This window comes from Emydura macquarii, unplaced genomic scaffold (genome assembly GCF_026122565.2).
Source record: "Emydura macquarii macquarii isolate MOO-44397 ecotype Brisbane River unplaced genomic scaffold, CSIRO-AGI_Emac_v2 contig_1253, whole genome shotgun sequence".
Taxonomy (NCBI): domain Eukaryota; kingdom Metazoa; phylum Chordata; order Testudines; family Chelidae; genus Emydura; species Emydura macquarii.
The window spans coordinates 17,038,144-17,099,091 of NW_027131390.1; the positions used below are offsets into that span (position 1 = coordinate 17,038,144).

At 41.2% G+C, this 60,948-nt stretch overlaps 2 protein-coding genes across 4 annotated transcripts; both read left to right on the forward strand.

Annotated features, from left to right (window-relative positions):
• Positions 1 to 2,066: 2,066 nt before the first annotated feature.
• On the forward strand, positions 2,067 to 8,223 carry LOC137153154 (UDP-N-acetylglucosamine transferase subunit ALG13-like). Of its 2 annotated transcripts, none has more exons than XM_067548243.1 (4): positions 2,067 to 2,509; positions 2,893 to 3,055; positions 4,736 to 4,870; positions 6,778 to 8,223. In XM_067548243.1, the coding sequence occupies exons 1-4, from the start codon at positions 2,429 to 2,431 to the stop codon at positions 6,795 to 6,797; spliced, it is 399 nt and encodes a 132-aa protein (XP_067404344.1). In that variant the 5' UTR covers positions 2,067 to 2,428; the 3' UTR covers positions 6,798 to 8,223. The 2 variants fall into 2 exon arrangements, with proteins under 2 accessions (XP_067404344.1, XP_067404343.1); XM_067548242.1 differs by having other exon boundaries at positions 2,093 to 2,509; positions 4,736 to 4,874.
• A 4,388-nt stretch (positions 8,224 to 12,611) lies between these two features.
• Positions 12,612 to 57,809, forward strand: LOC137153153 (UDP-N-acetylglucosamine transferase subunit ALG13-like). Of its 2 annotated transcripts, none has more exons than XM_067548240.1 (24): positions 12,612 to 13,903; positions 14,891 to 14,974; positions 23,369 to 23,419; positions 24,593 to 24,639; positions 25,813 to 25,885; positions 26,912 to 26,993; positions 27,284 to 27,464; positions 28,442 to 28,517; positions 29,352 to 29,460; positions 30,549 to 30,613; positions 31,343 to 31,443; positions 32,083 to 32,210; positions 33,066 to 33,303; positions 33,506 to 33,619; positions 33,820 to 33,976; positions 41,060 to 41,195; positions 42,595 to 42,630; positions 42,759 to 42,814; positions 43,660 to 43,722; positions 44,495 to 44,666; positions 47,066 to 47,188; positions 53,889 to 53,929; positions 55,044 to 55,227; positions 56,753 to 57,809. In XM_067548240.1, the coding sequence occupies exons 1-24, from the start codon at positions 13,763 to 13,765 to the stop codon at positions 57,025 to 57,027; spliced, it is 2,733 nt and encodes a 910-aa protein (XP_067404341.1). In that variant the 5' UTR covers positions 12,612 to 13,762; the 3' UTR covers positions 57,028 to 57,809. The 2 variants fall into 2 exon arrangements, with proteins under 2 accessions (XP_067404341.1, XP_067404342.1); XM_067548241.1 differs by having other exon boundaries at positions 47,069 to 47,188.
• Positions 57,810 to 60,948: the final 3,139 nt, after the last annotated feature.

The following is a 60,948-nucleotide window of genomic DNA, read 5'->3' on the forward strand; positions in this document are numbered from 1 at the left end:
AACAATAATGGCTGTTGCCCAAAAAAAAGAGGAGAGGCCAGAAAGACTCAGAGGTCAACCTTAGGATGAATATAAAGGGCTGAGGTTGCAGGTTCAACCAAAGGGTGCCAGAAGAGGACAGCCAGCAGAGACTTCTGGACAAGACCCACTGCTCTGAGAAGGTGTCCAGGAAGTCAGTGAATACTGCTCAAGGGAAACTATGACCATTCTTTTTACTGTATATCCTTATCTGTACTTAACTTCCTTACTTTACTTTCTTATCTTGACTAGAACTACACTTCTAATACATATTATTTTACTCTCCTAGGTACCCTGGATTTTCTTCCTACACAACAGGTCTCAGAAACAGCTCCACTAAGAACCTTTTGGGTGTTGGTTTGTTCCAGTGGGCTCTTAACATATGTCACTGCACCAGCTTCTTTAATTCAGACAGAGAAGGGAGGAATTCACCTGGTTTTTGAGGAGCCTGAGAAATCAATGCTCACCAACATTTATCTGATCTTTTCATATATATACATGCAAATATAATATTACTATTACTATTTTAGTAAACAGTTCCACCCCTAAATTTCTGATTGGATGGTGGAGGAGAATGACATCTGAATTAACTATATGTTTTGTTAGTGTTTTCATTTTGAAACATTGTAATAGTTTAGCTCCTCCCCAGAGAATAGGTGGTTTGCTCTGAAGAGACAACTGGACACAGGTGTCAGCTGGGACCTCATGAAGAAAAACAGAAAAGGAAATTAAAAGAAACAAAGTAGTCAAGAAGTCGATAGTAGCAAATTCCAGTGGGAATAGGAGCAATAGAGTTAAAGAGTATGTCTGCACTTTGAGCTGGAGGTGTGATTCCCAGCTTGAAGAGACATATTCGCGCTAGTAGCTCTCATCGAGCTAGCACACCAGACTGTAGTCATGGCAGCATGACGGGCTAGCCACCAGAGTACATGCCTATCAGAGACACTAGGTGTGTTTTTATTTGGGACAGCTAGTCCATCCCACTGCTCATGCTACCATGGCTACATCAGGTTTTTAGCACACTAGCTAAATAAGAGCTAGCATGAGTACATCCCCCAGCTCAACATTCAAAAGTACCCAAATGTAAGCAGCTACACTAGCTCAAGTATGTATGACTTTGCAACGTGTCCTCACTCGTGCTGCACTCATCCATGTGTCGTTTGGGGGTTCTTTGTACAGCAATACACTGAACTGCTCTTCCCAGTAAATTGTGGAAGAACTTGTCTGTCCTTCTAGGCATGGGAGGGTGGAGGAGGAGGATATTGTGAGAAAGGCATTGGAGGTCCATCAGTGCTTGGTGATTTAGCCTACTTCTGCACTATAAACTGGAAGGGTTATTAGCCCCATAAAAGCAGCACCTGAGCTCTTAACACCCAGTTAGGCTGGGTTTAAAGCATCACTAAACTCAGGTGAGAGGGTTTTGTGCATGGATGGAGCAGGGTGGGGGATCTTGAAGGTGTGATTGGGGCAACAGCTGATTAAGAGCCTAAGTTAACTTTGCAGGGTCAACAAAAGTTGCAAAAATTAACTGTCTTTTAACCACGTCAAGGGACTAGGTTTTAGTTATTTGTGCCAGATGTCACAGTGTGGGTCCTGCAGTAACACATACAAATAAATCACAATTATCTGATGCCCAATTATCCAAATTTGAATTGTCTGAACTTTGTCTCCCATTTCGGAAAATTGAAATTAATCAGAAACACTGATTTTGTGAAATTTTTGGATGTTCGCTAAAATCTTTCTAAATGAAGGGTTACCTGGAAAAACTTCAACCACATGTAAGAGTGTAGTTGGGCCCTTAAAGCCCACTGCAAAAGACAAGTCTTTATCCAGGTCTTCCACTAACCCCAGGTTTGGGAATGGCTGGGTATTCCCCATTTCTCATCTGTCCAGGGTAGACACTGAGCACTAAGACCCTAAGCACAGGGGAGGATGGCACAGAGGCAATGTCTGCACTTTATCCAAGCTATAAAGGGTGTGTCGAGGTGCCACAGTTGGTCAGAGATTCTTGTAATTAAAATAATTAATAAAAACTAAACCGGCAGCCCAGGTGTAAACTTAGATCATCCCATGCAACCTCCTTGGCCCTTCTCCGGGGCCCAGCCTAGCTCCCCTCTCTTCTGAAAAGCACATCGGGCTAATCTCCCCATTGCTGGGCTGGGATCGACTCTCCCTCCCGACCATTTGTCAGCGGGGCTCGCTGGTCCCCGGAACAGCTGGCGGGGGATCGCCCCGCCTGGGACCCGCCCCCTGCCAGCTCCCCGAGGAGGCCCGGCTTTGCTGAGCCAAGGGAGCCCCCTAGCGGCCGCTCGCTGCCCGGCTTTGCCGGGATAGGCGCCGCTGCTCGGCCGTTACCGGCCCGGCCCGACCCGGCCCAGGCGGAGCGGCCAACACCGGCAGGGAGCCGGCCATGAAATCGGCCTTTGTCACCGTGGGGACGACCAGCTTCGAGGAGCTGATCGCCGCGGTGACCGCCCCGGAGAGTCTCCAGGTGAGGCCGGGGCGCCATCCCCACAGGCGGCGGGGCCTGCTCCGGCCCTGGGCCTGCCGCGGCTCCAGGCTCCCGCCTGTCCCCGCGCCCGGCCTGAGGAGGGGCCCGCCCGTGACGTTCGCCTGCTCGCGCCTCAGGCCCGCAGCCGGCCGCCCCTGGCTGCTCCCCGGAGGGGGAGGGGGTCGGGGTCCTATCCGCGGCTCCGTTCCCTTCACCCGCCGCCGCGCACGTCACAGGGTGGCTCGCGCCACCCGGCCTCTGCTAGTGCACGCGGGCGGAGAGGAGAAGCGGTGCCGGTGCCCGGGCCAGAAGGCTCAACGCCCCCCCCCCCCCCCCCCCCCGCGTGACGTGACGTGACATTCCCCTCCTCCTTCCCTCCCCAGGTCTTTCGGAGCCTTGGCTACAGCAAACTGGCCCTGCAGATTGGCAGAGGGGCGGTGGCCCCAGAGCCGTTCAGCACGGAAGCGTTTACACTAGAAGTGTTCCGCTTCAAGGACTCGCTGGCTGAAGACCTTCAGAAAGCAGATCTGGTGATCAGCCACGCAGGTACAGGCGTCTGATCATCTGGCCGAGCCAGCTGCACTCAGGGAGGTTAGCGCCACCTTCTGCTGTTGAGACTGAGAGCCAGCACAGGGAAACCGAAGTGATGATCTGAGCCTGGCTTTGCTGTACTCGCTCTAGGGCAGGGCTCAGTAGAGCTGGAATAGCCTGAGGGGCCACTGGCAAGTTGTAGAGCTTTCAGCTTCATCCCTGTGATGAAGTGGCAGTTTTCTGTAATAGTTTTATGACATCTGTGTGCGCCTCGGTTTCCCCGATATGGTGCATTGTTACCCAGTGGGTGGAAAAGGACTGTTTTCTCTCAGGGCAAGCTAAGAAGCATAGGTATGAATTTCTCCTGGTTGTCTGAGCTTGAATGGGGCATTGGAAAAGGACTGGCAGAGGCTGACCCCATGTCAATGGAGACTCCAAGAAAGATAGTGGCAAATCCAATCACCACCACCACCATTACATCTAACAACCAGTGATCCAGAGGGAGATAAACTTCCCCACCTCTGAGCAGGGAAGGTTAGCAACATACCCCAGCTCAAGAACAATGGGTGGGAAAGCTCTGAGGTTGGGAATAAGAATTGGTTGCTGGAAGGAGGCATCTCTTAGCTGGGGAACTGACTAAGGCCTTGTCTGTACTGGCGCTTACGCCTGAAATACTTTTGTAGTTCAGGGTGTGTGAAAAAACACCCCTGAACGACGTAAGTTTTGGTGGCATAAGCACTGATATGGACAGTGCTATGTCAGCAGAAGATCTCTGTCCTGTCAACATGCTGCTGCTACGCAAGCACTCTTACAGCAGCATAGCTGTACTGATACAGCTGCACCACTGTAAGATCTCTTGTGTAGCTGCTTTATGCGATGGGAATTAATCCATCCTCAATGAGCAGTGGTAGCTATGTTGGTGGGAGTACCGCTGTCTACATTGGCACTTATGTCAGTGTAACTTATGTTGCTCAGGAGTATATTCACATCCCTGAGTGACATAAGTTTTGTTGCCATAAGTGGTAGTGTTGACATAGCCTGTGAAGGTCAGAGAGCGAGAGATAGACAGGGTTTGAACCATGGGAGTCACTGCAGCTTGGCTGGGCTCTGGGTTACCAGAAGAATCTATTGTTTAACCTTCAGTTCTCTATGCTAACCTAAGTACTTCCTATGCTGTGTTCCAGTTAACTAATAAACCCTACTATTTTGACAATGGTGTTTGAGTGTCACTGAAAAATGCAGGGTGAGGTGCTTTAATCCCTGAAGAGCAAGTGGACAAGTCTCTACCAGGAGTCTTGCTCAGTTGAACTCACTGAACAGAGCTCAGTGTGAAACAGGTGTGCTGGAGCCCCAGAAGTCCAGTCTAAGGAGGTGCTGAGGCTGCAGGGCCTACCCATGCAGGAAGAGGGAGACCCCCAGGTCTGGCACACTGAAGGTTTTCTTGATCGAGACTGTTCCAAAGTTGGAGGCACAGCACCAATCCTATGTATCTGTGACAGTGGCCAAGTTTAATTTTTGTAAAATTTTAGGCAAAACTCCCATTCAAATTAAGTTGGGTCAGTGGAATCATACAATATAATCGGAGTACGGCCTGAGTAAATATTTCAGTGTTAATTGTTTTTTAATGCAAGAGTGTATAGTGAAACTTGGATGCATATGTGCAAATACTGTTCATGTTCCTGATCTCTTCTGTAGGTGCAGGTACTTGTTTGGAGACACTGGAAAAAGGAAAACCACTCTTGGTGGTTGTAAATGAAAAGCTGATGAACAATCATCAACTAGAACTAGCCACGCAACTGTATAGAGATGGACACCTCTTCTACTGCACTTGTAGGTATGGCACATCTTTTCATATCACTTGCACCTCCTCCTACCTGTACAGCCGGCTATTTTCACTCTGTTTCCTTAGAAGAAATTGACAACAGCCATCCTGACTGAACAAGTAGTAGTAGCAGTATTGTAGTGCTTAGAAGCCCCACTCATGGACCAGGACCTCATTATGCTAGGCATAGTGTTCACCGTTGTATTTTACAGTATCACTTACAACTTAGATTTATTGAAAAAAAATCTCTTCTCTGCAACTGTACATCAAAGGCATAAATCAGTAACACTTCCTCAAACAGACAGTGACTAGATTGGGCATAGCTCCCTCCAAAGCTAGTCTACCACTGCTACATATTTTTGCCAGGGTAGATTAGAGTTATGCTTGGTGATACTTTCACCAAACCCATGAAAATCTGGTTCCAAGGTTATCATTTTTGAAGGCACTACTGATTCTGGTGCAATGACAAACGCTCTAAACAGAGCAAAAGTGAAAGAATTCGAGTTGTTATTAAAACAATTAAATAACATCCTACAGCAACCTCACACTCTCTTTTTCATCTGCCATTCAGATCCCATCTCAAAATTCTTCCACTAAACATTTTCACTTGACTATTTGTCTCATTAGAGTAGTTTAAATTTACCGAAACATAAGAAATCACCATAACCCAAAGTTCCCAAATATGAATAATAAAACAAATAACATGTACTCTGTCTTCCCAGTCTCCCTTCTTAATTTTTCCTGAATGATTTTCACTTATGAAGACCAATAATATTCATTGTATTATCTGTGTATGTATTAAGTTGTAAGATCCTTGAGAGAAGATCCTTGAGAGGGGCTTCATCTTATTTTATTCATAAATGCGTAAGTAGTAAGATGACTATTAAATTTAAGACGCTTGTGAGTGCATCTCATATTACCCAATCTGTATCCTATTATTACCTTCCTAACATCTCCTGACTACAGACAGCCATATAGAGTCTTGACCCGGTCTTAGAACAGTGGTTTTCAGCCAGTGGTATGCGTACCCCTGGGGGTACGCAAAGGTCTTCTAGATAGTATATCAACTCATCTAGATATTTGTCTGGTTTTACAAAAAGCTACATAAAAAGTACTAGCGAAGTTGGTACAAACTAAAATGTCATACAGACAAAATGAGAAAATTAAACTATTTTTCAGTAATAGTGTGCTATGACACTTCTGTATTTTTATGTTTGATTTTGTAAGCAAGTAGTTTTAAGTGAGGTAAAACTTGGCGTATGCAAGACAATTCAGACTCCTGAAAGGGGTACTGTAGTCTGGAAAGGTTGAGAACCACTATGTTAGAATTAACTTGACAGCAGGAACACTTAGCGTGCAGGACAAGAGAGCTTGTGTCAGATCTAAATGGTTATTCAACAACTCTCCCTTTGGGTAGGATAGTGGTTGATCAGCCCAAACTTCTGACATTGTCTTAGGGCTGTACTCAACAGGAAGACCTAAATAATTTCAAACAGAAGCTTCTGAAGAGACAGGGCCTCTTATTAATTTACGTTACAAGCTATGTTACTTAAAGCTGTTGGTCCAGTGCTGCTTTCTGCCAACTTCAAAGCTTTGGATTTGGTTGTGGGTTTTTTTCCCTCCCTTTTTGCCCTGGGACACCACTTAGCTCACTCTGAATCTGCAGCCTGATGTTGATTTAGCTTTTCTGGCTCCACATTGAAAGGAAAAACCATTGGTCATGTGCTGAAATAATATCAATTTCATTATGCTAATTCTCTCTCCACTTACCATGTCTCTTTTCTCTCTGTGTGCTCTTGTTGCTGATCTAATTCCAAAGGGAATCATGTGCATGCACGTGGTAAGGCAGGATTGGAAAAATAGAGAAAGACAAAATACCCTTCATGTCAACTTTGTTTTTTGCTCTGCATTATAGCACCCTTTTGGAGTCATTGAAGTCAATGGATTTATCAACACTGAAACCCTTTCCTCCTGGACAGCCAGAAAAGTTTGCTGCATTCTTGGATAGAGTTATTGGATTTGAATAACTAATCCAGAAAAATGAAAACATCAGTATGTGGTCAACTTCTTCTAATGTCACATCCTTAATAGGAAAATCCACTTATTGGAACCAACATTTTTGTATTGACGCAACATAAATATGCCTGTTCAATTTCAACTGACATTAAATTTTTTTCCCATTTAATGCCAGTTTAAAATCTACTGGCTTCATGTTTCAAGTAACACAGTATCAGTAGAGGTATAGGGTTGTTTTTTGTTTGACAGCTATATCTAAATGACTTATCTGGCAAGAGCCAAGGAGAGCCAGAAACTGAAGACACACAACTTGATTCTTGCAGACAAGGTCCAGCTGATAAAGGAGATGGCAGATCCAATTCACAAACAAAAAAATGTTTCCTTGCAATTTGCAGTCTCAACTGTGTGTAAGATCTTAAAGAAAAAGGGAGAGATTCTAAACAAGTTGTACAGTGGTTCAAACTACAATAGAAAATGGCAATGGGTGGGGAAACAAAAGGGGGTAGAGGAGGCACTTCTGCTCTGGTTGTTCATACACATCATCAGAACACACTGATTACAGGTGAGGTACTGATGAGGAAAGCTCAAAACATTGCAACAGAAATGGGGCTTGAAAAATTTTGAACCAGTCAATGGGTGGCTTTGGTGGTGGAAAGCATGAACTAACATTGCATTTAAATGGAGCCATGGGGAGATAGATGCTGGTATCTCAACTCAGGCACTGGACAACAGATGTCCTACCCTCAATCCTGGCCATGTTCTCTTTGGAGAACATTTATAGCTGATTTACTTTACAGCAGCTCTAGAGGAAACTCTGGCCTTTAAAAATGTCAGCAGTAGCAGCAAAATAGCAAAGGGAAGAGTCACTGTTGTGTGTGGAAGCCAAATTGGGAAAGGTAAAATGAAAATTCTTGTACTTGAAAAAAGGAAAATACCATGTTGTTTTTCTGGTGTCCCCTCCCTGTTTATGGTCTATAAAGCAAACAGGAATGCATGGATGACTACCACCAGATTCACTGAATGGCTTATGAACGTTGACAAAGAGATGGGGAAAAAAGAAAAGGAAAATTGCAATGATTCTTAATTGTTCAGCCCACCTTACACCAGAATTTACAAATGTGAAACTGATTTTGGCTGCCCAGCACAATTTCTCTAAACCAATCAGTTTTGGAAGCCACTGAAGTGAACAAAATTGGGGAGGAAGATGCAGTCCTAAAACCAACTAAAAAAGCTGCTTTTAGAACAAGGTTCTCCTTTATAGTGTAGTGAACAAAACTCTTACTAAATCCATTCTATAGATTGATAAAGCCCCAATCTCTGGTACCAACTGCACCGTGTGATCCCACTTATAAGGGTAAATGGTGTTTTAACCATATGGGAATTAATATGAAACTAGATCTGCCACCACAGCAGCTTCTTTCATAATATAGCCCTGTCCACACTTGGAACAGAACTGTGCTAATTATACTTACATTGATACATGGTTGTTATCAGACTTCTAACCACTTCTCCCAGACCGGTGTAGTGTGGTTGTGTTTTGCTTTATGCAAACAGTCAAATGTAGTGGTACATTGCTAAGAAGTTAGTCATCAACAAAATTTGCTAGCACTATTTTCAGGAGGGGAAAAAAATCCCTATCCACGCTGACTGACACCCTGCTAGTTACACCCATATCAACAACCATGTTTTAGGGTGGTTCTGATCCCTTTAAGTAGGATACAAGGTAACCTAAGCCTAAATTAAAGGGCTCTTCCTCCAAATATTCTTTAAATGTGTTTGTATGTGAAAAGTGACAGTGGTGCGGTTCCATATGTCACAGAACATATGAACACAAACTATTCATTGAAACAAAGGCATTAATCAAATAAAACTACTATTGGGTTAGGCAGTGTACACACTTAATAAAAAAGATAGTCCCTACCCCTTAAGAATTTATCGTTGTTTTGATTTTTTTCCCTAAATTTAGCTGTGTGATTTTGGACATATAACAAAAATGTAAAAGGGACAGAGCACAACAGAAGTTTGTTTTGGTGCATTAAAGAATTGAAGAGAGAAATTTTACTGTCACAACTGCATTTCTTTTTCTTTTTTTTCTTTTTTTTTTTTTTTAAAAGTAAACATTCTCTGCAGCAGATTTCAGAATTCTTAAATTCAGTGGTGTGCCTTCTGCTCTCTGTTTGTCAACAAAGAGGTTTTTTTTACGACATAGCTAGCATCAAAAAAGCAAAGCAAGGAGCCTGTGATGTAAATTTTTGTGAATAAATACTGTAAAGTAAGGTATGTATTATGTTTGTGGTGTGGGTATTAATAAACATTCACACAACAAATGGAACTTATTGATTAAATACACTTCTGTTTGACAGAATTTTGGAAAATATAGACTATTCAATCAGAGGTTCTCACAATATCGTTGCTCTGTCTAGGCTAGGTGAATAGATTGTGTTTTAAACCATATCAGTAAACACATTTTAAAAAATACAATATAAAACAGGAATTTTCACTAGTGTACACAGGGCAAAGTCTGCTTACATGTATTAGATGGTCATGGTCAATACTAAACTCCTCCTGTTTTTCTACTCCCAACATGGCCTAAATGTTTATTAGAATCCAGGTTTTATTTATTTATAGAGCTGCAAGTCCTTGTCAGAGTTCATGCAGGTTGAAGTGTAAAAGCGCCAATAATTCCATCAAACTGAGAGCAGAAAGGACACATAGCAAATGAAGAAAACATTCTTTTGAGAGGCTCAGTACATATGTATACATAGGCACACATATATGCAAAGCACCAATTAAATGCAGCATCCTCTGAGGTGGGAGTGGTATACCGCACAGTGCTCAACAGCTGAGGAGTGGAAATTTTAGTCCAAACACACCAGGAAAACCCCCTACTGATGCAAGAAGTGTAATTGGTTCTTTAATGCTTATGGAGAGAAAACAGGATCTTCAAAAAAAGTTTAATTTAAAATAAGTTATATTTCTAAATAACTTCAACCAGGGCTAAACAATTGTTTTATTAACCCTTGGTCACATATCCACAGACACCAGCATTAGAAGTGATCAAACTCAGGACTTTCAGCACTAAAAGAATCTATCACTTGTGTCTAAGGGCTTGTATTAACTGCAGACTTGACTTGAGTTATAACTCAAGTGCTGCCCCAGCTCAAGTCCAATCCACACACAAAAACCATTAACTCGAGCATGGAAGTTCTTTTAACTTGACTTGGCTGACTTGTCAGGAGTTAGAGTGTGTAGCTTAAGTGAATGCAACTCAGCTGGTAATTCAATCACTGCAATTTGAATGTTATTTCACAGTGTGGCTGCTCTCACTCCAGTTAGGCTAATGTGAGGAGTTAACTGGCCTAAAAGTTAACAGACTCTACAGTCTCACACTGGCCAGCCAGTAGGGGTAGACACATGAAGTAGGCTATCTTAATACTAGAGGTAGGTGGGAAATGGTTTTTCCATCCTGTAAGAGTTTTTAAGATTTTGAAATTTATCTTGCCCCAGATTGTGATAAAAAAATGTAAATATCATATTTTTGTGAACCAAATCTGAATTTTTGTTTTGGATCAGGTAAAATGAAATGCATTGTTTTTATAATTCCAAAACTTTTTATTTCAACCTTTTATTTTTTAACTTTTCTTTTTGGGGGTTATACAATAACTGAAATTTTCAAAGCAAAAAAGTTTCAAATAAAAAATGAAACTTTTGGTTAGAAAATGTTGAAACAGAGCATTTTGTTCAGGTCTTTAACTGCTGTGACACGTCATTTTTCATCCTAGGTCATCTAAAGACCTGTAACCTTATGATTTCTTATTATATGAATCTCTGTAAGAGTTCCCCTGTTTCGCTTCTACTGATGAGACACTTTAGCAAACAACCATTTCTAAACACTAGTATTTCCATGTCCATGTCATGGTATTTTCATCATTTTTATTTACAGGTTTAAACTGAATTTTTAAAAACACATACTATTTTTTTTTTTTTTTTTAAATTAGGTAAAAGGACTGTTTTTCTTTCTCTTTATAGTGTTCTAGTCATCTTTTTGTATAGTGTTCTACTAACATCAGAGGCTTCTACATTTAGGGGGAGTCATAGGGGATCTGGGTGATGCATTACAGAGCCTTTCATCTCTAGTTTGCCAGTTCAAATCCAGCCCACATCAATAGCAAACAAAAGTTTCAAAGAGGATTGTTTGAAATTATTTAATGTAAAGAAAAACAAAACCAGCCAAATAAAAGCATGCCCATCTAGGCTCTAAGTGGCTTTGACAACAAGTAAAAGCATAGTGCAAATATAATTACAAAGAAAATAACCAAACCAAGGATCCATCCTGCAAGCTGCTCCCTATGGGCCAACCCACTATGCCTCTGGAGCAGCTGCAAAATCACCCCATCACAATCATCAGTCAGCAAAACTATTAAAGATCCTACTCTACCCTTTCTTTTCGAATGAATCTAAGTCCTCAGATGCCCCCTCAAATAGACAGGCTTTGCAATATGCCTACCTCAAAGGAGATTTTATTCCAGAACAACAGGAGGAGGGGCCCTCATGGAACACATTATAAATCCTCATTCAAATTGGCAGTCTCAATAAGGAGTCCGAGGACAGAATAGGCATGCAGACTAACCTTTGGAGTGGATAGTTCATCTACCTGGTGAAAATACATTGTTAGTGTGGTGTAAGGTTTGCACTTCCACTGCCTCTGCTGTATTTGTTCTGCAAATAAATAGGTCTTTAACACTCCCAACATAGGCACTTACAGGAGCATGGAAAAAGAGAGTAAGAAAGACAGAATTGCCAGCAAGAGGGCTTTTGGAGGGGCCTTTTTTTTTTTTTTTTAAAAAGATCGGGGAGAGGGATTGGCAATACCATCCATCAATTACATGATACTAATCTACCATTATTTTGTCCTGTAAATGTTAAGTAGATACTTAAAAAATAGGGGAGGTTTAAGAGTTGTGAGCCTTGATAAGATCCACTAAAAATATTTTTCTCCTACTAAATAATCAAGTAATTGTGCAATTGGTGTTAAATGTCACCTCCTTTAAGTACTGTTCTGCCTAAAATAAGGGGTTTAAAAAAAAAGCACTGCATGTGGTATTTGTCTAATTACACCACTCATTAACACCTGAAAAACACAAATGACAGTTGTCTTCATAATCAAATGATTTGTATTCAAATACTGTACTGTAATCAGTTATTTGCTGCCCAGTACCCCCGGTTAATTTTTCTAATCCCCAATATTTTCCTCCAGATTTTCACTTCCTAAGTGGGCAAAGAAAACACTGCTTGGTTAAATATTTACCACTTTAGGCCCCACTCCTGCAATATCTACTTCACAGGGTCCCAATGAAACTACTTGCAGTTTTGGCCCAGTAGGGACGGAAGGATTTAACCCCTAATTTGCCACATGCTAGTTATAGCCATATACAGGTACACCAGAAAATAAAGTTCTAAATAATCAATATGAACTCAGCCTAGTAAGAAATCCCTTCTCTTTCTGGGGTGGGATGAAGAACTAGAGAGCATCTGTTGGTGTTTTATTGATCTTTTAGTCAAAGAACAATGCAGGTTAAGAAAAAACTCAGCTACAAACATGGACCCTGAGCCTGCCTATGAGTAATTTTACATGGGAACAGTCTCACTGAGTTCAACGATTTCCAGGATTGGGGCCTGCAAAGATAAACCAGACAGAGAGAGGCTTAATTAACTTACACTAGATCCAAAGGTGTTTAGTAAAACAGGTAAGTTTTCATGTTTTCCTCTCTGACACTGATTGGTTCATTAGAACTTAATTGGCACCAGTTGTTTGTTGGGGATTTGTTTTTGAAAAGGAAAGGAGTGGAAGAGTCTTTGCACCTGCTAAGAAACCACCCAAATCTGGGTGGGGGGGAGAAGACAACAAAAGTGTAACAGGAGTACAAAAAAGAAGAAGCCGGGCAATTAATAATGGGATTCCAAGGAAAGAAAGTCTTTCCCTTTTCTGTATTTTAAACTTTATTACATGTTGATGCATTACAGCAGACACCTTAGACCCTCCATGTACGTTAATAAATCCGTCCAAAAAATTCTCTTCGTTTGTGATAGGCACAAAATATTTCACACGCAAGATAAGCGACGCGTATTTCAGCGTGAGCAACGAGACGGGAGCAGAAACAGCGCCGAGGAAACACATTGAATGCCCGTGGGAAGACAGAGGCCCACCACCCAAAATCAACAGCGCTGCTCTGTGCACGGCTGGGGCGGCGCGCTCGGTTTTGAAACACGTAGTGCTCTTCCCCATCCCGCAGCCTGGGGGCTGCGTCCCAGCCACCCCGCGCCGAGAACTAAGCGGCCCCCACGTGCAACGCCTGCTGCTATGTAACTTCTGCCCTGGCCCCCGTTCAGAAGCGCCGTGGGGCTTTAGGCGCCGCTCCCGGTCGATTGCCCGTCCCGATGCACCCGGGGCTCGCTCAGTCCCCTTGCTTCGCTACATGAGAGCGGCGCGTCAGCGGCCCAGCCGTCTCGTGGGCATGGGTAGGGCAGGCCGGGGCTCATCAGTGCCCGGCCGGATTGGCTGCAGCTGGGGGCCCGCAGCAAGCGACGCCACGCGCAGCCCCGCGCGCCTAGGGGGCTGCTGAGCTCAGCAACGCCGCTGCGTATCCCCCTCCCCCCGCCCCAGCCGGCGCCCCTACAGCCTCCCCACTCCCGGAGCCCCTCCTCCTCCCCCCAGCCCCACGGGCTCCAAAGCCCCGGTGGCCACAATGCAGCCGTCCGCCCACCAGCCTGGTGCCTGCTCGTAGTCCTCAGGCTGGACCCGGCGGCCCTTGCCTCGCCGAAGTAGGAGCGACCCCGTCCCCTTCTCCCTCGGCTCCCCGCTCCTCTCTGCCCCTGGTCGGAAGATGCAGAAAGGCTGGAAGAAATACTTTGGCCAGAAATCCCTCAGCGAGGTCACCATGGACGAGTACCTGGCCAGCCTGGGGCTGTACCGCAAGCTGACGGCCAAAGACGCCTCTTGTCTCTTTCGGGCTATTTCCGAGCAGGTAAAAGGCGTCTCCTTTGCCCTCTTTTACTGGGGGTGAAGTGGGGCTGCTACTCAAGGGCTGGGCTGGTTCCCTTCATAGGCCTGGCCTCGGTGCTGCTTTTCCCACCCCCCTCCTGGCTGTAATATCGAGAGTTAAATGCAATAAGCGCTGCCTGCCTTCGGGGAGATAACTCTCCCCCCCCCCCCGGTTTCCAGTCCCTTCTCTGCTCAAAGAGCCAGCTGAGCTTGGCAGGGGGGAGTTGAGGTCTTTTCTTGTGGAGGCAGCGGGTGGCTGGGGTTGGTTGATGTAAGTCATCGCTTTCCAAAGTTGTGCTTTTGGCCCTGAAATATCCGTGTTGGAGCCGTCTCCAGCCTGGCTTCATCTTTAGCTCCCTTCCCAAAGCTCCAGCTGCTGGAGTTGGAGAAAAGTTCCTAGTTTTGCCCTGTCTCATTACACAAACGTGGGATGGGCCTGGTTTTGCAAAATGAGCTGTGGTTCAGGTCTAGTTTTCCTTTCATCCCGGCTGCCAAAGGTTTGATTAAAAGTTCTCCTTTGGACTAATATTCTGCCAATGGTTACCTAGTTAACAATCATTTGTTTTCCTTTAGCATCTTCTAATTCTTCCACTTAAAAATGCATGGGCAAATAATGTAAGTAAGGCACAGCTGTGCAACCACAAAGGGTCATGCTCTATATCAAGGTTCCATTTATGAGTGTTTTATAAAGGTTTTATAAAATGGTTAATCAGTTTGTGTAGAATATTAGAGTCCAACTGGACTAAGGTTGATTACAACTATTTACACCTAATGGTGTGCTTATAATTATCTATAATACATATTACTCAGGTCTGTAACATGCTTATAAAATATTAATGACTTAGTAGCACCTTGTAAACTATATGTAAAGGGAGCCTTAGTGTAAAGTGTACCTTAAAATTAGCTGCAAACCTTTCCTTTCAGTGCCTTTTTAACCCCTTTTTTTTTTTTTTTTTTTTTAATTTTCTAGCTATTTTCTTGTCAGATTCATCATATGGAAGTCAGGAAGGCTTGTGTTTCATTTATGAGGGAAAACCAGTGTAACTTTGAGTCTGTAAGTAGACTTGTGTATTTATGATATGTGAAGTTTATGTATGAACTTAGGTTTTTAGTGCATAGATCTACGTAAATAATATGTTTATGTATAAACTCCCCCATTATTTCCTATGTTCCACTGTTCTTTGTTTTGTTTTTAACTTCTAAGTTTTGACCAAGCATAGACTTAAACTACTTCTAAGCAAGTTGAGAAGTCCAGGGCAAAGTACTTGCTCATTTGGCCTACTCTATGTACTGCCAATTAGTTTCTAGTCAATTTTATATTTCCAAGGTTTAGAAACAAATCTATTTATATTGCACAACATTTTATTTGTAAAAGATTATATATATTTATTCTAAACATATGATATCTCTCATTTTAAGTAACTGTGGTTACAGTACCTTATAGGCGTTTAATAATCTGTCTGTGTGAAACTGTTTATGCAGCTTCTTGTATGAGTGAATCTAGACATTTAGGAGTCAAACCATGCATCTCTATTGGAATATTGCAGGGCATCTTAGCCATGGCATAATAGGTGTGCTTTAATGTCCCTGTACACTTTCAGTGCATGACGGCAACAACTGTAGAAGCCTGCTATTTTCATCTAGTGAAGACTCTGCTTTAACTGAAGAGGTAGAGGCCTGTGGTTTTCATTCAGAAGGTCACTAATGTAATCCCTGCTGACAGCTGTGATGTCTTTGTATTCCTAGCCTCAGTTTGTTACAATACTGCTGAATATTAGACAATGTACTTGTTGCTGATGTAAAGCACGAAGGTTTCTTTTTCCAAGAATCAGGCAGCACGGACAATACTGAGGAGGTTTATTCACGATACCAGGAAGTCTGATAAATCAGCTTCAACTTCATGGTGTTACAGTCGTCAATTCTATACGTTTTCCTATTGATTACATAGTACGTTTTAAATTCTTTATCTATTCACTTACAAATACAGACATTGTCTCATCTGGAGAGAACAACCGTGATAATGGTCGTTACATACATGCAAGACCTTTTAATCACTCTACTTACATCAAGGATGCTAGGGCTACACTTGGGGTGGGGGGTAGGGTGGAGGAAGAAGGGGGGGGGGGTCCTTACAGATAGATGGCAGATGAGACAGAAATTCTAAAAGCAAATGTGCTGTTCTCATTGAAATTAGAATCACTAAGAGGACATCTGGCTTCCTGATTCATTGGATGTTTACACTAGCCATTGTCCTTGAGGCTCAGGTATGCTTGTTAGCCATTTAAATGAGTTTTGACCTACAACTTGTTAGCTGAAAACAACCTCAAGCCTTACAGTTCCCTCCTGTTTGACAAATCGAACCCATAAGTGAGATATGATCAATTATTTAGATACTTTGATATTCATGATCTATTGTAGGATTATACGGGAGAGGTGTTATGGAGGGAGGAGGAAAACGGGGTGGAGGCAAGAGTAGAGAGCATAGTAAAGTTGTTTAAGCATGTGCTTAAAGTAGCAGCACATACACACAGATGAAAACAGGGCAAGAAGAGAAGCAGCAGCGGCCACTATTTGCAGGATAGTCCACCAAGTGATGAGGCTGTACGACGGGCCAGAAGTTGAATCTTCCAAGCGGGTTACAATCTGGGTGGAGAGTTGGACTTTCACAGGGCCTTTAGCAGTGTTCTTATGAACGGTGGCAGACACAAAGGCAGCAGCAAGAACCACTTTAACCAGCAGCTCCTTTGCTATTTGGACAGGGGTATTGTCCGGCTATAGATTGCCATACCACTGAGGAAGTGTTGTCATTCCAGTGAAGATGCGCCCAGGCAAATGAATGTCACCCAGAGTGAAGGAGTCTGTAATCTGTAGACACATGGAGGAATTGGCTGGACATTGTAGTGGGCCGTAGTTGTAATATGATGCAGTGGTGAAAAACACCACTGCGTGGCCGACACTTGAACAGCAATCTCAGCATCCAGGAGAGGAAGGATAGTAACAACCACAGAAGAAGTAGTATTCAAAGGGCGGAGGGTAGAATAAGAGCAAATAACATAGTCAGCAGTTTCTGTACAACAGTCCGAAGTTGTTATGAGCATGCTGCCACTGGGGGAGGGAGACACAAAGCCAGAAAGTCCTATTCGATAGACAGTGTTGTTAGACACACAACCAATAGATTTGAAATAAAAAGAGGAAGGAAAAACATTGGTGGGGATAACAAAAGGGTATGTAAGAAGAAAATCAGAAGGGTGGGTGGAAGAGGTTTCAGGGGGTAGGAGGGAGGCAACAATTAACTGAGCAGATATATTTGCCAAGTTTGTAAGGGCAGAGGAAGAGAGGGTGTGGGAGGGGAAAAACCAAGGCATATATCTAACATATCTTCTTTTAACATATTGAACAAATCACGAGCTAACATATCACAAGCACGTCCCTTAGATTGGGATATAGTCATATTGATTATGATATTGGAGGATTGTCTAATTGCTGTATAGAATCCATCCATGGCTGCATCAATAGCAGTGAAAGCGTATAATAAGCCAGCATTGGTGTATTTTAGGGCCTGGGTAGTCTGGCTTTTAACCCAGGCATTGTAAGATCTATCCATATTGGCATTAAGTGAGTTTATCATGGAATTTGAGCTTCCAAATAGTCCCCCAGTATCACCTAGGGTGCCTCGCTTTTGTCTTTTTACTGCGTGGGTGCGGACAGGATATTGGTGTACTAGTAACTTTAACTGTTCTTGTAGCCATTGTAAAGAATTAGGGTGGTTGAAACGTACATTTTGTAATGGTACAGTAAACTTAGACAAATCATTTAACTTTAACAGAAACCATAATTACATCATGTAGAAGTGTCTTATTAGATCCCAAATGAATAATACCATCAGGAGGGATGGAGTGGAGCACAGGGCAGGTGGTAGAGGGGATATAACCACAAGTAGTCAAGTTATAGCATCTTACATTCGAACATCGCAGGAGTCTGACTGGGTTTGAACAGTGTTCTTGTCAATACCATTCCAGGTTCCCATAGCAAAGGTAAAAGTTCTGTCCATCCTGCTCCTAGAAGTATTCTTTTTCCAAAAACAAGTTGTATACCGTTTTCAAACCTGTATCTACAAATACAGGTATAGTTTCCCAGACCGGTGGAGTGACTGTAAATATTCTGGACATCAATGGTATCGTCGAAGGCTATAGAAAAAGTGAGGTTGGTCCTCTCGAGGGGAAGGGCCTTAAAGGGTTGTTTCTTTGTATTACGTTCTGAAAATTGAACACGTTCAGCTGGGCCTGGTGGATACCCTATTGTGTGGATTGGTGGGCAGTCCTTAGGATTGAAGTTCCAGGTACAGTTGTATCCGGCATATTTACACGCAGGTAGTTGTATTCTGCTCCCGGGGGTGGGTAGAAGGGGTGAGACTGTTATAATCTGAGCGGTGGATGGGCCCAGGAATTACAATGGGTCCCTTCAGAGAAGGTGGGGTAGTAAGCCACACATCGGGTTTTCTTACCCACTCGCCATCTCCCTCTTTGGGAAGTTGCATGTATTGGCCAGCCTTGAGGCAGGTGTCTTGCATGATTTGGAATACGTGTGGGTCCCAGGAGTATGTGGCATTGAGGCCCAAGAGAAGGATCATTAGGAGGAACCACATTTTCACCTGAAAAGACAAAATTCGTGCACAGAACACATATTAGATAAACTTATTTATACAGCTTAATTCTGGTTTTGTGAACCCATGTTGGGATTCCTTGCACCTTCACAGATGTATTTGTATAGGCCAATGCCATATGCAGACCCGAGTATTTTGGTTGGAGTACACCAGGATTGTATGTTCTTACCATGACCTGATCTCCCTCCTGTACATCCACCGAGGAGGGGGATTCGGGGGAGTCCTGAGTTTCCTGTCTGTCTTTGACAGTCAGTCTCAGAGGCTGCAAAACTTCATTTAAACGTTTGATGTATTCTCGTGCAGTATCAGAAACCAGAGGGAGGGGAGCCGGAATTATACATCCTTCCCTCAAAGACATGGTCATTTCAGTAATGACTTTGAAGGGTGAGACTCCTGTAGTGGCATTAGGAGTTGCCCTCATCAAGAGGAGAGCCGCGGGTAGTTGAGCCACCCAGCTAGTTCCTTGTGAAAGTAAGGCTTTTGTGATTTTTTTTCAGTATCTGATTGTCTCGTTCCACTAGCCCAGAGCTCTCAGGGTGGTATGGACAGTGAAATTTTTGTTTAATGCCTAGAGCAGAGCAGACTTCCTTCATGATTCGTCCTGTAAAGTGGGTTCCCTGGTCTGAGTCCACTGAACATGGTAAGCCCCATCAAGGGCAGAATTCATTGGCAGTAAGCGGGCCACTGTGCTGGCATCATTTTTAGAGGTGGGAAAAGCTTCAATCCACAGGTGAAATGATCAGTTATGACGAAGCAATATTTTTTCTTCTTACAGGTGGTAGGGGGCCTATGAAGTTGATTTGAATCTTTTGCATAGGACCTGTGGGTTGAGGCTGGTGTATCATTGCCACTTTAAGCTTTTTGCCTTCATTACATTTAGCACATACAAGACACCGCCGACAGTAGTCATGCATGTCTGCTGTCGTCTTGGGCCACCACCACTTTCCCTGGATGTGGTACAGCATAGTTTTTTGGGTTAGGGTGGATTGGTAGGTGATAGAGATCACAAAGGTGAGCCACAATTGATTTAGGGGCTACAAATTGCTGATCCTGTGTGACCCAAGTGTTGACATTATCAATTTTACCAGCATTTTCAATCCATGTTCATTTTTCCTCTCTAGTGCATTGTTCTTGTATTTCAGGTAGTGAAATTTGCTTCAGGTCAGGAGTTTGGGTGGCTGCCACTTGGAGATTTTCCTGTGGAATTGTTGCAGCCTTTTTAGCAGCCTCCTCTACAGCTGCATTTGCAAGAGAAAGGGGGTCATTGTTTCTGGTATGTGCCTTGGTCTTAACCACAGCCAGCTTAGAAGGTCTTTTAACTGCTTCCAATAAGCCTTTAATGTACCCCACATTTTTAAGAGGGGTACCAAATGAAGTGAGGTAACCCCTATTAGTCCAAGAATCAAGATAGTCATGAACCACCCCAAATGCATAGCGGTTGTCTGTGTAAATGGTAACAGCCTGGCCTTCCACCAGGAGGCAGGCCTGTGTTAGTGCCACTAATTTGTCTACTTGAGCCAAGCAGGAAGGCAGCAGGGAACCCGAGTGGCTGCATGTACCTGACAGGTCACAAACTGCCCAGCCAGAGCAAGGTTGACTGGTGACATGGTACCGGGATCAGTCAACAAACAAACAAAAGATCAGAAGAGGGTAGTGGTTGTTCAGACACAAGTCAGCCCTGTATAATGGTGTCCTCAGAAAGAGGGCACTGATGAGGTTCCCCTATTGTTGGCATTAAGGTAGCAGGATTAAGAAGGTTAGAATGTGCAATTGTAATGTGGGGGCTTAGAAGGGTGCATTCCCACTTGGACCATCGTGCTGAGGTGACCTTTGAGAAGCGGCCCCTATCCAAGATTTTGTGAACTGTATGAGGCACGAAAATTGTAAGGGGGTCTCCAGAAACCAAAGGTGAGGAAACAGTAATGGCCCAGGAGGCTGTCCCTAGGGCTTGAAGACAGTGGTTAAAAGCCAGAGTTACTGGATCAAGGTGGGTGGAATAGTAGGCCACAGGGCAGCGCCTGTTGCCGTGGTTCTGAGTGAGTACAGCAATAGTACAGGATGGCCATGCCTGGGTCCAGAGCTCAAATGGTACTGATGGGCGGGGGAACCCAAGTGCTGGAGCCGAAAGGAGGGCTGTTTTAAGCTGCGTTAAGCAGTGGTCATGCTCTGGTGACCAAGAGATGGGGTCTGAGGAGGCATGGGCCCCTTTAAGAAGGTCATTGAGGGGTTGTGCTAAGGTGGAAAAAGATGGGATATATTGTCTACAAAAGTGAAGGAGGCCCATTAACTTACATAATTCCGGAACTGTTGTTGGCCGCAGGGCTGCAGCAATTGCGATCCAGCGGTCTGAAGTGAGGGCTTTGGAGTCCTGAGAGACTGTGTAACACAGTTATTGAACTGTAGGTAGAGCTATCTGAGCTTTCCGAGGGTTAGCCTTTAAGCCTGCATCAGCTAAGGCCTGTAGTAGCATTTGAAGTGCATGTAAGTGGTCAGAGACGGTGGAGGAAGCAAGCAATAAATCATCAACATGTTGCAAACAAGTAAAATTGGCAGAATATCAGTCTACCGAAGAGAGGACCTTGGCCATAACCCGGTGACAGCGTGGGAGAATTATGATGTCCTTGGGGCAAACGAGTCCAACTGAATTGGGTGGGGCCAAAGGTAAACGCAAACCAGTGTTGTGACTCTGGATGAACAGGGAGGCTCCAAAAGCTGTTTGCAATATCTAACACAGTGAAGGTGCAGTAAGAATGATCAAGGCCCAAAAGGGCGACTGATGGGTCAGCTACAATAGGGGCAAGTTAATCTGCATATTGATTAACGGTGTGGTAGTCGATGGTAAGGCACCAGGAGCCATCCAGTTTAACTGGCCAGATAGGAGAGTTCGTGGGGGAGGAACAGGGAACAAGTATGCTTCATTGATGTAAAGAATGAATAATGTCACCTACCGCGTTTAAGGCCTCAGGCTTGAGAGGATATTGTTTGGTAAGTGGGGGAAATTGACTGGTAACCTGGATGGGTGGGCAGAGATGAGCAGGCACCAAGCTGCAAGATAACTTGTCCTCAGCCCAGATGGAAGGAAACCTGGAACATAATTTTTGAAAAGGGTTAGAGGTATCCCAGGTGAGAGTCATAGATTTAGCAGTGGCAATAGAAGAAAGAGACTTGTTGCTGCGAAGGGGAATGGTATGAGTGCACATGAGTTTATCAGTAAATGTAACTGCTCTGAGCAAAATTAAGGGTAGCTGCAAGATCATGGAGGGCATTCATACCCAAAATAGTTCCCTCAGCATTTGGAGCTACATAAAAAGATTGAGTCCAGAAAAATAGATTGGATTTTATAAGAACGGGGTGGCTCCTGTAGGCAGTGATGCATGTGCCTCCTACCCCTGAAATAGTAATGTATTATTTAGTAATGGGGAAGGGGAGGTCAGTAAGGGAAATGGACACTCCCGTGTTCACAAGAATTGTGCATGCTCGCTGCACCAAACTGTAAAGCACAAAGGATTCTTTCTCCATGAATCAGGCAGCACAGACAATACTGAAGAGGTTTATTCACAATACTGGGAAGTCTGATAAATCAGCTTCAACTTCATGGTGTTACAGTCGTCAATTCTATACGTTTTCTTATTGATTACATAGTACATTTTAAATTATTTGTCTATTTACTTACAAATACAGACATTGTCCCATCTGGAGAGAACAACAGTGATAGTGGTCGTTACATACATGCAAGACATTTTAATCACTCTACTTACATCAAGGATGCTAGGGCTATACTTAGGGTGGGGGTAAGGTGGAGGAAGAACGGGGGGGTCCTTACAGTGGCAGATGAGACAAATTCTAAAAGCAAATGTGCTGTTCTCACTGGAATTAGAATGACTAAGAGGACGTCTGGATTCATCGGATGTTTACAGTAGCCATTGCCCTTGAGGTTCAGGTATGCTCGTTAGCCATTTAAATGAGTTTTGACCTACAACTTGTTAGCTGAAAACAACCTCAAGCCTTACACTGGTAATGATAGTGTACAACGAATCAGTAGTTGTCAGCAACTGGTAAACTTCCAGTATAGACCAGTCCTGTGAATGCTTTGAAACAACTTTGTCCTGAAAGAGCACTCTGAATACTGTACTGGCTATTTGAATTCTAAATTCCTGAACCTTCCAGACCTTATATTTGACACAAGACATTCTCGCATGCTTCCTTAAGATTCTTAATGAAAGACTGCGGTAGTTCTGACTGTGTGATTGTCTTTGATTAGTCTGTTCCATGGGGCGCTTATCAATCTAGTGTGTATAGATAAAATAGCTTTTCTGCAAGAAGTTACATTCATTAGGAATTGTTCCTAAATGTGGAGTGAGAAGGGGGGAAATCATTCATGATCAGAAAGGCTACTTGACTTATGAACTCTAAGCCTGTTGTGCAAAGACCACTGTCTATATGCTGACCAATATCGCCTCATTGTTTCCTGGTACTCCCCTCTCCACCTGCCCATATGTCTATATTCATCTGTTGTGTTTTATTTTATGCTTAGATTATAAGCTCCTTGGGGCGAGGATCCATCTGTTGTTTGTACATTGCCTAGCATAATGGGGTCCTAATCCATGACTAGGCACTACAGTAATACAAATAAGAAAAATATTTTCAGTTTTCCTCTAAACTTTAAATACAAAGTGCAAATTCTGGATCTTAATGTTTCTAGCAGATTTAGTAATGATATACAAATATCATTATATATGTTGCATGTACATTATGTGCAATAAATCTAATATCTTTTTTTTTAAGTATGTGGAAGGATCATTTGAAAAATATCTGGAACGGCTGGGAGATCCAAAGGTAAGGCCAGATTCATATTTGTGCCAAAGGTGAATCACCCTGAGTCTGAGCCCCCAAAACTCATGTAGTTCACTGGGATATGGGTTTGAATGTTATGTTTGTTCTCTCTGCTAACTTGGGCCTCAGTTTTGCCATCAGACTCTCATAAGTGGACCCTTGCACCTATGCAGAGAGCCCTGTTGGTTTCAATAGGACTTTGTGTGGATGCAGTAGGACCCCATGTGGATCTGGTGGCAGGATCAGGGCCTTGGTTCCTGCTTGTGAGTAAAAAGGGGCATTGTCAAACCACTACGTGTAATTTAAACTGAGGGGAACTAATTTTGGTCCTTTCAGCCTGGACCTTTAAAAGCCATTACAAAACTGGGTGCATAGTTCATAGCAAATGTTAGACAAATTTCACTTTTTTTTTCCAGATTTGAACACTTGAGTTGAAGCTTAAAAAACTGTTTTCTTACTAAAACTTACTGTTTCCTTGAACATTTCTAGCTAGTGAACATGAGGAAGATATATTAAAATTTGCTTTAGATATTCTTGTGTTTGTAAATATTTATTTAACAAACATATTTGAGACTGCCACAGGTCTAGATAGAGCTGAACTGCAACTTTGCCCTGGATTATTGGGCCAAAAATTGAATACTGTCTTAATTGTCCCATGTCAGTGATCTTCTCTTCAGGAATCCTCATGTTTTACAAACTTCCAGATGCAGCAAGAATCAGAATTTTCAAAACATGAAACTTAAGTATTTAGGGAGTCATCACTTAACGCTGATTCTCGCCTCTCTTTTTTGATGGATTTTCTTAAATGCATATGTAAATATTTTTGAGAGTCTTTGTGAGGGGTTTTTCGCTTAACATCTAACCTTTAAAGATTGAGGAATGGACCCCGCTTCTCCTTGTCCCTATATTCAGATGTACTCCTTCATAGAGTTTGGTTTGAGTCTTTTAGAGCTTTGACATATGAACTAAGAATTACCCAGTAGTTAAAGCTGGTGAGAAAATGCAAAACATTTTCATGAAAAATGCTGATTAGCTCTATTAATGCTATAGTGAGAGCCAGTAGAGAGTTCCACATGTTGAAGTGTGGGCTCAGCAGTTTGCTCCACTACACACATGACAAAGAACAGTTATTTTTGTACTTTCTAACATGAACTCAAAATATTTTTATACACATAGGAAAGTGCTGGCCAACTGGAAATAAGCGCTCTATCATTGATCTATAAGTAAGTCCCTTCCTTTTTTTTTTTTTTTTTTTTAAATCTAATTTTGTAATGGGCTGTGAATGGTTAAGGGTACTAGCCATGGGCCCAGAATCTCTTGATAATGGTCCTGTCTAGTCTAGCCTTAAAAATCTATTAATCATCTAGTTTTGATGCCAGCTCAGGTTAGGAGTGACAGCTGTTCGATGTTTATTAAATGAATTGGCGGTTACAGACCAATTCTGGGTAAAGAGGAGCAACATCCTGAAATGTACTGAATTGGCATCCTATTTAAGTCTCCCAAGAGGACAAAGACCTTGTGGCCATGGAGATTGAATTAGCCCTGGCTACTGGAGGTTTCATTGCTGCTGCCCATGCGGTACTGGCTCTGTGAATTGTCAGAGGGCTTCAGTTTCCAGCGATGTCTATTTGGCATGTTTCACAACTATTAAACTCTTTTAAAAAATAAATAAATAAATAAATAAAAATTATTTTTAAACGTTGCCAATGAGAGAGTTAGTGATGAGAAGTGTGTGAAATGATGTGGAGTTGTGTGCACTGGAAATATCTAATGCTACCCATCAAAGTTAACTGCCAACACACAAGTAAAATTCTGTGCTCGCTATATTAGGTGTCCTTTAAAGTTCAGGAAGTGAGGAGAAGTGCTGCTCCCTTTGTAAGACTGGAAATGTCATTTAAAATAAAATATAGTTTTAAATGCATTTGCATCTGCCACTTCTGAACAAATAGCATAGGAGCCCAGTGGCAGAGACAGTCGAACACTTTGCATCATGTTCTAGTCCAAAATGAACAATTAGACCTCTACAGGGTTCTAATGGCATCCTGTACTGAGATTTTAACGCTTTAGGGAACTCTTTAGTTTAGGCTTAGATTGCTATGATTGAGAGTCAATTATCTTGAGACCAGAAATACCTGACCTAATAAGATGCATCTTTATATTGTCTGAAACCAGATATTGTTTTTAGCAAATGTTTCTTATTTCAGGTAGATGGTTCCACTTTGTGAATTTAGTTATTGCTTAAATTTTATGTCTGCATTCACTTAGGAAAAATATTTTGCTCCCATTCTGTTAACTAACAGTGATGTCTCCAAACTACTCCCTTCAAACGCCTTCATAACAAGCACTGGCATTAAATGCATGCTCTTTCAATTCTCTTTTTTCCTCTTCTTGCCTAGTCGAGACTTTATTCTGTACCGGTACCCTGGAAAGCCACCCACCTATTCTACAAACAATGGCTTTGAAGACAAGGTAAGGAGATGTGAGCCAATTTTCTACTCTGACTCCTAGATAGCTCTGATTTCACTCAATTTTAATGAGTTTCACTTCAGTTTTGCTCTTGTAACTCCGGTGGAGTCTCTGCACATTCCGCACACTTAAAAAACAAAAACAAAACTAACTTCAACAAAGCTAATGCTTACAAATAAGTTCTTTCACAGTTGAATACACTCATTGCACAGTAGTTAACCTTTTGCTAAACTAAGTTCCTGTTGGCTGCAGGAGCTATATTACAGCCCGGGAATCTTCCCATTTGAGCAACTTTAGCTTCTCTGGGGTTTTGTTGCTTAAATACAACTCACTAAGTAGAATGAGACACTTGGATTGAATTGCTAATGAGTAGAATGAATATGGTAAGATTAGACAGATATACGGGTGAAGAAAGAGCACTCTTCTGCCTCCATGACCCTCTCCCCCAAAAGAGAGCAGACAGCATTTTGGGAGGGTTTGTTCCTCCTGGTAGAGGAAATTAATTAGGTTGATTTTGTGGGTTGTGCATTGTTCTGTAAACCAGTAGATAGGCTGAATCACTTGAGAATATGACACAATTAAAGGGTATAAGGAAAGTTCTATATTCAGCTTTTTCTTGTGAAATAGCATTTTTTCCTCTAGTTTTTTACTAGCAGACCAATAAGATTTTTTGCAGTTTATGGATTCTTAATGTAAGAATGATTGGTATTAACTTCTACACCATTAATTGTTCAAAAGGTAGCTGACTCTCAGTAAAGTCTCTCATATATGACCTTTAATATTTCATGACGTCTCCACATGGGTAATAGGCAAGCTTATTTGTACACTTGCTACAATGTCTTTTATAGGGATAAACTCTGTTTCTAACACTTTTTGTATTTATACTAAGCATGCCCTTTGTTTGGACAGGGAGTTATAGCGCTGGTCTTAGACTAAGTAAATGATCTGTAGTCTGGAGCTAGAACATCAAATAGAAAATGTTTGGTTTTCTTTCATTCCATCCTCAAAGCTTTTTTGTTGTTTTTCAAGATCTTGCTGTGTTGTTCCAGCAATGGCCATTACGACTCTGTGTATACGAAACAATTTCAGGCAGATGCTGCTGTTTGCCAGGGTAAATTAAAGCTTTCTTATTCTTTCCATAAAAAAGTATTGTATATTTGAAGTACTTAGCAGCAGTGCTCTCTTTCTTGGGAGGAGAGGGGAGGGGAGGGGTACTGAAGGGAGAAGAAAGTGGAAAGTTCATTAACCATTTGCATTTTTAATGGCATTTAATATAATTGGTATGTTATGAAAAATCTCATTGAACACATCCACTACTCTAAGGTCACCTATGAGACTCCAGCTGTTCTTTTTCTGGCACCGCGTCAAAACCTTTGGGTTCTGTGTGCTTTGTTTGCCTAGCTGTATTGTACGAGATCCTGTACAAAGATGTTTTTGACATGGATGAGGAGGAATTGAGAACTGCAGTTGAGATGTTTCGAAGTGGCGCCAAAAAGAACAGAAACAGTGCCTCTGTTGGAAGTGAGGATGCAAACTTTGAGTGCCTTCCCGAGAGAGTGTCCAAAACGTCACCAGAAAAGAGGTACTAGTTAAAAACAAAATATCCTGTGAATGGTAACTGATGACTTTAAAAAGGTGTTGGAGGGGCTAGCTTACGAGTTGTGTTCTAAGCTACCACATGGAATATCTGGGTCCATTTTCCAATTTCCTGATGCTGAGCCAGAAATGGAGCATATCATGAAAAAACAGCACGCTTTGCCTGGGATTGGGAAGTGACGTGTGGTTGAACAGCAACCTCTCCCACTGGCTATAGTCAACTCTCACTATCAGATGGCACGTTTTTACTGAACAAATCATGAGTAATCAGAATCATTGCCTTACTTTAGCGAGAAAATATATATTACTGATTTAACTCCTATTATTAACTGCTATGAGAAAGTAAGCTGGATTCTGTTGTGGCTTGCACATAATTAACAAAATTATCTTTTAAGTTGAGGGCCAAACCTCATTTACAGCGCTACTGTGTAGCCCTTTTGTCTCTGATGGGGGTAGTAACCAATGGGGTTGTACAGATGGGAGGACAAAATTTGACCTTATTAATGGTGCTGATGTGCAAGCCAGAAATAACCCAATTTATGCTGGTGGCTCTGGCAGTTCTTAAACACTTGTAAGCTGGACACACTTGTTAAGGTGTCCTGGAGATGAAAAGGAAAAAAAGGAACTCCATAATGCCTGTGAGTAGGACAACTAAAAGTATTTAAGTATGCAGAATGGAATTGTGCTTAGCCTTCCCTAGACATCAAACAGGGTTAGCTGCTGTTACATAGAAGGGTATGAAATGAAGGGGGGCGAAGGGCGATATGATTATTTATAATCAGAAAATGGTTTAGTGTGCGCGACTTCATATTTGTATTGCACTATAATAGTGTTAGGTTCCGTCTTGAATCTTATCACTTGATGGCGCCATGGTTCTTCTATTAGATTGTTCAACCAGTTGGATTTTGTTGATTTTAGTGCTGCTTGTATTGTATTTTATAATCCTGTTTTTAAATTACTTAGAGTGGAAGACTGGGAAGGCAATGATACTGACAACCCACCTGAAGACAAACTCAGACAAGGCACAGAAGAGTCAAAGGTTTGACAATTAAGGGAGAATCCTTTAATTCTTTCCCATTACAGTGTTCATTATATTGTGGTTAAAGTTCAATCATCCTTTCCTATTCTAAATGCTGCTCTTGGATTTATACGTTTTTATTTCCTCAATCTTACATGTTTAGTTTTCAGCTCTGGTATTTTTTCTTTTTAAAGTAGTTATTGAGCCTTTTATATATTAAAAAAACTTATTTCTGAGGCTCTTGTTCTTTTCTAGCTAATTTAAAAAACCCCCAGTAAATTTAAAAAGAAAATTCAGCAAACACTTAATCCCTGACTCTTCCCCCACCCCACACATACACACACACCCTCCCACCATCTAAATTATTTTATTTAATCTAATTTTATTTCAGGCACAGACAGTGCTGTTGCTCCATTTTTACCAGACCTGTCTCAAAACACTGCTATAACTAACGCTAAGTATCCATTGACTTTGATTTGGAGTTGTAGGTGGTCAGGAGCTTCTGAAAGTCAGCTCCTAGGTCAGTCTCCTTCCCTATTTTTACTACTAAAAACTTACTGTCCTGAAGTCAAGCAGATGACTATTGAAGTCTGTGGTTAAATAAAAATCATGTGAAGAGGTTATCTGCTCTGTCCTCGAGTATCAGAATCTATGATACCTAAAGGCTTGTTCATATTCTTCTTAGATTCTGTACTTGATGCAAACTGCATACATGTCATAGTGGAACTGAAAGAGGCAGTGAAGTCAGTGTATACGCTTGTTTAAAATAGTTACCACCTCTGGAAGGAAAGGAAAGGAAAGGGTTGTGACTATATGGCATACTCTTAATTTTAGTCCATTCTAACTCTGTTTTAGCCTCCAGAAAATCCGTCAAAGATGCCTTTTCCCTATAAAGTGCTAAAAGCCCTGGACCCTGAGATCTATCGAAATGTAGAGTTTGATGTTTGGTTGGACAGCAGAAAAGGTATCTAAAAAGCCTTTGTATATTCTATAACTGTTACTTTTAGCAGGAAATTTATTGGGGCTCAATGAGGTTAATTTATAGACTGATTTACTAGTCCGTTGGGCTTGCACAGGGGCTTGAGTAAATAGACACGCACCTGAAACATAAAGGGCATTGCTAACCCAACAAACCTATCTGTGGAGCATACATCTCGTTACCAGCCAGAGACTTCTTGTTTTCATCTCTAAACAACCAGTACAGTACTTCCAGTCCTATATAATGCTCTTGAAATTTGATTTGTTGAGAAAAATATATTGGTTCTGGAACAGAAGATGCTGAGGCTCGGTAAAGTGCAGGGAAAGGCTTGAGCAGTTGGGAAAGGCTCTGGAGCCTTTCTCTGCTGCTGGGGCCTGCTGGAGCCTTTCCTCACAGTAAGGAAAAGGCCATGGCAGGAGGAAGGTAGTGGGGAAAGACTCTGGTAGTTCCTCACTGCGTCTTTCCCCACTGCCTCCCCCTGCCAGAGCCTGACACGTGCAGCTACACACCATATCGTGGACGCAGCCCGCTTTTCACTGTGATGTGCAGCACACCGCCACAAGTGATATGCAGTATAGAAGTAGCCTCATTGCTGATGCAGAAGAAAGGGACATTTTTCATTTCTGCTGGTAATTGGCTGCTGTTTAGTCCCAGAAAGGACTGAATTTCCGTGATGAGCAAAGTGGTCCTGTTGTTGCATGTGTATTTTGTAAAGTGCTTTGGGATTCTTAGTCAGGGAGGTGCAGTCTTGCGTGCCAGTCTTCCTCCAGAGCCCAGCTGCCATTAGTCACATGGGATGCCACAAAGCATAGCAACACCTCTCCAGTTGTCGGAAGAGTACATGTTTCCCTAGTGCTCAAGCCTCTGGAGGTTTAGAGAGGAAGGGACCATTTGTCACATTTGCTAGTTGAGTGCTCACATAATGGATGTCCAGGGAAATACAGGAGATGATTCACTTGTTTCAGATTATAATAATTAGTTCCCTTGGATACAATTCTGGGTCATAGGGTAAATGTATAGGTAAAAATGAAGAAAGAACAGTATCTAGCTTAAACTTTCACGTTCTCTTGTAGAACTTCAAAAAACTGATTACATGGTGTTTGCTGGGAGACAGTACTATTTAGGAGACAAGTGTCAGGTTAGTATATGAAGCAGATTCAGTAATGATGAGTTATCAAAGTTGCTTTAAATAAAGTATGTTAAGTCAGAAAACGATCTGAACTCGGAGGGTGGTCAGAGGTTTTCTTCTCTCATAGTTATTAAATATGATGGGGGTCATCTAAAATGATTTTTTTTAATTATAACTCTGTAAATCCAAAACTAGCACTTAGATGGGAAAGGCTGCTTGGAAGCTGACCGTGAACCAGTGCTATAAATCCTGGAAGTAGAGGTTATTTAAGACTGAACTCTTTAAATACACGGACACTACAGCGCCTGGCACTGTACATGAACCTCAGCAGAATGGGGATGAGAGATGGACAATAAGACAATGGATAATAAGAGTGTTGTTCTGTGTTTGTGCAGTGCTTTGTTTAGTTTAGGTCCTGTTTAGTTCTTTAATCATCCAAGGCATCTCTGGTTCTGACCTGTCTCCACCTAGCCTTTCTTTCAGCCACAAGTTCATCTCTCCTTTTTCTTTGTATCAGTTCCTACAGTGTCTCCCTCTACTGCTCACTCTTACTGTCTGCGTATTGGGTAGGGCAGGGAGTGCTGGACTGAGGTATTCCAAGACTCTCAAGCAACTCTGGTATATGAGCAGTATGAAAACAGTTTTTATGTTACCAGCCATTGGGGGGACCAGAGCACCATTAATAACACACCATGACAATATTTGCATTTACCTGCTGCCCCTTTATTTCCTCCTCAGGTACGTCTGGAGCCTGGGGGTAAGTACTACAATGCTCATATCCAAGAAGTTGGACATGATGGCAACATGGTGACTGTGTTCATTGAAGAGCTGGCAGAAAAGTAAGTAATCTGGAGACAGCCTTGGAGAGGCATCTCTTACTTGCTGAAATTCTCCTTTTGGTTGCATCTGCACATGCACGCGCACACATCTTTCCCAACAGCTGTTTAAATTGGGGCTGTCAGAATATTTTGAAACTCTGGGTTCAGTTTCTTTTCAGAATATAAAGTAAAAATTAGATCCAGTTCTTTAACAGCTTGGCAGTAGCTACTGTTACTCCTGCCACCTGCTACCGGTGGAACAACTCTTGGGTTTTCATTGACATTCCAGGTGTAATCTAACTATCATGTGTATAGAAAGCAGAAGAAACTCCTGCTGCTTGGGCTGAGTTCATGGTGAACAGTAAGTTTACACAACTGGCCTCTAAAACCCCTTAGGAGTGGACTTGCATTGCAGCTAAATAACTGGGTTGCTTTTAATCCTTGAAGTTTATTCTGACAACCCTCATTCAAATTCTCTCCTCTACATACATATCAAAAATGTCTGTTTTTATGTGCCTTTTATTTAAAGAAAAATCTGTTTGTCCATTAAGATCTGCTCACACTTGATGGCAGTATGGCAATCGTTTTTGTCTAACATGGCACTGACTTGCATTAGTATGTGTTCCTGTGGCACTACTGACACTGGTATTTTTCATTTAGGCATATTGTTCCATTGGCAAATTTAAAACCAGTGACACAAGTGACACCTGTCCCTGCATGGAATGTGGTTCCCAATCGAAAAGGAGGAAACTATCAGAAAATAACAGGTGGCTACATATCAGAAATAGGTTTGTACAAGGTTTCCTTTCCTTTATTTGTTTTGAGTTTGTTTGTTTGTTTTTTAAGGGGAATGAAGAGGGTTTGTAGCAGCAGCAGTCTTCAAATATTGGATGTGATTAAATTCAATTTGTAAGATAAAACTCACTTTAAGGGAGGAAAGATTGAAGACAACTGCTCTTTGGAGAGGGGATGAATGGAGGTAATTGAACTTCTGATGAGTATTTCACCGGGGCACTTACAAATGTCGAATTCATTGACAATGTGTGTTAGGCATTGCAAATTTCCAAGAGGCTGTAAGCACTTCTAAGAACAATATAGAAAGTCCAGGGCCTTGCACCAAAGAGACTATTTAATTTGTTATAAGAATATTCCCCCGCTGCTGTTACCATTGAAGTGAGGAAGGGGTAGTATTACAATAATAAAGTTCCATTGTAAAGCAGTTTAGGCTTGTGTGCCTCTTGATTAAATAAAGGGTTTTGTTATTGACTCGATTTCTATGGGAATCACAAAGAAGGGTCTTCAAGGAGGGATTTGAATGATGAGAGTACTGGCTTGGCCTAGCCAAAACTGGGAGGGCATTCTGTGCATAGGAAGCTTATTAAACATTCTGCTCATCTACCTCTAAAGGCTTAAATTAGTATTTTAATAAGTTCACACATTTGGTTGCTCTTTTCTGGGTGGATGACTCTGCCATACTCCATATCCAAATATTAACATACAGAATTTTTCATATGAAATTGCCTAGCACTACTTTATATGAGTATGCCTCTGGAGTTATGTAGATTCATACAAATGTTTAATTGATCTAACTTCCCTTTTCCACTCACCCCCATTATTTTTCCTATGCTTAATTGAAATTGCAGAAATGGATATGAAATCACGGAAGAGACTGTTTAAGAAAGTTCGTGGAAAGGAAGTTTACATGACAGTGGCTTATAGTAGGGGTCAGCCAGTTCTTCCCCCGCGGCTACAGCACAATGTTACTTCAGGTCGCTCTTCTCCAATTAATTGCTCACAAAGTGGTGGAAACATGGCATCCTATGATCACTACCGTCCTCAAAATTCTCCTCAAAGGCATGGCAGGGGATATGGAATGCCCAGGTATGAAGCCTTGGAACCCTAACAAATAACAGTATTCATTCTCTGTTGGGTCTCCCATAAGTTTTTTTTTGTTTTGTTTTGTTTTGTTTTTTAAGCCCTAGCTAATCTCCTGTAGTGTCATCTATTAAATATCTGGTGAGTTTCATCTGAGAGAATCTGTAGGCACTTCTTCGTAACTGGACCTTTTACCCTTTAAACTTAGGGGATCTGCCCGATTTATAAACAGGAACAACATGGTTGGCCCTCAGATAGCATTCTACCCCGGTCCAGGGAAGAGATGTTATCAAAGCTATGACAATTTCTCCTATAGGTCCCGGTAAGTGAGTATAAACTTCTTTACAAAACATTGTACTACAAGTCAGGGGAAAGTAAGTTTTTAAAATGGCATGAAACTAAACAATGGGTAAATAGCACTTCTGCAAACAAATTGTAAGGGCATTTCCAAAAGCAGTATAATTAAAACTTAATAATGGAAATACGCTTAAACCCCAGGTGTCTTTTGATTTTTCTCTAAAGTTCATATAGCCGTAGTCGCCGGCAGATGCAGTGTGTAAATAAGGAATGTCAGTATGGATTTGTGCCAGAGACTGGGGAGGAGCCTCATGGTTTGGAAGAAACCATAACTTTCTATGAAATTGAAGAAGGAGATGAGGCTGCTTTTCCTGCTTTACCAGTAAGTCATGAGCTAGAAGTTTCTAAGTAAACGTTTGCCAAAATGAAAAGGAAAGCCTGTACAAATGTGCAGTGTTGGGGGTGGGTTGTTAAACACACACGTCATATTTCCTGAAATAGGCTTTGGAGACCTTGATGTGCAGCTTTGAAAGAGCTCTCCAATGGAAGGGAGCTCTCCATTGTTCGCCATGTTCTAGTTGTAGTCTCTCAGTTAAATAACTATGAAAGCTGTAAAGCGATCTAGTCAAGATTTAACTCTTTTACTACAACGTTTTACAGCAAGTCTTGTTGCTCACCTGTTGCATTATCTGCATTTATGCATGGTGCTAAATGACAAATGGTTGTGATGTTAGAGAACAACACACTAACACTCGAAGCCACTTCCTTCTGCAAAAGAAAATGGCAGCAACCCCCAAACTGACTTTTCCTGAACTCCTCTTTGCACACCAAGTTTCTATAAAATTAAACATGCTACAGTATGTGAATCCCTTTGTAAGCTTAAACAGCGAGAGTCCTGTAGCTCTTTAAAGACTAACAAATTTAATTTCTGCAGGCATAAGCTTTCATGGTCTGCAACCCAATTAGTCAGATGCAAGAAATAGAAATCAGATGGGAGGTGTGTATATATATACATCCAAGGGTAAGGAACAACAGTGGGGAGGGTAGGTGTTAGCGAAGTCCATTCAGTTAGAGTAGATGAGGCCTATTCACAACACACATTCTCACCTTCTAATCAGTGGAACAACGACAATTACTTCTTGTAATAACCATTCCAAGTCCAGACCCAGTCTGATTGTATCAAGTTTGCATAGGAGTTCCAGCTCTGCAGTTTCTCCCTGAAGTCTGTTTTTGAAGTTTTTTTTTGTAGAAGTATGGCAACTTTCAAGTCAGCTACAGTGTCTCCTGGGAGATTGAAGTGCTCTCCGACTGGTTTATAGATGTTATTTTTTATGTCTGATTTGTGTCCATTTATTCTTTTGCGTAGTGACAGTCCGGTTTGGCCAATGTACATGGTAGAGGGGCATTGCTGGCACATGATGGTATATATTACACTAGTAGATGTGCAAGTGAATGAGCCCCTTATGGTGTGGCTGATGTGGTTAGGACCAGTGATGGTGTCACTAGAGTCGATGTGCAGGCAGAGCTGGCAACAGGGTTTGTTGCAGGGATAGGTTCCTGGGTTAGTGTTCTTGTTATATGGTGTACAGTAGCTGGTGAGTATTTGCTTCAGGTTGGGGGGCTGTCTGTAAGCAAGGATAGATCTGCCTCCCACGGCTTGAGCAAGTGAGGGATCATCTGCTAGGATAGGTTGTAGATCCTTAATGATGTGTTGGAGAGATTTTAGGTGGGGACTGTAGGGGATGGCCAGTGGTGTTCTGTTGTTTTCTTTGTTGGGTCTGTCCTGTAGTAGGTGACTTCTGGGTACCCGACTGGCTCTGTCAATTTGTTTCTTCACCTCTCCAGGTGGGTATTGTAGTTTTAAGAATGTTTTATGGAGATCCTGTCGGTGTTTGTCTCTGTCTGAGGGATTGGAGCAAATCCGGTTGTATCTTAGGGTTTGTCTGTAGACAATGGATCGTGTAATGTGTCCAGGGTGGAAGCTGGAGGCATGAAGAAATGTATTGCAGTCAGTTGGTTTTTGGTATAGGGTGGTATTAATGTGACCATCATTTATTTGTATTGTAGTGTCCAGGAAGTGGATTTCTTGTGTGGACTGGTCCAGGCTGAGGTTGATAGTAGGGTGGAAATTATTGAAATCCCGGTGGAATTCTTCGAGGGACTCTTTCCCATGGGTCCAAATGATGAAAATGTCATCAATGTAGCATAGGTAAAGGAAAGGTGCTTGGGGACGAGTTTCGAGGAAGCGGTATTCTAGGTCAGCCATAAAAATGTTGGCATACTGTGGGGCCATGCGAGTGCCCATAGCTATGTCGCTGACTTGAAGGTATAGATTGCCTCCAAATCTGAAGTAGTTGTGGGTCAGGACGAAGTCACAAAGTTCAGCTACCAGGTGTTCCATATCATCATCAGGGAAAATGTTCCTGATGGCTTGTAGTCCCTCTTTGTGTGGAATGTTGGTGTAAAGAGCTTCTACATCCATAGTGGTTAGGATGGTGTCTTCTGGGAGATCACCGATGGATTGTAGTTTTCTCAGGAAGTCAGTGGTATCACGAAGATAGCTAGGAGTGTTGGTGGCATAGGGCCTGAGGAGAGTGTCCACATAGCCTGACAGTCCTGCTGTGAGAGTGCCAATGCCTGAGATGATGGGGTTTTCCCAGGTTTGTGGATCTTGGGTAGCGGATAGAATAACCCTGGTCGGGGCTCAGGGGGTGTGTCTGTAGATTTGTTCCTGTGTTTCTTTTGGAGTTTCTGGAGTAGATGTTGTAGTTTCTTCTTCCTTACCCTTGGATGTATATATATACCCCCATCTGATTTCTGTTTCTTGCATCTGACGAAGTGGGTTGGAGCCCACGAAAGCTTATGCCTGCAGAAATTAAATTTGTTAGTCTTTAAAGTGCTACGGGACTCTCATTGTTTTTGCTGTATACAGACTATCACGGCTACCCCTCTGAAATTTGTAAGCTTAGTTATGCCCCAAACTAAGACAAATCCAAAATGAAAAGTTTTCAGTTCTGCAAGTAAGACAGACGTATTGAGCCTCCATTCTAAGTTTTAAAGCTTTTAGCCCCTTTGGTCTCAGCTCTTTAAAAATCTGTCTTTTTATCACTCTACTTGCTTTTTCAAATCCTTTTGTAAGTTTAGACTAAACCAAACTAAGTGTGCTAAAAACTGTCAGTTAATATTTAGCTGTGCAGATGAGAGTTCAGGCCTAAAACTGCTTAAATTCTGTAAATTTAAAATACTTAATTGTGAATTCAGCTGTCTTGTCTTCCAGGGTTATTTTGATATGAATTTCATAAACATTAATTTGGGTATCAATTTTGGTATCTTCAGTTTTTAAATGCTAGAAGAGAAGGAAAAAAACCTCAGGATTATGTCTTAGCAGCCAATTTTAGACCCTTCTTCTGTTCTGAGTTTAACCTATGACCTTTACTCAGTATTCTAGGAAGAAAACGTTCTTTAGAAATTTAGATGCACTATTCTACAACTTCCTTTTCAGACACAGAATCAAAGCATTTAGCAGGAATCTTGTCCATCCCCTTGTATGTATATTTGTAGCTATTACTGGATTATTTCTCATGGCCAGACAACCATTTTGTATTATTGTCAATATTGATTACTTTCTTCACTTGCTGTATTTAATGGCAGACTTGGGAGATGATTTAAATCTCCTTAAAGGAATATATATGCAGCTGCTTCAAATGTTTTGAGTTGCTTGACTTGTTACACTGAAGTTGTTGGTAGAAAGGAATGTTGCAGCTTTCTTTTCCAATTCAAGCCTTTGCTTTTCACCTGTTAGGACATAATCACTAATCTGATTTTTGCCATTTTGGGAAAGAGCTTAATATTGATTGAATGAAGCTGACTTTTGAAGGTCTGGTACAGGGACTTAAATTATGATCCTGGCTACATTTCCATGGCAGTGATGTAACTGAAAATGTCTTACTTCCAGAAATCAAACTCATCAGTATTCAGCTCTCAGTTCAATAGACAAAGTTTCATTCTGTGGTATGTTAGGTCTTTAAGAATCTTTTTTTGTTTTTTTTTTTGCACTTTTCAGATAAATATGAATCCTTTTTCTCTAGCTACTTAACATCTCCTGGCAAACGTTTGTCAGTAGACTGTCTTTCTTTTTGCAGTCCACTCAGTCACTTGTTTTATACAACTACCTTCAAATCTACAAGCTAAAATTCATATTCTGAGCTTTGGCAGTCGGCAAATACTGAACTTCCATTCACACTGTTGACCAGCAGCTTTCACACTTTTTCTAGTTAGAATGGAAAACAATCATCTAAAACTCAACAATTGAAGACTGAAGAGTAGAAAAATGAGATGCTCTAGATAGCTTTACATAGAAACGTATTATCAGATGCCCTGCCCATCTTTAAATTTCTAGATTATAGCAGTGCTGCAACTCCCTCCCATCCACTAAACAGTTCACAATGCCATGAACTTTCTGTCCACATTCAATGACAACTTTTCCACCCTCTAGTCCATGCACTTGCTCCAATCCCAGAGGACTCAATTTTCCTCCCTTTAGGCTTCTAAGAAATTCTGTAACTTGTTGTTCTTCTTAGGCCTGTGAAGAACCAAGAGCAATGATGTTCTTCCATAGCTGTCCAACTTTTCTAGAATACCTAGCCTTTAATTTCATACTCTGAATGAAAACTAACGTTCCTGGTGTCCAAAGTTTTTAAATAAATGTTCATGTAGATATCCCAGAGTGAGAAGGGTGTTTTTAAAAAAAAAAAACAAAAAAAACCCTCAAATTTGTCTTTTCACTTTTTGTATGTGTGGGTCAGGATGGAATGGAGTCTTTCATAGTCCCGTCTGTAGTCTGTATCTACTAGTATGTAGAGATTCCCTAGAAGCACAGGTTCAAATACCATCAGGGTTGCCTCAGTCCTTTATCCTTCTATGGTAGATAAATCTTAGACCATGTCACATGCTACTTTTCTCTCTTGGATGTCACCTTAGAGATGACTGAAGCATGACCATTTCATGGCAACAATCAAAGTTTCAAAATTTGTTTTCATTCTGCATTGGAACGAAAATGAATTTTTTAAAAAGAATATTTTCATAAAAGCAGAATTCTCAATCTCCATTTTTGGAGTTTTGTTTTATTAGGGGGAAGTAGGGGTGTGTCCTAGTGAGTAGGGTACTGGCCTGCCTTGCTTGATTTGGTCTGGGATGAAAACCTCTTTTCAGAATCAAGCAGAAGAGCAAGGATTAGAACCTGGCCCTCCTGCATACCAGGTCAGAGCCCTTACCACCAGACTACAGAGAGAGAGTTTTTGTTTCTTTCTCAATGAAAACCACATGTTTTGTCATGTTTCCACCAGCTTTAAAACAAGCTCTTGTCCCCTTTGTGGATATTAGACCCCCATGATTTTTACAAGAAGAAACTTGATTTAGTCTTAACCAAAATATTCTTTCTTCCTCCCCAACACATGAACACACTTAGGCAGCTAGAAAAGGCTCCATGTTGGTAGGGCAATACTTAGAGTTTGTAAAGTGTTTTTGAAATGAAGGCCCTACAGAAACGTTCATTAGTCCTGTGGCTAATTACTGTCACTTCAGTGCATATTCCCTCCAGTAGAATTAGCCTTGGCATCGATTGCCTTATAGTGCTCATTTTCTTTAGTTTGGATAGCTTTCTTTTTTTAGGACATGGGGCCAGAGAAAATACAGATTGTTCGTGTGCAGTCTTTTAAGCCATCAGAATTTATCAAGGATTTCTTCGCACTGGAAGTGAGATGGATGTGGAGCTGCCATGTCATCTAAACATACTGAAATATAATCTTAAGGTCAGTGAGGTAAAGTTACTGTGTATTGGATTATTAGATTTTCCTGTATACATGTATTGTAGTGCATTTGTGGGGTAGTAATTCCAAGGCAGGAGAATAACTTCCAGGGTATTGTCTGCACTTAAAGCACTTCAGTTTAGACACTATCTACCCCCAACGGGAGGGGTTCTTCCATCGGTGTAGGTAGTCCATCTCCCCGAGAGGCAGTAACTAAGTCAGCGGAAGAATTCTGTCAACCCAGTGCTGTTTATGCTGAGGGTTAGGTCATTTTAACTTGCCGCTCAGGGCTGTGGATTTTTCACACCCTTGCATGAAGCAGTTAAGACAGCTTAATTTTCTAGTATTGACCAAGTCTCAGTCTCGATTCCAAAGTTACACAGCAGTTCTGCTAAGGCTGGGAGTTTAGAGATCAGAGGGACACGCTCTGGAAAGAGGAGGGGGAAGGCCCTAACTTTAGACACTCCTACAGGACCTGTTTCTGTGTTTCTCACCAGAAACACCACACTCACAACTCTATCCATAGTCCTTTTAGTCACTTAGATCTCCAGGCACCCAGCCTTGGCAGAATAGTGATTTAACTTGGGCTGGAACCTGGAAGTATGCTGTTGTCTTGGAATGGTCCCCCAAGGGTGTGTTCAAAGGTTGTTTTATCTAGAGCCATTGTGTTGCTTTCCTGATTTTTTTTTTTTTCCCAACACCCCTTATTGAGTTGGACAGTACATTCATACATGAAAGTCTAATAACCCTATTATGCAGTATCTTTACCTCACTGACCATATCTCATGCATTATTAATAAAATTATTACATTGCAGCTCCATATCTGCCACAGGAGGCTAAAGCCTAATTGCTGTCAGAGGGCTTCTGACTCTCTTGTTTGGTATGCAACAATGTTTGCAGATTCAGTGCAATGAAGAACTGCATCTGCCCAAGCCAGGGTTAATATAATTTGCAAATCCGGAATTCAGCAAAACCTTTTCTGAGAGCTTTGTGGCCCAGTCCCAGATTTCTTGTTCTGAGTCCCAGGCTAGTGTCCTCATCACTGACCATCATTCCTCTCATCAGTAGCCAGGTGGTATTGAACAAGGTGTCATTACATTTGTGAGCTGTGAGTCAAGAGGTGACAGACTTGCTACAAAGGTAGTGCTGGTTTTGGGTCCTGCTACAGTTCAGTTAGGACAGAGGGGAATAGGTTCCCTAACCACCCAGAGGATTTCAGGGTGAGATATCTGGGAGGTCATCAACAGCAAGTGGCATAAACACCATAGTTTCAACTGAGTTTAACACTGAGTTCAGGTTCATGTGAATTTAAACTCTGCTGTTTCAACTTATGTTTACTCAATAGTATAGCTCTGAGGTGAGAGTAAAACAATTTGTATTATGATCTAGCTTTGAGGCCCTATTTAGAGATTAGCTCCATTATGCTAGGCATTGTATACACACAAAGGGAAAAGTTGATCTACATATATTGAGAGAGACCTGGTGGGTACAATGTGTTGGGTGGGGTGTGGGAGCACAAGGTACCAATGCAGTCATTATATGTGTAATAAGTAGGATTTACAGGAAAATTGTTTTGCCAGCCTGGCTTCAGGTTGGTGAGACAGCCCATCTCAGGATGAGTTCATTTTGTTCTAACACATTTTATCTTGTTTCATAGAGTCAGGGCAGCCCTGCCTCAATAGTCCCTGCACCGGCAGGATTCTGGGTAGCTAGAAGAGGCCCAAACCCCATTCCACCCAGCAAACAGACTCTGAATTCCTCAGAGGAGGAAGTAGAAGAACCAAGTGATAATGGTAAGTTCTGAATATTTAGAACTTACATGTGTTCGAAGAATCTGGAATCTCTATTTTTATGTATTCCTGTTCAATGTTTGTGCAGGCGGCAAAAGCAGATCCCTTTAGTTCTGCTGCTGATCCACGTTGCTTTACAGTGATGTTCACAGTGATGCCTTCAATTTTTCTCTTGGGAAGTCCAGCTTTTGGGTAAACATCTGTTTCAAATACTTTTGAGGTATTGCACATATGCATGCTTCTCTTCTATTGCATGGCAAAAGTGTTAATCCCATTTCATTTAATGGCTTGCCAGACTAGTTTTGATGTGAGACTCTGCAGGTTTGTAGCAAGACCACACATTACTTGAACCGTAGATTCCATTTGGTGAAAGTTACCATGGCCTTTGGTGGAATAGAATAAACTAGTATTTTTATTTTTCTTCTGACATTCCTCACAAAGTAATACACTTAGTTGCTAATGATTCAGCTACTGTGTTGCTGGGCTTGATATACAAACTAAATCAAACTGCTTTTAGCAGTAGCCTTTGGTATTAGCATCTGTCTCATTGACAAAAAGGAGCATTGTCCAAGACACCTTAGTAATCTTTCTAAAAGTCCAGTGGCTCCTTTTTTCATCTTTAAAGGAAGCCAGGAAGAGCACTTAGTTTAATATCTCATTGATTAAAAATGAGTGGTATTGGAGAATGCACCAGCATAGTTAGTTTCTCATTTCCCTACCCTTAACCTGCTCTCAAATGCATTGCCTATTAATTACAGTGTATAAGGAGTAAAAGATGTATTTTTCAGATACTTCACTGTAGATCTCCTATTTATACATAGACCACTTTATATACAGTGACTAGAGGATGGGATGAATATAGTGTTACAGATAACTATTGTTTAAAGGATTTTCCATTTAAAATTATTATAGGAACATAACTTCTTAGTGGAGAAACAGTTCTGTACACGCTTGAAATAATTGCAGCTCTTTCGCCCCCCCCCCCCCCCCATGTGTTCTTTACTAAGAACTATCTTAACCTTAACTTCTGTTACGTAGAGATGTATGAAGTCTAGCTAAACATTCAGGACTACTTTTCAAATTAATGTAAGGGCCAAATTCTTAGATACATCTAGCTGCATTTAGTTCTGCACATCTGGACTCAAATTTGGTTCTTAGATGACTGTAGATGTGTGTGACTGTGGACCGCTTTGCTAATGTCACTTGAGCTGTGAAAGAGATGACAACCCAGCGGTAGATGTTTGTAGGAAAAAGCAGAAACAGTGTAGTGGTGGTATATCTCATTGTAGTAATCCTTTTTCTTAAAACTGCTCAATTCACCTTTGCTGATGACTGAAATGTAATTCTGATCTCTTCAGTTTTATTTTTTCTGAAATAAAGCTGTCTGTTTCCTCTTTCCTAGGGGAATTTCATGAAGAATATATGTACACTCCTTCAGGTCAGTAAGAATTGGACTCTTTCTCAGTACACGCAGTGAATGTAAAACAATAGTTTATGATCTCTCGCAAGTTTTTGAAGGATTAGATTTAATGCTCCTGTTTCAATTAATTTTGCCGTGCCCTCCAGATCCAGACTGTGAAACTCCAACAGTATTTAGTTCAGCAGAGACTACAGCAAACTTGGTAAGCTTTAGTCACTGTTTGGATTAGGCTTCCTAGAGACATTCCCTCAAAGAAATTGGCCTTGGAAGCAAGCTTAGTGTAGATGTTTGGGGTGGTTTTTAGGAAGGAGGAATAATAGTTCCATTTATATTTTACATTTCTTCCGCTTCCCCCTCCCCCCCTTTCAGCTAGATAGTGAATGCTTGTATCTGAAGGGGATCCTATTGAAATGTGACCTCATTATCATTGTAAGGTTGGTCTTCAAATCAGTGCACAGTGCTTATCAAGTGTATACACGTCCTGGTGGTGGCTTTTACAGTCTGAATTTTATTTGTAGGAGTTCTGCTCCATGTCTGTCCTCACATTTTTGTGGGGGGAAAGGAAGTGGAAAATCATCTATGTACTTTATAAAGCCCTGATTCTTCCCCCTCCTAGTTGTTTTGTTTTTATGTACTACTCAGTTCATACTAACCTTCAGAGACAGAACTGGACCAGTGCTTGCCTTTGAAACCAGTGAGTTTGTTAATGGGCTTGGAGAGGTTACTGTTTAGTGAAACAAAACATTTTCTCTTCCCCATACCCTTCCAGCCTGCTGGTCCAGAGATGAGGTGCTTCAGTGCGGGTATGGAAGACTACTCTGCACCTGGTAGTGTAATTGTGGACTGGTCTAAATCCAGTTAATTTAGGGTTTTTTAAGCAAACTGCAGGACCTTTTGAGTATATTTTAGAAAATATTAAAGAATAACTAGAAGACTTTTGGGTTTCTGGTGCACGCACACACCCCTTGCCCCACACCCTGAAATAATCTGTTAGCCGTCCGACTTCTCTACATTTTAAAACGCTGTTTTGCTTTGAAATCTCTTCAGGATGGAGGTACAGATTCTGTCTCACCTCAGGATGGAGTTGCTTCATACAACTATTCCCAGAAGGTAATCTCCATCACAGACCATTAAGTCACATGTGGCAATGGAAAGTTGAAAAGATAACCAAGGTTTATTTTTTATTTCCTTTCTGCTATAAGGTGCAGGCCTGCTTACTTGTGTTTACAGGGTTGGGGCTAAACCCTACTTGTTTTGTGAGTACTCCCATTGACTTTGATAGTCAGTGAGGAAACCGGATTTGGCTTTAACTGCATTAAACTTCCATGCACCCCCCACTCTCTGTTTCTGGGATGCTTTTTTTTTTTTTTTTTTTTTAAAAAAAAAAAAAAAAAAAAAAAAAAAAATCACACGGTACTGTATCTTTGCACTTGATTAAACACTGCAACTGAAGTGATATTGGTGATTACTCAATTGCTGCATGAGTTCCTTCAGAATATATAATATTTGAACTCTCAGCATAGCAGCCCTGTGTAATGGATGTTCATTTAATATTGTAAGCCCTCTCTTGGAGATGGTGGTGGTTTTTGCTTACCATTTTACAATGTAAAATGCCATAAAGAATCATAGCACAATATAAATATTTATGTAATAAAATAAAAACGGAGGTGAGGAAGGGTTCTTGATAGCAGGTGTTCACCATTCCATATTCTCTGTAGTGTTTTGGGCTGGAATTGACCCCTAACTCCTTTTATGCTCCTCTGAATATCTCAGCCTAAATGTATGTGAAAACTATCCAACCAGGTAGTATTTCAAAGACTTGTGTGGTGTTTTTTAAATCAAAGTTGACAGTGTACTGAGAACTCTCCTGGCTGTTTTGCAGGTGATGGTGAATTCAGCAGTGATCTCAACCTCCTCTTGTGTTAATGCTGCTCCAGCAACAGTCTTTTCCTCCTGCACAGCAGCAGCCACTCAAGCAAGCGTTACCACATCCGTTCCCCCACAGACTGCAGTGCAGCCCATCTTGGTATCCCCTCCTTCTGCTGGAAGGCCAGGTAGAGTGTTTGATATGAGCCAGTCAACTTACAATTTCTGGTTCTACACCTGTTTTTTCTCACATTGCCCACCTCAGCACCCAAAATACTCTCTGATGAGTTTTGAGGCCTTTTCGTAGAATGTGGTTCACTTCGCTATGAATCTTATTACCCTAACTGCTGACTTTCCTCACTGACTTGGACAGTAGCCAGCACCAGATGCTTCACAAGAAGTAGTAGGTGCAATAGGCAGATGTGGTTTTAATCTGCCCCCAGTGTTGGAACCCATCCTTGTCTGTACTAGAGACTGGCTTAAGCCGTGACGCATGAGGTTTAATATTGTTGCCTCTTAGTCCAAGTGTCTAGCCAATATGCACGGCTTTGCTGGGTTGCTGCTATTAGGAGTTGAAGATGGTGACATGGGTCAGGTATTTCTTTGGTGCAATCTTGTTTATTTACAAGGAATGTACGCCACATCCTATTTCCCTGAACGCAGTAGGAATGAACAGCTGACACTTCTCCTTGCTCATAATTTCCAAACCTACCTTTCCAGCCAAGCAGCGCTCTCTCTCTCTCTCTCTCTCTCTCTCTCTGCTCTCTCTTAGGCCATCCTCACAACTGCATCTCTGGATTCCTACTCATTTTTCTGCCTCTGATACACACAGCTGCAATCAATCAGTGCCTCAGTCACTGTTCTTGCAATCAATCCCTGGGGAAATCCCTCAGCCCAAATGGCTTAGCTGCTGATTGGCCTAGTGCCTTGTATAGTGGCTTCCCTTGTCTCCAGCTTTCTTACTCCATAAAAGAGCTTAATTGCTAGTTCTATTTAGCCTGAATGAAGGATGGCTGGCATATCCATCAGCATTAAAATGGTCTGTGATTGCCTTTCTTAATAGCAGTCATCAGCATCTTCCAACATTAAAGTTTTAGATGGGGTACTGTTATCATTACCATAACTCTGGATATTTTGATATCCATGTAAATGTCCACTTCCTCTTTGAACCTTGTTAATTCTTCATCTCAGTGAGGTTGTGACCCTTATTGCCACAGAAAATAACTGCATTGTGTGACAAAATATTTCCTTTTTATCAGTTTTGAATTTGCCACCTTTACCTTTTTGTCCGCCCAACCCCCTTTAAGTTATGAGATAGGTACAATAGAAGTTCCTCAATGATTTTCTCTAGACCGTTATTTTATATAAGTACTTTCATTGTATCCACTCTGTCATGTGCTTTCTAAGATAAACAATCAGAATCTTTTCAGTCTCTTCATATGACAGTTTTTCCATGCTCTCAAACTTCTGTACTCTCTGCTTTCATTCATCTTCCATGGATTCTTAGTTTCCTTTCTTTTTTGTTCCTTTTTCCCTCTCCCATACCAACCATTTCAATTAATAGTTTTTACAGTATGGTTTAAGTGGCTTTGTGATCACTGCATGCTTGCAGTTATGATTAACGTTATACTACATGGGTTAGCCACTTGGTGGTACAAATAAATTTTTTTGTTCTAAGGGGCATGGGCCACTTGGAATCTAGTCAGTTTAAAAAAGCTTATACAATAGTTTCAACTACCATACCTGCCCTGAATCTTGCAGCAATTTTTTTTTTTTTGGTTACATAATCACATTTCCCTAACTTTTCTTTAAAAAAATTGCTTATTCTGTCCCCTGTTGCTGTGGGCAAACTACCTACAGTAACTGACTGTGCGGGGGAAGCAGTGAAGCTGACTATACATAAAGGCTGAGATCCTCAAAGATATTTAAGCCTTGTCTTCAGTTGCACTTATTCCCCCAAAACATTTGTCGCTCAGGGTTGTGAAAAAAACACACTCCCAAGCAACATAAGTCTTGTTGGCGTAATCACTTGTGTGGACTGATGTAGCTACCACTGCTTGTTTAGGTGGTTTTATTATGTCAGTGGGAGAGTTCTCTCCTGGTGACATAACACTGCTACACAAGTGCTCTTATAGCAGCACAGCTGTACCAATAGTTGTGCCACTGTAAGTTTTAAGTGTAGACTAGCCCTCAGACACCTAATGTCCATTAGGAGTTAAGTGCATAAACACCTTTTGAGGAGCTGGGCTAAACAGTTTTCACATGCACAAAATAAACTGCAGAGATTTTTTTTTTATTTGTTTGTTAGCCATCTCTCTTGTCTTGACTGTAATGAAAACAGGTAACACGTTTTCAAACCAAAGTGAATTTAACAACGCAAACCTTAAAAAATCCCAAAGACTTTATTTTTATTTTGTCCAAAAGGAGTTACTAAATCCTTAGAACAGATGCTGATAACAATACATTTAGAGAGCCTGGTGTTAGTTCATGCTGACTGCATGGGCTAGTACCTCACTTGTCTTAAAGCCAAGTATCTGACTTGACACTTTGAATTTTTTTTTTTTATTATTTTTATTTTTTTACATAGTAGTGATTCCATCGGTGCCCTACTCATATCATCCAGCTCCCCCTCCCCCTGTCAGCGAAGTGGGAGATAGTGGCAGCATTCCTCCTTACTCCTGCGATCCCAGCGGCAGTGATCTACCTCGAGGTAAGAGGGATGCACTCTCTAACACTATGCTTTCCATTGCATCAACGGGCACTCTCCTGGTTGTATATCCTACAACAAGTTTAACAGACACTACTTGTAGTTGGAAAACACTGCTCTGTACTGATGATGCAGAGGCGAAGGGAATATTCAGGTTGGTTATAACTGTTGGGGTACAAATGCATAGTTTTACAATTTGGAAAGAAGCTGCATTAAGGTCTCCTGAGTGTGTTTATGATAGATTTAGCCAAAGTAACTAAGTTGTGGAGAAATAATAGGAAGTCCTGTGTTGTTTCTGTGGTGGTGGTCCAGACAAGAAGCCAGTGAAGAATAAATAAAATGTTCTTGCCATGGTATTTGTAACAGTAAAGTTCAGTATAGGGCAAATCCTGGCCTCATCAATGAGAATTTTGCCATTGACTTTATTGGAGCCCGGATTTCATCCTATGGCTTTATCAACTGGAGTGAAGTGTTCACTTCCCAGTATACAACATGTTCATGTTTCTGTCCCTGATGATAGGTGGGATGGGGGTGTCAGCTTTAGGCAATTGTCAGAGTGGTTCTTCCTTCTTGTGAGAGCTATTAAGATAATATCCTCCTAGTTCTTGCATTCAGGCCCCATTCTAGTACACTGGGACTTAAAGGCTACTGTACCATATAATATACTTTTTTTCTGAGCTATCCTTTGCAGCAGTTTGCAAAATGTGGCAGCATGACTGCTCAACACCTCAGTGTTGGCAGGGTCCGTGTTCTTCTATCTGGAGTGCCTGCCTCTTGGACAAGTGTCCTCTGAGTGCCTGTTTTCACTATTTAAAGTCTTGAATGTTCAGCTTCTCATTTGCTGTATGTCCTGCAACAACTTTGACTAGGGTGGTACATTACAGAATCAAGCCCTTCTTTGTTGTCCTTTTAACTCCCATTGAAGAGAAAAGGAATTGAGGGTTTTCAGCACTTTGCAGAATCAAGTGTTAAGTGTTCTGAGGAGAATGTGGAGCAGATATGAGCTAAAGACCTTTTCCATCCAGGGCCAGCAGCTCTGTATTTCTTTTCCAGTTAAACCACTCCGCATAATTCCTTGAGCTTCCTTTGTCTAGAATGGATTGTAGGGAAGCAGGCTAGCAGTGACTCATATGTAGTGTTAATATTAAGTATTGTGATATGTGGGCATGTTGCCTTAGTTTATAATGGTTCTGGAGCTTTCAATAACCGAGTAGTGGGTGACACAAATATTATATGACACAGCTCTGCTGCTATAGTCAAACTTGTCACAACTTCTGTTTTATAGGTCAAGCTGTCTAAGTCCTCTAAAGAGGACCTGCTTAGCTGGATTCACTTGAAATTTGATGTGCCTTGAGAAGGTGCAGGGCAGTGTAGGTGACTCAGATTTGGAGTCATTTGAGCCAGGGGTTCGAGAGAGACACCTTCCAAAAGTAGCCATTTAAAAAAAAGTTTCCATGTGGGGTGCCTCACCCTTCAATTAACATCACTAAGGACAAATTAATCCCAAATCCCCACCAAAGACAAAGGGAGTTCTGAACTGAGTGGCTGGAGTGTGCTACGATTTGTGAGTCAGTGGTGGCAATTTTTGGAGGAATATAATCAAAGAACTTTGGGGAGCAGGCTGGGAATTAGACATGTGAATGCTTCCTGGGATGCATATTTGGTGGCAGAGGATGGGAGGAGTAGGGGGCTGGGGTGCAGTGAGGGGAGTGAGGGTTCTGGGAAAGGAGGATAAAGTGGGGGGTGGATGATGGTAGAGGCGAGAGAGGTTGGAAGCTCATGCAAGGGAGGCTTAAGGGTGGGACGTTGGGAAGAGGAAATGTGGGAAGTGAGCAGCAGGGGACTCAGGGAGAGTGGGGGTAGGGATACTTGTCAGCCCCTCCCTTGTATGTTCCCTTGTGTGTAGGGTCTTTCCCCCATCTAGGGGGAATCTGAGCCTCCTCATATAAGATGGCATCTGGGTGGCCTTGCCCTTCTGGGGGTATCTGAGCCCTTCTTACTGCCCTTTATGTACAGGGGTTGGACAGTTCGTGGCCGCGCCACCCCCATCCCCAGCGCCATATAACCAGGATCTGGAGAAGCCCTGCCCCTTTGGCTGGGGAGCTGAGAACAAGGTATACTTCATGCTTATCGCAGTCCCTAAAGTACTCAGGAGAGGGGTGGGGAACACCCACTGAAGTGAATGGAGCAGTTAAGCTGACAACATCCCATTGAGATGAATGGGTCATTTTACACTTTTCTGAGCTTCCCTTGCTGCGGATAGATGTGTAAAAGAGCCCTTTCCTTCCATTGTCTATCTGCCCTTCCTGTTTAAAGTATGATGCTTCTAAATGCTCTAAAATCTGCATACTTGCATGGATATTCTTGAGACTAGCTGTGCTTCGTGGGAGTGCAGAGTAGGGTTAGTGACTCACATTTGTGGACACGATGGTGATAGTTTTATTTCCTTATTGGTGCATATGCACTGAGAGGTTTCTAGGCAGTTGCGGTTGCTCATGCACAGTCTCATCCGCAGGATTGCATCTAGCACCATTAAAAGACAAAGGAAAAAAATACATACTTGTTGAACATCTAGTTTTGCTCCATTTCTTTTTGTTAAAGCTGACTCAACAGATGTACATGTGACTGGGTGTTCATCTTGGTGCGGTTTGGTAGTCATTGCAAGAGTCAGAGAGAGGCGTTCTTTAATGGCTATTTCATACATCCACATCTCTGAATTTTTAGAATCTGTTCTGGATTCCCCTCCCCCCAGAGTTAATTTAGGAGGCTTGCATGCACATCCTCTTCCTGCTTGCTCCGTTATATTTATTGAAGTTCTTCATATCTAATTATTTGTTATCCCGTGTTTTGAAACCGTTTCTCCCTCTCGGCATTAGCATTCCAGACAGATCAGAGCCTTGTATAGACTGCACTAGTAAAATTCTTATCCAGAAAACTATTTCTTGAGGTCTTCTAAGGTGATACTTAATTCTTGATAATTAGAATTGTCTTACATTTTATATATATGAAGCTCACTTCTCTGTTTGACATGTCTCTCATTGTGGCTATATTTTACTGAAGATCATTCTGGTTTCTATAAACTTAATAGAACATTGTAAACAAAAACTGGTTCCTGCTTGCATTTGCTGCTATTTCAGTGTTCCACAGACATCACTATCTTCAGTATTAGCTTGTCATTTCATTCTTCTAGCGCCTTATGTACTGTTATCTCCACTATGTAACGGCTGTTCCATTCAGCTCTTAGAACCGATGCTTATTTTGCATAAGTTTGCATAATAATTGAAGAGTAAAATTGAATTTTGTTCAATTTACTCCAAATGTAAATGAGTCTGCTGCTAGATACTATAGAGCTAACATTTATTTTGCTCTTTCAGCATACGTTAATGTTTCACTAGCATTATGGTTAGCATTGTCACAGCCAAAGCTGTCACTAGGATGGCCCTCAGGGCATAAACTCATTGCCTGCAGGGACGAGAAAGAATTCATGCATACTTACCAACAGATAACTGGATGGATTATGGTCTGTTTTGAAAGGGCAAATAACGAGAGGTGGCCATAATGGAGATGTAGGAACTAATCACGTTTAATTCCATTGTCAGATTTTAATTCTTTATTTCTTAAACTAAACAGCCTCAAAAACCTGTAAATAGCAATAAAATTAAATCCTGAAGTACAGAATTCAGCGGGGTTTTTAGCCCCATTATCCTGCTTGCCCAAACAGATTTCCACTAATAGTTCTGAAAATGTGGGAGGTGTAGAACCTTTTTAGAAATTTTTTTTAGAAATTGGGAACAGAAACTGTGATTACTGATTATTTTAAGAAAATGTCAGTGTGTGAATATCTTGAGATTACCTGTTTCCATGAATCATGTGGATCTTTGACTCCCTTTCCTCTTTGCTTATTTTCCTGGATTGTGTGTGAAGCAGAGAGAAATAGCCTCCTGATTGCTGCAAATCACAATAAACTAAATACTATGCAAATTGGCATGCAGTGAAGATCATAGCAGATCTGAACTGGTAATACTTTCTGTTCACACAAAGCATCTGTCTATTTCAGATAACTGCTACAGCTTCTTTCTCTGCCTTATTGCTGTAGGGTGTTGAGAGACTTTTCAGTTAACTTTAATGCAGGCACCTAATCTGGAACTAAAATTGCCTATTTTTTTCTCAAACCCTATGAAATATATTAACTGAAACCGATCAGGAATCTGATGTTTTACTGTTGCTCCTACCCATTTCCAAAACTACACTGTAGAATGAAAAACTGCGTTTTCCTGTCAGAATTGCAAACTTGAATATTTCAGGTTTTGGGGAGGGAAAGGTATGTTTGAGTTCAAAATTTGATTATTTTTGGTGAGCAATTTTAAAGACTATTCTTGTTTTTAGGCTTACTCCTAAGTGTACCATATAATTGCCCAAGACTACATTATCTCTTCCCATGGAAGGAAGCAAATAAATTGGAAAATGTATCAAGTTGCAAAAATACAGAAAACTTGATGCATTCTATCCTTCCAGGGGAGGGGAGTCATTGTCTGTATAGAGAGATAAGTGCCATGCTTTTTTAGTGCATAGAGCTAGAGGATCTTGGGGAATCCTAATTCCAACTTTACAAATCTTCACTTCCCTTAGTGGCACATATATCTCAGTGGCCCTACAAATCTTGGTGTCTCAGCATAGGGTTAACCTTTGCAGAGCAGGACTTAATGCTATCTCTGTCCAGTGTTAAGGTGCAGGGTATTTGCATGTTGCTATTAGGGCCTAGTCACACATGCCATAACCATATGTATTTCTACATGTGTAATGTGGCTCCAGATGAATTGCTGCTGGTTTATGAGAGGGCAGCTTGTGAAGCACTCCTTCCGTCTCTGCATGCTTCCAAACTAGTGTTATGCAGTCTTTTTCTCTTCCTTGTGAAAATGGTGGGGAGCACAGGCCCTTGGAAAGAGGTTTACGAGGAGATGCTCATCAGTCAAGTCAGTTTGGGAGCATAGTACTTGAGTGACCTATCCTTTGTTTGCATTGAATGCAAAATTTTGTTTCACTGTGCCAGATTTGTGAAATAATTTTCCCACAGAATGTCACTTAGATTTAAATCTATCTGTGGTAGTAAAAGCTTACCAGTAAAAAATTGTTGTCAAGAAACCTAACCAATCTAGTATCTGCCAAAACTATCCGATAACGGATATATCTTTCCACATCTTTTTACTGTGATCAGAATTTAGCATATATCTGGATTTCAGCTTTGGTCATTATGACTTGTCCATGTTTTTAACAGATTAAAATGCAGTCTCTCTAATGGATACTGTGAGATCTTACACAGCTATCAGAAAATAATCTTATAAACTAATGAGTATAAGAAAAACAGTATTCCGCTATCACTGTATGCGTTGGTATGCATTCCTATTCTATGTTTATGGTGTTGGAAGTCCATAATAAGGAACTTTCACCTCTGCTCCTAGGCAAGGTGGGTGAGGCACCCTCTTTATTGGACCAACTTCTGTTGGCTAGAGAGAAGATTTGAAGCTTACACAGACCTGAAAAAAGAGCTCTGTGTAAGCTTGAAATCTTCTCTCTCACCAACAGAAGTTTTTGCAAGTAAAGGTATTACCTTAACCATCTCGTCGGTCCCAGGATATTACACAAACACAGTTACAACATTGCATACCTCGGTTGCTGGCTGCCAGCAGGGTGTCCAACACACTCATCTCAGCTGTCATTTCATAGGACTTTTGTGTCTAAAGTACTCTTAACAGAAGTAAAGATAACTACAGCAGAATCCTGTTTATCCAATCTAATTGGGACTGGGGCCAGATCAGATCATCAAAAATCCAAATAAACAGGAGAATAGGAAAGTGTAATGCTGCAGCACCATCTAGCAGCCACAGGAGAGGTCACCCCCCTTCTGGCCCTGTGTGCACTGGTTGTCTGGTTAACATGGAGAGCCGGATAATGGAGGGTTGGATAAACAGGGTTCTGCTTGTACATGTATGCCAGCTCTTTTTACAATTATTCCCCCTTGTTCAAGGAAACAAACTGGTTCATATGTAAAAACATTAATTGTAATCTTTAAATTACAAGTCTTTAGGAAGCTGCTTCCAACATAAGTCATAGGTCTGCATTTTCAAAAATGACTCTTTTGGGTGCCTTAAATTTTGGTTGTCCAATTTGACAAACTTAAATAGGCTTTGATTTTCAGAAAGTGTTTTATACTGAACCTCTGAAAATCAGGCCCAAAATAGCTAGGCACTTCTGAAGATCTAGGCCATCATCATTTATACTTAATATATTATATCATTTGTTTTAAGATTTGTAATAACATTGATGGATTATAGTCATTCTGTGAAGAGCATCATTGAGCAATCAATTTATAGCAATACATTAATTTAGTTTTGGCCTATTAATGCTACTCGTTAATGTATTATTTGTCAAACTGTTTAATCCAGTTTTTTGTTGTGCTAAACTGCACAGATTGTTTACGTGTATGTACTGGTTTCAAGAATATCAATTTTGAAAGTAATTGAGTCAGATTCTGAATTCTGTATTCTAAAAATACTTTCAGAAAAGTAATGCTGACCTATTGAACAATTTATTTTTATTCATTTACATAGTTTTAACAAGACCACAAACAGATGATGGTGTCTAGGTGGTTTTTGCCCTCAGTCATTAAAAGTATTCATTTTTATAGTGTATTCTCTAATTTCAGATACAAAGGTACTGCAGTATTATTTTAATTTGGGATTGCAGGTAAGTGCTTGTCAGATGACTATGGTAAACAGCCTGTACAATGTCTCCTGTCTTGACAGATGCACTGATTTCTGAATAAGGCTTTTAAGGCTTGGCTATTAGTACATGCATCTGTGCATAGAGGAGACTAAACTGAATTTAAACTGAATTTAACTCGTGAAACTCATAGAGCATTATTACATGTCATGAGTTTAATTTTTGGTGGCTTATGAAGATGGGTGGGGTACAGCACTGTTCTTCCCATTTATATAGAAAGGGAAGTTAAAGCACAGAGAAGTTAAGGTTAAGAGCCTAGTCCAGTGCCTGTTTGAAGTCACTGGGAAAATTCTTCTGGGCCTCATCTGTCTTGCCCAAGACAGTAGAGCAAGTCAGCAGGAACAGAATACAGGGGCCAGATTTTGATCTCCGCTACATTAAGTCCATAGTAACTTCTCACTCCCAGCTGATGCTCAAAGAGCCATGTGGTCTAGTTGAGTTTAGAGTTATTAATAACCCAGGGGTGAAACTTGCAGTATTCTCCAAGTATAGGGCCCCTCAGTGCTCAGGGTTCGTACTGACTCTATGCCCTTACCCACCCTAGATAGAGAGTTCTTGGCACCTCTCAGGATGAGGCCCTTACAGAATGGAATAAGACATTCTACATCCTAATAAATATGAAGAAGATATTGTCAGTATGTGGCACACCCAAAAAAAAGTGCAAGATTCTAGTGCTCAACTGGAGGTAATTCCAGTACAAGAATTACATCTGCCCTCTGGTGCTGATAGAATAGATAATGCTGCTATGCTGCAGACTAAGAGAACCGTGCTGACTCCTTCTGCAATAGAAATTCCACAAAATGCCATCTATTGTTGGATGATAAAATGTTTAGAAGAAGCATTTTTAATTCTTTGGGAGGGTATAATAGTAGAGAAAAGTAGTTGGCAATTCTTGGGGGAGTTGTTTTGGTGACTTTCTGACAGGCTGCAAGATATAATCTGTGTACAACATAGTTAGAACAGTTCCTTTCCTCTGTTTACTATTTCTGGAAATGTTAATGCTTAAGTGCTACTGAATGGGGGAGGGAAGTATACACATGGAGTATAAAACTTCTCTCCTTAATTTGAATTTCCTAAGTATTACCATCAGAGCTATTGGCATTCCATGGTGTACATGCAACAGGTGCCACCGCCTTCACCTGTAGAAACTTACTCCGCATATACTGAGCCCACCCCTCTGGTGGATCAGTCAGTACCTCAGCTGTACACTGACGTTGGGAGGAATGATATCCGGCAAGTTCCCTTGGAAACATCAGCAAATGGTTAGTATTTTAGGATGACCATTTGTGTGTGTGTGAGTGTGAGCCGTTAAGTAGAAATGGGAATCGTACCATACCAATTGACGCAACATAAATTATGTAAATGGTCCTTTTTTCCTTGCTTTGTCAACTGAAATCACAAACCAATGTGACTTCTATAGCTCAGTGAAGTAGTGTAAAGGGCCTGTTTACATTTCCCATTAGATGAGTAAAATGATGAATTACATATAATTGCCTCTGGAATTGGTGAAAACTTTTGTTTTTTTTAAATAGTTCTGATGTTAAATGAAGCTATTGTATGTTCTGTATAGGTGGCTGAGAGAAGATAGTAATGTCTGATACCATTTCAAAAATTATGGTTCATTACCTACACCTTGGAATAGATGCTAGAAAAAATCAAAATAGAATATGTGAGCTCCTGTGTAGGTTATCTTAGGGTCAGATATCTGCTCTTTCCGATATATTACTTCAGTTTGATTGAGAATTGCTAATATCAGGGCTTTGTAACACCATAAAGAAACAAAAATAATAATTTTGGCTTGACCTTGGTAGACAGTAGCTTCTTTTCTAGAAAGGGCTTGTTTTTCCAAAGCTATGCAGGAGGTTGAGTGTTTAAAAATATTTGTGACTCATGATTTTTTTTGACCCACAGCAAACCAAAATGATGTTTTTATTTAAACAAAAAACTCACATTTAAACCCACAAACCTTCCTAAATTTGAGTACTGGTAGCTTTTTACCTATGTTTTAAAAAAAAAAAAAGAAATATTGGAACCATGACGAGTGAACTCTATAAGATGTCTTGGCTAGCTAAACCACCGTTATCACTGGCTATCTCTTCCACTGAGAATAAAGTTTTATAGCAACCCTTAGCTCAACCCAACAGTTTTGTAAGAGGCATATAGGTTTATTTGAGTTAAGGGGAAAGAAAGGGGCTGTGTTTAAATGAGTAGAAGATGTCAAAGGTCAGATGTCTGGCCTCATTAAAAGTCTTTCATATTAGGCTAATGGAATAAACAGGGTAGGAACTGGCGCATCTGTGAAGTATCTTGCCAAAACTATTTTATTGCTCAGTGACAATTATATAGGCTTGCAGTTCTAGGCTTGCTGCAATTATAACCTATTCTGTTGAGTTTCTTTACCCTATATCCACCACCATGGTATCTGGTCAGAGGTTAGAGATTAAAAAAAAAATCTGTCCTGTAACTCCTCCGGTCCTTCATCCCCCAGAGAAGTTCAAAGGGGCATCTGCCCTTGCTCTGAGCCGCAATAAAGAGAAATACAATTAATAGGCAATGAATACTTTAAACAAACAATGGGATACATCTGTGAACGAGCAGGTTGCCTTCCAGACTTATTCAAGAGCTGAGATGATCTCCTTGCCGGGGTACACATCATATGGGCATAAAACATTTGTTGTTTAGACGTGTTCTGTGTTGTCAGCCTCATAAAATTTTCAATTGTAATGAAAATGAAGGACTGCATAAAAATGCTTAGAATGTTAAAATATGGCAATTACTTGTTTTCAGGTACTTTCCAAAATGTAGAGCCTCCACCTCCATCTCATGGAACAGTGTATTATCCAGTAGTGACAGATCCTTATGGCCAGCCACCTCTACCTGGGTTTGACTCTTGCATCTCCTTAGTACCTGCCTACCATTATGTTAGCCCTTGGCATCCAGTAAATCCATCATATGGTAATTCTTCACGAATTCATAATACTGTAAATCCTGGACAGCTGCATCCAGTCAGCTATATTACCTCAACTAACCCTGTATCACATTATGTACCTCCAAGTATGTAAGGCCAAGAGATGTAAGCTCACTTCTTGCACTGAAGCTTTTTTTTTCTCTGTTAGTATTGTTTCAGTAGTGGACTTTATAGTGGCTGTTAAGCTGTTTTTTGTGTGTTTTGTTTACATGTTTCGCTTTTGGTTTGTATTAATGGTAACATCTGTTTAAAATTTGAGTATTGTTTTAGTAGAGTATATTGGAAAGTAAAACGATTGTATATAAAACTATAGTACAGCAAAGAACATGACACTTGTATTCAACTGTACATAATATATAACAATTTATATATATATTGGCATGAAAGACAAATTGCATTATCACTTACCTTCATCAATAAATACAATGTATGGGGGAGGAGGGTTACTAGATCAGTGTTACTGGTTACATGGTTCTCCTGTACAAGGGTATCTTGCATATTATACCAGTTTGATTGTAATGGTAACCTACTTCATTATTTAAATAGAAGAAAGGTTGGGTCCCAGTCCATTTGAGGACAGTAGTTACTACTGAGAGAGGCTGCTTTTCTCAGGTTTCCTGGGGGGAAAAAAACCAAAACATATCAGCCAGGTATATTCTCTAATAGTAACTAATTTGTAATAGTTGCTCTTTCTCTGTTTAATTTTGTTCTGTATAGTTTTGAAGTGTTAGAAGGTGGGAGAATGCTCGGCATTGGCTTGTTCTGCTGTATACGGTTGTATTTGTGAGAGGGGCTTGGTTTGTTAGTCACCCTGCACAAATGGTGGTAGAAGTGGTGTTTAACTTGCACTAAATAAATAAAAAAAGCATCCAACCTGTGGAAATGAGTCGTCTTTTCTGACCAAAAGACCTCCTTAGTGTTCCTGCAAAGTAGATTCACTTAAGGAGTCTTGTGTTAAGAAACCCATGTAGGTTTGTTATGGGGCATAAGAGACAGTTGGACTGAACATATTCCCCCAAATGCCTGCTTTGAGCTAGTAGTGAAATGAGGATAACAAGATCAAGCAGAAAAGCCAGTGCAGTACACAACTACTTGTAGTGCTTTTCAGATCATAATCAAATTAGGCGTTGTGTATAAACTGGTAACTTATCTCGTCATACTCCGTGAAGACGGGGGGGGGGAGTGTGTGAGAGAGTGAGAGACACACACACGTGTGCTCTCTTACACGTAGCTCCCGGTGATGGGGTGTCTATCCCAAACAGGTGGTGATCAGTTTAATGTGGGCTTGAGAGGCCAGTTAACCTGCCTGATTGTACCTGGAGGGTAAGCAAGGCCTAATGAAAGATGAAGCTGAGCTGGGTGGTGCTATAAAGAGAGGCAGTCTAAAGCAGAAAGGGGTTGCAGAGAGAAAGGGGAAGAACTCTGCAGTCTCTCTTGGTAATGGAGAAGGGAAAAGACCTGCTGGGAATAAGAAAGCTACTGCAGGGTGAGGCGGAAGCCCAGGGGGAGATACCTGAAAGACACAGGAATGGAGTAAGCTCCTGTGACTGATCCTGACACAGGGACTGGAACTGGATGTCTGGGGAGAAACCCTGGGTGATGCTATTCATTACAAAAAGCACAGAAAGGGGCAGGGGAAAAGGGCTGAAGGAAGGCTAATAGTAAGTAGTCGTCCAGGGAGGCAGTGGGAAGGTGTCTAACAGAGCAGACCTTGGTGGCTGCTGGGTATGGGGTCCCTGAATTGGAATCCAGTGTAAGGGGAGGGCTTTTTTCACTGACTGGCCATTTTGGAAGATGGTGTTAAGGGATGAGGACAACATAATCTCCTGAGAGAAGAGTATAAGAGTCAAGGATCAGATGTAAGAACATTCTGTCCACCCAGAAGGGCTGGTTGGAAAATGACTTGGTGAGAGGGACTGAGTTATGAGAAGAGGCAGGGGACCTGGAGCAACTGTTGTTGAGGAGCCAGCTAGAGAGGAGTTCAACGGTGAATCCATCCTTTTACAGCCCCGAAGTTGTCATTGGAAAGGTGACTTTCCATAATTTTTTGTTGGGCCTTGGATTTGACATGGCCTTGATGTTATGATATGTTAATTATTTACATAAAGGCAAAAAAATAGTTTTTAATTAATTTAAAATGATAAATTTAATTAGAAGTCCATTTTTTAAAACTTATTTACATTGTGTATTCCTGTTCCCTACCTGGATGGGGCCACCAATTTTGAAACAATTTTACACATTCTTTGTTGGCACATTTTTCCTAAGCTTTCAGTGTGCATTGGTTATTGATAAGCTGACACCCTAGCATTCAAGTTTTATGTCCCCTGGGAGAATTTTCATTAAGGTTTCCTGTGTAAAATTCTCTGGAAAAACAATTTCCTCATTGCAAACCTCAGGGAAAATCTGCTTTCCAACATATTAGGGGTTTTAAAAATACCCTAAATTTCTTTTGCTCTGAATTTAGCTCTGCTAATTGAAGGTTAGTAATTGCTAAAAGTAGACTTCCCAACAATAGGAAATGCTACTGATCCCTATTTTGACAAGGAAGTGTAACTTTTTTTTAAAATTGGGTGAATTTTTTGCAATGTTATCCTCTTCTCTCCCTCTCCACGCACCCCAATGCCATAGAGTACAAAGAATGGAAATTGCACTTTGTAAAGTTTGTCAAATTCTATAGGCATAATCATGGTGTCAAGATATAGGGTGGCCATATAGTCATGGTGTAAGCAGATATTAGAGAACTTGTCCCAGGATTAATTCATTCTGTACAAACAAAGTTCAGAGTTGTTTATGGTTAAACTAGATAAATTTTGATTCTCTAGAATTATTTCAAAACTTCTAGGCCGTTTGGTGGGTAGGGGGTTCTAACTAAGCCTCACCAGTTTATAATGGTGATGAGACTATGGTTTGAGATTTTTAAAACAGATTGAGATTTTAAAATAATGGAGTAGCAGTTGCCTTTAAAACCTCTACCCATCTTAGAAAATAACCTAAAATTCTAAACCACAGTAGTCAATGAGGTTTGGTTTTTTGTTTTGTTTTTTTATTTTGATCTCAGTTTTGGTTCATGGAAAACTCCATAAGAATATAGTTGCTCAGACTCCTAGCACGATAGGTTAGTACCTCATTTCAGTACTTCTGCAACAGTTTGCTTGTTCAAGCACAACAATATGGAAGATTAATTGTTGTGGCACTTTTTATGTCTTTTTAAATGAAGAAGAGTAGAGATTTAGTTCTTATCAACTCTGGCTCTAAAGAGCATTGGTGCTTTCAGTTCCTTCTCTGGTCAACTTGTCCATTCTTCGGACTGAAGTTGTAGAAGTAGCTGTTTTGCTGCAAGAAATCATGTTAATACTTAATCTCCGATCTTTATAGCCATGCCTGTTTGTGATGCCACTTACTGTTCTGAGTTACTAGTTTGCCATTTCTTTCTCATTCTGGTACGCTGAAATTTAGTGAATGGAGGTCTCAGCCAGCATGCTTGCATCTTCAAAGCCAATTAGGGGATTTGGATGTGCAGCCCCCATTCCCACTAATTTTGAGTGACCCAATCTCCTACCCAGCTTTGAAAGTCAGCCATTGAATCTTATGTGAAATGTAGACACCTCTACTAGAAATCGAGTCGCTCTTTATACATACAGGTGTGTGTGTTCCTGTTTGCCAAATACTTGATGGAGGCTAGTATCTTTTGACATGCAACTTTTCCATTTTCTTCTGCCTACTTGCTCATGTCAAAGAGCACATATAATGTGTATGGAATCTTCAAAAAGCCATGTGTGTGTTTGCAATCTCTCTCTCTCTCTCTCATATATTCATTCATATGTAATGTTTTTTTAGTTTTAACCTCTTCAGTCATGTGACTGTCTTGGTTTTTTTAAGAGTACATTTTTAACCTGCTGGATACTTTTAACACATTAAAATATTCATATCCTGGAGATGTCAAATGCTCTTCCATGTCAGACAGCATGTTGGTCCATCACAGACACCATCTATTGCACCCAAAGATTGAATGGGA

Bases quoted from the DNA above. Each gene is read 5' to 3' on its own strand.
- LOC137153154 (XM_067548242.1), top strand. From the start codon at position 2,429: ATGAAATCGGCCTTTGTCACCGTGGGGACGACCAGCTTCGAGGAGCTG. The intron at 2,510-2,892 runs GTGAGGCCGGGG...TTCCCTCCCCAG, and splicing joins CCGCCCCGGAGAGTCTCCAG to GTCTTTCGGAGCCTTGGCTA. The intron at 4,875-6,777 runs GTATGGCACATC...TCTGCATTATAG, and splicing joins CTCTTCTACTGCACTTGTAG to CACCCTTTTGGAGTCATTGA.
- LOC137153153 (XM_067548240.1), top strand. From the start codon at position 13,763: ATGCAGAAAGGCTGGAAGAAATACTTTGGCCAGAAATCCCTCAGCGAG. The intron at 26,994-27,283 runs GTAAATTAAAGC...TTGTTTGCCTAG, and splicing joins AGATGCTGCTGTTTGCCAGG to CTGTATTGTACGAGATCCTG. The intron at 42,631-42,758 runs GTCAGTAAGAAT...CGTGCCCTCCAG, and splicing joins ATATATGTACACTCCTTCAG to ATCCAGACTGTGAAACTCCA.